This window comes from Salmo salar, chromosome ssa10, assembly GCF_905237065.1.
Source record: "Salmo salar chromosome ssa10, Ssal_v3.1, whole genome shotgun sequence".
NCBI classification, from domain to species: Eukaryota; Metazoa; Chordata; class Actinopteri; order Salmoniformes; family Salmonidae; genus Salmo; species Salmo salar.
Window position 1 is genome coordinate 112,649,725 of NC_059451.1, and position 72,089 is coordinate 112,721,813.

Genomic DNA, 72,089 nt, shown 5'->3' on the forward strand with positions numbered 1-72,089 from the left:
CGTTCCACATTTTATTTACACAAACCGTGACGCAGAGGTGAAACATACACTACTCAAAAAACAATCTCCCACAAACCCAGGTAGAAAAAAAACCTACTTAAGTATGATCTCCAATTAGAGACAACGAGGACCAGCTGCCTCTAATTGGAGATCATCCCAAACAAAACCAACATAGAAATACAAAACTAGAACATGACAACATAGAAAAACTAAACTAGAAAAAAAACTGTCACGCCCTGACCTACTCTACCATAGAAAATAACAGCTTTCTATGGTCAGGACGTGACACATACAGACACATTACAGAGATATAGACACATTACATAGGTACAGACACATTACATAGATACAGACACATTACATAGATACAGACACATTAAATAGGTACAGACACATTACAGAGATAGATTTACAATTACATAGATACAGACACGTTACAGCGATATAGACACATTACATAGATATAGACACATTACATAGATATAGACACATTACATAGATACAGACACATTACATAGATAGACAAAACAATTCTCAACCTCCAGACGAGTATGAGGGGGAAGACGAAGTTCAATTCTTACAAGCTTGTTTGGCTGGAAGCTTATTCTTTAGATGTTTCGGGCTGCTGGTGATCCATGATGTGCATAATCAAAGTGACACTGGACTAGCGCACTTGCCAGAGAATTTATGGTGTCTATAGCTAGTTTTCCATCCAATTGACGTCAGATTTTCATTTGAATATTCTAAAGTCTTCATAAAACAACATACAATTTCAGAGTTTGCTTTACGAAAATGTGTCGACGGACAACATGACCGGGAACATTTTAATATACCGGATTTGAGACATTTTATGCACATCTGTATGCATTCAGATCCAACCTGGCGCAGCCAGCGCAATCAAGAAACGAGGGATGTTGGCCAAATTAGCCACATTTACGTGTCATTAAAAACAGGGTTAGGCTACTTTCCTAAAACAATAACTGTCCACCTCACGGTTCAGCTGTAAGAGATTTGAGCACTAAATATTTCAGGGCATTGACCAATGGGCTTAGGTGTTGACTGTATCTTACATTTAACATTCTGTAAAAGCTTTCCCTTGAACTACAAAAACACTTTTTTCAGTTAGTGCAAACAGGTTGATATGGGGGTGTCACGACTTCTACCGAAGTTGATGCCCCTCCCTGTTCGGGTGGTGCTCGATGATCGACGTCAACAGTGATCAGTTTTTCATTTTCCATTGGTTTTGTCTGGTCTCCTTACACACCTGTTTCTTATCCCAGTAATTACATGTTGTGTATTTAATCCTCTGTTTCCCCTCATATCCTTGTCGGTGATTGTTTGTTATGTTATGTACGTGTTGTTGATGTATCGGTGTGCGACGGGTTATTGTTTACCCGGATTATTTTCTACGTTGGTTTTGGAGTTAGTTTTGTTAATAAATACTCCATTTTTTAACCACTTTGGTTTCTCCTGCGCCTGACTTCCCTGCCACCTACATACACGGATTATGACAGGGGGACAGATTACATTTAGTTGTCAACTCTGCATTATATACTGTACCAGTCTAAAGTTTGGACACACCTACTCATTGAAGGGTTTTTCTTTATTTTACTATTTTCTACATTGTAGAATAATAGTGAAGACATTAAAACTATTAAATAACACATATAGAATCATGTAGCAACCAAATATTTTATATTTGAGATTCTTCAAAGTAGCCACCCTTTGCCTTGATGACAGCTTTGCACACTCTTGGCTTTCTCTCAACCAGCTTCATGAGGAATGCTTTTCCAACAGTCTTGAAGGGGTTCCCACATTTGCTGAGCACTTGTTGGTTGCTTTTCCTTCACTCTGAGGTCCAACTCATCCCAAACCATCTCAATTGGATTGAGATTGGGTGATTGTGGAGGCCAGGTCATCTGATGGAGCACTCCAACACTCTCCTTCTTGATCAAATAGCCCGTACACAGCCTGGAGATGTGTTGGGTCATTGTCCTGTTGAAAAACAAATGCTAGTCCCACTAAGCGCAAATCAGATGTGATGGAGTATCGCTGCAGAATGCTGTGGTAGCCATGCTGGATAAGTGTGCCTTGAATTCTAAACAAATCACTAACAGTGTCACCAGCAAAGCACCCCCACACCATCACACCTCCTCCTCCATGCTTTACAGTGGGAACCACACATACAGAGATCATCTGCACTTACTCTGCATCCCACAAAGACACGGCGGTTGGAACCAAAAATCTCAAATTTGGACTCATTAGAGTGTCTGGTTTGAGAAACAGAGGCCTCACATGGCCTCAACTGGCAGCTTCATTAAATAGTACCCGCAATACACCAGTCTCAATGTCAACAGTGAAGATGCTGGCCTTCTAGGCAGAGTTGCAAAGAAAAAGCCATATCTCAGACTGGCCAATAAAAATAAAAGATTAAGATGGCCAAAAGAACACAGACACTGGACAGAGGAACTCTGCCTAGAAGGCCAGCATTCCTGAGTCGCCTCTTCACTGTTGACATTGAGACTGGTGTTTTGCGGGAACTTTTGAGCCTGTAATCAAACCCACGAATGCTGATACTCCAGATACTCAACTAGTCTAAAGAAGGCCAGTTTTATTGCATCTTTAATCAGGACAAACGTTTTCAGCTGTGCTAACACAATTGCAAAATGGTTTTCTAATGATCAATTTGCCTTTTAAAATGATGAACTTGGATTAGCTAATACAATGTGCCATTGGAACACAGGAGTGATGGTTGCTGATAATGGGCCTCTGTACACCTATGTAGATATTCCATTAAAAATCATCAGTTTCCAGCTACAATAGTCATTTATAACATTAACAATGTCTACACTGTATTTCTGATCAATTTGATGTTATTTTAATCAACAAAAAATGTGCTTTTCTTTCAAAAGCAGGGACATTTCTAAGTGACCCCAAACTTTTGAACGGTAGTGTAGCTCCATTCTACCGAACTGCTAAGCTGCTTGTCTTATTCCCATTGTCACGACTTCCACCGAAGTTGGTCCCTCTCCTTGTTCGGGCGGCGTTCGGCGGTCGAAGTCACCGACCTTCTAGCCATTGCTGATCCTCTTTTCATTTTCCATTGGTTTTGTCTTGTCTTCCATCACACCTGGTTCCAATCCCATCAATTACATGTTGTGTATTTAACCCTCTGTTTCCCCTCATGTCCTTGTCGGTGATTGTTTATTGTAAGTGCTTGTGCACGTCTGTCCTGGTGTGCGTCGGGTTATGTACCCATTATTGTGATTGTTCTGTTTTCCGGTGAGTTTTTTGTTATTAAACTGCGCCGTTTGGAAACACAGTTTTTCTCTCCTGCGTCTGACTTGTCTGCCCCCAGTACGCACCCCTTACACTCATTGTAGATTTTGACAACAAACGGCTCCATTCACTCTCACTCTACTTATTCAAGTCTTTTCACGTTGATCTGGATCACTTGTTACTAATAATAGGTGCAAATCCACCACCCAGTTTGCCAAAGTTGATTGAAAGGAGCCTCAGAGAGAGAGCAAGTCAGGTTTCCATTTCAGTCCAGGGCTTTGATTAACCTACTTATGAGTAAATCTGTTGTGCCAATTATTGGCTGCAGTCGGTCTGCTAGCAAGGCTAATACTTACTGGAAATGGTGAGGTTGACGCTGCTTAATGCTATTGTTATATTAAAATCGACCCAAATTCAAGGCAGTGAGTTCGGTGTATGTCTAATCCCCTGGGTCTCCTCTGTTAAGCTGCCTGCAACAAGATGAGATTGCTTCCTGTTGGCACCAACTAAGGGTTAGAATCTAAACAGTTTTGAAGAATTGTCCTGTGGTAACACCTTTGGTTATATAATGTTATGTAATGGGGATTATAGACCCTGACATTTGTTTTCTCAAACAACAGCTGGGTCTACTGAAGCCAACATACGATGTCTTAGCCACCCCCTAAAAAACAGACCAGACTGCTACAGGTTATCCTCTTAGGTTATCCTCAAAGAGTCGGTTGTCTTAAGTCTGCCCGTGCAGAGTTGTATAACTATGTTTATCTTGTTTTGACTGTTTGTGATTGTGAGAGAGTTCACAAGACTCTGACTATGGCTGCATTCACACTGGTTTGGCATGGTTTCATTTTGTTTCAACAGGTATAATGCATAATGATGTTGTTATAATGTGGAAGACATCATGAGCATGTGCCATTTTTCTAATGCCCTACTAGTATCAATACCCTCATCATAATACATTATAAGCACATGTATAATGCCTTGAGCTATACATAATGCATTATAAATTATTATAACTCATTTAATAAGGAACAAAAATTGGTAGGCATGTTATGTAATCCGTAAACAATTGATCAATCAATCAATCAATCAATCAATCAATCAAATGTATTCATAAAGGCCCTTTAACATCAGCAGATGTCACAAAGTGCTATACAGAAACCCTGCCTAAAACCCCAATCAGCAAGCAATGCTGATGTAGAAGCACGGTGGCTAGGAAAAACTCCCTAGAAAAGCAGGAACCTAGGAAGAAACATAGAGAGGAACCAGGCTCTGAACCAGGCTATGAACCAGGCTCTGAGAGGTGGCCAGTCCCTTCTGGCTGTACATGGCCATTAAGGCCAGATTGTTCTTCAAGATGTTCAAATGTTCATAGTTGACCAGCAGGGTCAAATAATAATCACAATGGTTTTTGAGTGGGCCACAGGTCAGTACCTTAGGAGTAAATGTCAGTTGGCTTTTCATAGCCAACCATTCAGAGGTCGAGACAGCAGGTGTGGTAGAGAGAGAGAGAAAGAGTCGAAACAGCAGGTCCGGGACAAGTAAGCACGTCTGGGTTTACAGGTCAGGGTTCCATAGCTGCAGGCAGAACAGTTGCAACTGGAGCAGCAGCATGACCTGGTGGACTGGGGACAGCCAGGAGTCATCAGGCCAGGTAGTCCTGAGTCATGGTCCGATAGCCCCAGACAGGGCCAACCAGGCAGGACCAGGCAGTATAAAATCCCACCCACTTTGCCAAAGCAAAGGGATATCAACAGACCACCAACTTACTACCCTGAGACAAGGCTGAGTATAGCCCACAAAGATCTCCTCCACCGCACAAGCCTGAGGGGATGCAAAACCGGACAGGAAGACCATGTCAGTGACTCATACCACTCAAGTGACGCACCCCTCCTAGGGACGTTATGGAAGAGCACTAGTAAGCCAGTGACTCAGCCCCCGTAATAGGGTCAGAGGCAGAGAATCCCAGTAGAGAGAGGGGAGCCGGCCAGGCAGAGACAGTAGCCTATGTACTTTATTACTGAATGTTAGCAAAGTACTACTATAGTTTACATATTAATACACAGAGTAAAATTGTGTATTATCTAGTGTCAAATGTTTTAATTCCCCCAGTTGGCTTTGAGCGTGAGAAATCCTTTCTAATGTCTTTGATGTGTTTCAAACCTCCATGAAACTATTATGTTAGAGTGATTTCCCAACCATAATTATTGCATAATCAAAACAAGCTTCAACCCTGATTACGGGTAGAGCAAGTATGTGTTTCTGTCTATTAAAATGCCAAGGAGAGGGATTCATGCATTGCAGACCGTTTTTATTTAAAAACTTCAGACGGAAAAGTCTTGTGCTGAAACCACTGTGGTTTGTAATAAGCTTTGTAGCCTACTTTCACTTCATGACCAGCAACAGTTGTTCTCTATGCAATCAGGTTTCTTAGAGCCCCTTACAAACACAGGCTACACAGCAATGTCAACACTGGCACCACACCGGTGCAACGTCAAACACTTGGCATCAACTTTTACTAATAAAATCAAATCAATATGCTGTGCGGTAACACATTGTGCAATACACAAGGCCAACAAGCATGTCACATGAATACCATGGATGTCTTAACCTGGGGTTTTAGTGATAAAATTGACAAAGACATCTTACTATAGTAGTGACTCATTTACTTTTGCCATAAGCATCAGAAGTTGAGGCGTGACACTCTCTTCCTTATAAACAATATATTAATTACTGTAAATCCAAAGTTAAAAACATTGTGTGACGTTAAGCAGACAACAACAATTATACTTTATTCGATGATAAATGTTGTACTAAATGTATTTTTAATACTCTCCATCAATCAATGCGATATATAAAGTTACATGTCCCTCAGTGCCCAAGGCTCACTACTTTGCCATTATGGAGAATGACAATCTATCAACGATAATGTCAAATGGGTGGTTTGGTGAATCACGCTTGTGTGATGACTAATAGTGCCTAAGACCTGAAGACTTGCGGTAGTTCTCAGAGCTAATGCCAAGGCTAATGCCTTAGTGCCTCAGCTGCAAGACTGCAACGTAATGTTTTCCATAACCTGCAACATAATGTTTTCCAGAAACTGCAACATAATGTTTTCCAGAATCTGCAACACAATGTTTTCAAGAGCTGTCCCTCTATGAGGAAGGGAGTCTATACAGCCCTCAGATGTATCAATGTATTTTCTGTCTCCTATATAACTGAGTCGTACACTCTGCAATACTCAATCTCCTCCACTTGATGGGGTGGATTTCATTAGAAAAGAGGCAATATGCAGTTGCTACAATCATTGTTTTACTTATAAATGAATGATATATACTAATTGATTCTTGAAGAATATAACTTAGAAATGTCTCATGAGCTTAGTTCAACTGTCAAACCCCATCAAAACCCAAAACATTTGCTTGTTTTACTCCAGTGTTTGTAAATATTGTAAATATAAACAAACATTGTAGAGCCTCAAAATATGCTTAAAATTACAATTGTTATATATTGGATGGTCAGTCCTTGCATCTATAGCTGTCTATGAATTTGAGAGTGGTTACATTTCTCCAGGCCCATCCCTCAGTTTTTTACCAAAACATTTACATGTTAGTCATTTAGTAGACACTTCTATCCAGAGTGACTTACAGTTATGTCTTAAGATAGCTAGGTGGGACAGTCACATATCTCAGTCATTGTAAGTATATTTTTCCTCAGTAAAGTAGCTATCAGCCAAGTCAGTGCCAGTAGTGGGGGGAAAGTCAAGTGCGAGTTTATTTGGATAGTCCATCTGTAGATGCTCTACAGACTATGGGATTGTTTAAGATACTCTTTGAAGAGGTAGGGTTTCAGATGTTTTCGGGAGATTACATTACATTTTAGTCATTTAGCAGACGCTCTTATCCAGAGCGCCTTACAGTAGTGAATGCATACATTTCATACATTTTTTTTCTGTGCTGGCCCCCCGTGGGAATCGAACCCACAACCCTGGCGTTGCAAACACCATGCTCTACCAACTGAGCTACAGGGAGATGGTAAAGGAATTTGCTGTCCTAGCTTCAGGGGGAAGCTGGTTCCACTATTGGGGTGCCAGGACAGAGAAGAGCTTTGACTTGGCTGACCAGGAGCTGCCGTAGGCCAAGATACCAGAGGTGTGCCGAACGGAGTACTCTGGTTTGGTTGTAGAGTTTGAGCGTAGCCTGAAGGTAGGGAGGGGCAGTTCCTATATCTGCTCCGTAGGCAAGTACCATGGTCTTGTAGTGGATGCGAGCTTTGACTGGAAACCAGTGGAGTGTGCAGAGGAGTGGGGTGACATAGCTGAACTTGGAAAGATTGAACACCAGGCGAGCTGCGGGGGTTTGATGGCACAAGCAGGGAGCCCAGCCAACAGCGAGTTGCAGTAGTCCAGACGGGCAATGACAAGTGCCTGGATTAGGAGCTGTGCAACTTGCTGTGTGAGGTAGGGTTGTACTTTGTGGATGTTGTAGAGCATAAACCTGCAGGGACAAGTCAGTGCTTTGATGTTTGCAGAGAATGACAGGGTGTTGTCCAGGGTCACGCCAAGGATCTTTGCACTCTGGGAGTTATCAATCTAGATGGAAAGGTCTTGGAGCAGGCAGGACGTCCCCGGTAGGAAGAGCAGCTCTGTCTTGTCGAGGTTGAACGTGTTGTGGTGGCCGACATCCAAGCTGAGATATCTGCCAGGCATGCAGATATGCGTGTCGCCCCCTGGGTGTCAGAAGAGGGGAAGGATAAAAGTAGTTGAGTGTCATCCGCATAGCAATGATAGGAGAGACCATGTGAGGATATGACGGAGCCGAGTGACTTGGTGTATAGAGAGAAGCGGAGAGAGCCTAGAACCGAGCCCTGGGGGACAGTGAGAGTATGTGGTGCAGACACAGATCCTCTCCACGTCACCTGGTAGGAGTGGCCTGCCAGATAGGATGCAATCCAAGAGTGTGCAGAGCCTGAGACGCCCAGCCCTGAGAGTGTGGAGAGGAGGATTTGATGGTTCAAGGTGTTCGAAGGCAGCGGATAGATCTAGGAGGATGAGAACAGAGGAGAGAGAGTCAGCTTTGGCAGTGCAAAGCGCCTCCATGACACAGAGAAGAGCAGTCTCGGTTGAGTGACCCATCTTGAAGCCTGACTGGTTATGGACAAGAAGATAGTTCTGAGAGAGATAGCGAGAGAGTTGGTCAGAGAAAGCACGCTCAATTGTTTTGGAAAGAGAAGAAAAAGGGATACCGGACTGTAGTTTTTGACATCAGAGGGGTCAGGTGTTAGTTTCTTGAGGAGGGGAGTGACTCTGGCCATTTGGAAGTAAGAGATAACACTGCCAGTGGTCAGGGATGAGTTGATGAGGGAAGTGAGGAATGGGAGGAGGTCTCTAGAGACGGTCTGGAGAAGGGAGGAGGAGATAGGGTCAAGTGGGCAGGTTGTCGAGCGGCTGGACATCCCTAGTGGCAAGATTTAATCTGGAGAGATAAGCGAGAAAGAGGTCAAGACGTAGGGCATGTCTGTGGGAGTGGGACCATTGTACTCAATAGGCTGAGTGAATGAGAAGAGGATGAAGTCAACCTTATTTTCAAAGTGGTTGACAAAGTCATCCACAGAGAGGGAGGAGGGAGGGGGTGGAAGATTAAGGAGGCAGGAGAAGGTGACAGAAGGGTGATAGAAAGTGGCTTTAGCAGTGCGTACAGAGGCAGAAAAAAGGTAGAGATGAGGGAGTAAAAGGATGATAGGTCCTCCTGAAGTTTTCCTCCAGAAAAGGAAACAAAGTAGTGATCAGAGACCTGAAGGAAGGTTGCAGTGAGATTAGTAGGTGAACAGTCTCTAGTAAAGATGAGGTCAAGCGTATTGCCTGCCTTGTAAGTAGGAGGTGACTGGGAAAGGGTGAGGTCAAAAGAGGAAAGGAGTGGAAAGAAAGAAAGAGGTGGAAGACAACAATGTTAAGCTTGAGTGGACAAGTGACAGTAACAGTATGGAATTCAAATGAAGAGGTGGACAAGTGATTGAGGGAGAAAAGAGAAAATCTCCAGTTAGGAGAAATTAGTATCCCTGTGCCACCAATGCGACGACCAGATTCTCCCGGACTATGAGAAAACACATAGTCAGATGAAGAGAGAGCAGCTGGAGTATCAGTGTTCTTTGGGATTATCCATGTCTCGGTCAGCACCAGAACAAAGGCACGGTGCCGTTTTGTTGTGGTTTCAACTAAGGATTACCACTTTAACTCATCATTAAATTTGATGTGAATCAGGTGTGTAGCGCTTAGGCGAAAACAAAAATGTGCACCCCTTTGTTTCTTAATTGCAATTCAGGATTAACAAACACTGCTCCATGCAATTACCTTACATTCTGCAGTTCTTTGGCACCTCTATAAACTGGTGTTCTATGCATCTGGTCTACATTCTCATCCAATGAAAGACCCCTAGCAACAATTAACATCAGTTGGGAGTATTTAAATTGGCAGCTAAATTGCAGACATTTGGTTGTATGGAACTAGTCGGAGCGAACGCTAAGCGCTGCTTAGTGGAAACCAGTCATCTGTTCTATATCTATGGCGGCAATCCCATTTCTGACACTAGTGCAGAAAATTTGGGTGGTATAGCCCGACCAGGACTCAGACTTGGGTTGCTGTGACTACCAGTCCAACAGCTTAGCCATTGCTCCAAGTGATCTGAACCTCTCAGAGGTCACAAGGTGTAGTAAAGTCGCTACAATATTGACAAAGCTTTCAAAGGATATTGTTGCAATAAAACAGTTATGATTAAATGAATCTTATGGTGGCAATAAGTGAAGTGTGCTAGGAGTCACATATAACCTACTGAAGTTTTGTAAGAAATGTGCATTGTTTTTCAAATTAACATTTTCTAAACTGAATGATTTTTCAAATGAGGCTCATGTGAGCCATAATATTTTCCAAATGAGGCTCATGTGAGCCATAAGATTACTTTGCCAAGGTGGGTAATATGAGAAAAAAATATATATATTATATAACTCTTGATATGGTCATACCTATAAATTGTGATGGGTCAGAACCCCCTTCTCACCGGCTATATGACCATAACTTGCTCAATCACTGCATTTCCTATTGACTTTTATTATACATTTGGACTTTGACTTTACGACTTTAACTCCTCTACAATAAATCGATATGCTTCCATGCCTGACATTCAAAGTGAAAACCCTTATGTGCCAGCATCTCGAATGTCGGTCTGTCAAGTTCTAACGATAAATTACATAGCGATGTGCCAACGGGCAGTCTAACATGAGGCGTGGACAGGTATTTTCAGACAAATGGAAGTTATCATAATAAGGCTACTGTAGGCATATATGTATATGTTACATATAGTAATATTGGTTTCATTCACAACGTAAAGCGAAGTTTATCTCAATATTTTCATCGGGGCCGTCGAGGAGGACTGTATGATGGACGTTGGAGCTCAGCAGACTGACCGGAACGGTTCTTGTGGGCGGTACTTGAAGCAACTATAAAAATGGGTTTCCCTGTAAAAAAAAGCCACCAACTCACTATGATCTCGCAGGACCCATTAATGCGCTCCCTGTGATGTGTATATTTGGATACCATATCTATCCTCAACAGAGCTCATTGTAGAAGTTTTATAAGGTTTAAGATTATTTTCCCTGCTTGGATACTAGGCTACTGACTAGGGCATTGGATATGTGCACACGGGATGATGAAAACCCCTTTCCTCCCCGCAGAAGTAAGATAAAATAGGGTTTCGCTTACATTGGATTTACTCCTCTCATTCCATATGAAGAAGCCAAAAGTAAGTTATCATCGGAATTGCATATTTTCTTACTCACTTTCTTGTTATAGGCTGTCTTTTATTTGCATGTCTTTCTTGGATAAACGCCTATTACGCCTGGCGTGGTGTGCGTATTCCAGTGGCAAGTCAGAAGAAAACGAATGGTGTGAATCTGCTTATTTCTGTCCGCAGATTTTTTGAAAAGTATGCATACATTAGGAAAGTCATTCACTACTTACATTCCCCCTCTTTTAATGCCAAACACCATGATGGATGTCCGACCGTAGGGTACATTACATTCAATATCATTCACATGATGCCGAAGCAATATCCTTTACCGCTCAGCTTCTTTAGAAACGCTTGTCAAGTTACGCACCTTCCTCACCATTTTCCAATACGGCCAAACAGAATATGCCAACCAACGGGAATTGTGTGTGGGTGTCATCCTGTGTTTTCTGACATACTGTATCAGAATTATTAAGACACGATGGACATTTTGTGGCTGTTGTATTTGCCCGTGTTGACTTTAATGACAGTACGTCCCAATTATGTCCAATAATACAAAATCTTCTCGCGCCTAATCGTTTTCTTTTCGTCATGAAAAGTGCTTTGACATGGTTAATTAAATCATAAACAGTGATAAACATAGGATGATGTTAGTACATGCATTTTGATGTGTATGCCTATTGGTATACGGGGTATTGGATACTGAAAAATGAAAGGGGAAATAGGTTTTGGAAGCAAATTATGGGGAAAATCTTAAAGCTTCAGTAGTACACAGCCTCTTAAGATGTCATTTTGAATAGCATGTTCAGTTCGTTTATTTGTGTAGGCTAGGCCTATGTATAACGTGTAATGTGCAAGTTATGTATTATACTGAGTGTGCAATGTACATGTGTACATTTTGTATATAGCAGTACTGTGTGTCTAAGACACTTTTCCCCTTGGGGACATTAAAGTTGATCCTATCCCATCATATCTTATCCCATCCTATCTTATCCCATCTTATATTATCCCATCTTATATTATCTTATCCCATCCTATCTTATCCTGTCTTATATTATCCCATCTTATATTATCTTATCCTATCCTATCTTATCTTATCCTATCCTATTTTCTTTTTATTCAGACTTCAGAAATAAGCCTAACTGAAATCAGGTGTTTCTCACTTTTTTTTATTATTATTATTTTTATTTAACCTTTATTTAACTCGGCAAGTCAGTTATGAACAAATTCGGTCTATGGGACTCCCAATCACGGCCGGATGTGATACAACCATGGATTTGAACCAGGGACTGTAGTGGCACCTATTGTGCCGTAAACCACTGCGCAACTCGGGAGCCCCATAGCCTACACCAGTGGAGGCTCCTCAGAAAAGGAAGGGGAGGACCATCCTCCTCAGTTAATTTCCTTTCTTTTTTTATTGTGAAACATTAAAAAAGTTATAATATTTAGATAAAACAATACTAAATATATTCAAGTCACCAGATAATTGATTAAAGACACTGTTTTGCAATGAAGATCTACAGTAGCCTCAACAGCACTCTGTAAGGTAGCACCATGGTGTAGCCGGAGGACAGCTAGTTTCTGTCCTCCTCTGAGTACATTGACTTCAAAACCTAGGAGGCTCATGGTTCTTACCCCCTTCAATAGACGTACACCGTTATTATGACAACTTCCAGAGGTCGTCCTCCTACCTTTAGAGCTCTTGCAGCATGAACTGACATGTTGTCCACCCAATCAAAGGATCAGAGAATTAATCATGTACTGAAAGCATAAACTACAGCTAGCTAGCACTGCAGTGCATACAATGTGGTGGGTAGTTGACTCAAAGAGAGAGAAAGACAATAGTTGAACAGTTTCGCACAAATTAATTTCTAAGAAAATGAAGGAGAACCAAGAGAGAGATAGAGTGCTGGCTATATTTTGTTGTGTTTTTTTCACTTTCACTTACTTAGCTAGTGAAGGCAGCTAGCTAGTTTAGCCTACTCAAACACCCGGCTCAAACAGAAAGGGATGCTATGTTAGCTAGCTGGCTATGGCTATCCAACACTGGAACTCTTCCATGTCAAGGTAAGCTTTTGGTTTTATTAATTTATTGCCACCAGGGCCCACCGGTGTAACTGCTAAACTACTTGCTCTAACTGTACACTGTACTGGATGATTGTAGTTGGTTTACTAACCCGTTAGTTCTAGTAGCTATGTTGACTATGACGTTATTATGGTGACAACGATGTAGGCTGTGTGAAGCGGTTAACGGTTATGATATGAAGGTTTGGCTTGGAACCTTTTTTTTTCCTGGTCACAGACAGCTGATGTGTTGTGTACTGAAGTCCACAAGCACAGGGAAAAGATGAGAGGAGGAGAGTGCTTAGATGCGAGAAGGAATTATACAATGATCAAAGGGATCATGCTGTTTGTACATGGCTGCTATGAAAGTGAAGTGTGTTTGTGAGGGGTGTATTCATTCCTCCAATTCTGTTGAACAACGTTTCTTAAACGGATGCAAACGGAACGAAATGGGGATAAGCATACCTGAATTTGTCCAATAGAAACTCTTGTTTGGAACTGTTGAACTAATGATTACACCCTAGGTTAGCTAGATGCAGGCAAGAGTCTGCAAGGCGAAATTGAATGTGTCAATATCTGTCACCTGGAAGGCCAGGACTAAAAACAAACAAAATAGAACTATTGTAAAATAGATTGTGTCCGTAAAATGTAAATAGTATGTATAAGCTGGAAGTAGAAGCCCAAGAGTTGTTGTCCATTAGTTTACTCCAATTAGGGGAAGGGTGGTAGGGTTTGCGAGAAATAATAAAGGAAAATATATTTTTAAAAGATATGTATGTATGTATGAATATATATATATATATATATATATATATATATATCTTTTTTTCGTAATTACCTCGCCACTATGGACTATTTTATTGCCTTACCTCCCTTATCTTACCTCATTTGCACACACTGTATATAGTCTTTTTCTACTGTATTATTGACTGTATGTTTGTTTTACTCCATGTGTAACTCTGTGTTGTCGTATGTGTCGAACTGCTTTGCTTTATCTTGGCCAGGTCGCAGTTGTAAATGAGAACTTGTTCTCAACTGGCCTACCTGGTTAAATAAAGGTGAAATAAAATAAAAATAAATATATGTACAGACGCCTCACAAGTCCTCAACTGGCAGCTTCATTAAATAGTTCCTGCAAAACACCAGTCTCAACGTCAACAGTGAAGAGGCGACTCCGAGATGCTGGCCTTCTAAGCAGAGTTGCAAAGAAAAAGCCATATCTCAGACTGGCCAATAGAAAGAAAAGATCAAGATGGGAAAAAGAACACAGACACTGGACAGAGGAACTCTGCCTAGAAGGCCAGCATCCCGGAGTCGCCTCTTCACTGTTGACGTTGAGACTGATGTTTTGCGGGTAATATTTAATGAAGCTGCCAGTTGAGGACTGTGAGGAATCTGTTTCTCAAACTAGACACTCGAATGTACTTGTCCTCTTGCTCAGTTATGCACCTGGGGCCTCCCACTCCTCTTTCTATTCTGGTTAGATCCAGTTTGCGCTGTTCTGTGAAGGGAGTAGAACACAGCATTGTATGAGATCTTCAGTTTCTGGGCAATTTCTCACTTGGAATAGCCTTCATTTCTCAGAACAAGAATAGACTGATGAGTTTCAGGAGAAAGTTCTTTGTTTTGAGCCTGTAATCAAACCCACAAATACTGATGCTCCAGATACTCAACTAGTCTAAAGAAGACCAGTTTTATTGCTTCTTTAATCAGGACAACAGTCTTCAGCTGTGCTAACATAATTGCATAAGGGTTTTCTAATGATCAACTAGCCTATTAAAATGATAAACTTGGATTAGCTAACGCAACGTGCCATTGGAACACAAGAGTGATGGTTGCTGATAATGGGCCTCTGTACGCCTATGTAGATATTCCATAAATAATCGGCAGTTTCTAGCTACAATAGTCATTTACAACATTAACAATGTTTACACTGTATTTCTGATCAATTTGATGTTATTTTAATGGACAAAAACATGTGCTTTTCTTTCAAAAACAAGGCCATTTCTAAGTGACCCCAAACTTTTGAACATTAGCTTATGTGTATATGTATGCATGTTTATATGTATATGTGTATGTATGTATATATATATATATATATATATATTTATATATATTTATATATATTTATCCCAAAAATATATGGGTGATTGGAAATGACGCAGATAATTACATTGATGGAAACTACGATCTGTCTGCAATATTAAAGCTGATCTACCCCCTGTCACCTTGATTACTCAAATTTCTCTCGACTTGTGCACGTTGTAAACTTTCATTCATAGAAAGCAACCTCATGATTGGTATAGGAAAATTTGAGTATCATGTAGTGGCCTAAACCTATTGATGTTACATTGAACTGGGTGAATGGAATATGAATGACTGTCACCCAATATGATTTAAAAGAAATAAGGCCATGCTCATAAAATAAATAATTGTCCTCCCTCATCTTAAACGGCACCAATCACCACTGGCCTACAATGTGGACTTAGTGTGGACTTAACTATAGCCTAATCTTTCTTTGAGCCAGTACAACTTTTCCCTAACCCAGTTAGTATAATTGAACTTCTTACATCTAGACTGGCCTACCTGTTTCTGCACACAGAAACTTCTGCTCAGCAACTGACAAATACATTGTGCATACTATCTGTGAAAATGTGCACCCTTTGGTATGCCTGTGATATACAGCCTACAGTATCCAGTGTTTCTCAATAACTTGCATGGTTAAATTAAATAATTAAACAAATCCTGGTAATATATTGTAACAAAGCTTTATTGACTCCAATCAGTCACTCATAGTTTTGGCAGATGTATGGTACCTGACAGAAAACAGGAACCATTCCACTCTTTCATTTCCTTCTTCCTTGTTTTTTATCACGTCAACTAATAATCACTTGTTTAAAAAAAATCATATTGCGCAATAGTCTGCAGCTGCTGCAATAGAAACATTAAACATAGCTATAAAAGGATAATAAGATGCAGGATCTGTGCAATGTGCATATTATTCTGTTTGGCTGTCAAGAAAAGAATGTGGTGTGAGGTAAGGTGCGTAATTTTGAGCGTTTCCCAAGATAAAAAGCACCATTGACATTCGACAGATACTGTATAGGCTACACATACATCCTAGGTTGTTTTTACGTGTGCTATGAAACCTCTTCAAAGGTCCCCAATGCCTCAGCAGTCATGGTTTCCCAGACCACAAAAAGGCTGGGTATATCAGTTTACTTTCTTTCGTGCTCCTAACCCCCAGATCCATACCCATTCTCCCAGCTTACACGCTTCCTTAGAAGTTGTTGCCCTGGGGGCCTGTGGAGACACTGGGGCTGCATAGAGAGGTCACATGCTGACAGTCCGTTCACATCTCTGCTTTACGATGCGCCCCCTGAAGGGAGCCGGGTGGGCACATTCAGGAAGAGTTAGTAGTCCAGCGAGAGAGTTAACGAGGATGAATTGAGTGAGATATGTCAAAAGTAGTGCACTATTAAAGGGAGCAGGGTGCCATTTCGGACGCAATCAACGTCTCCTGAGCTCTAGACTCCACATGCCTGAGAATGCTAGTCAAATAGGTTAGATTGGATGATCTGTAAGCAGCTCAGGTATGCTAATTCAACCTGTGGCCCTGCTGAGACTAATAGCATTATTGTCATGACTTTTGACCATACTTTAAACCTATATAGACTGGTGTTAGAGAGGCTTATTGTGCTAAAGTAACTCTTGGACCAGACTTGAAGTACGTATGAAGCACTGGCACTAAGTTAAATATTAGTTGTTTCTTAAGGCAAAACAAAAACTTGACTGACCAAGCAGCACGTTTGTAGGAGCCTGTAGTGCTCTGCCAAAACCAGGGGGATAGCCTCTAAGAATCTCCTATTGTGTTAGTGCTACATCAGAGGAGGCTGGTGGGAGGAGCTATAGAAGGACAGGCTCATTGTAAATACTGGAATGGAATTAATGGAACGGTATGGAACAGATGAAACATATGGAAACCACGTTTGACTCACATGTTCCATTTATTATATTCCAGCCATTACAATGAGCCCGTCCGCCTATAGCTACTCTCACCACCCCCCTCAGTGCTATACATAGGTCCTACCTGTGTAGAATACAGTAGGTTTGCTTGGTTTAGTTATTTCCTACATCCTCTCACCAGTAGCGCTCTGATCACCGTGAACTTATTTTGGCGTTGTTTATAGCACTAAGTCCATACTCAGACAACCTCGTTGGCTGTTGGCAGTAAATGCAGTAGCTCAGACTAAAGGCTAAAGCGCTTATCAGAGTCCAAAATTGGTACGCGTCCACACAGCAGTGTTCTAGAATATTGGACCATTGGCTTTCATACTTTAAGAATTTGCAGCACAACTCAAGCAATTTCTCCAACTGTCACCACATTCAAATGAATGGAGCGGCGTTGGGGTGTACGGTGGTCTCAGAGCTGTGTATCGCGGCTCCGCGGCTTTGGACTCTGAATTATGCGTAATATTGTACCATGAGAGGACTAGACCCTATGGTTATCAAAGTTTTTATAAGCTTCTTGATAGTAGTTTGTTTATTGCTGCAGCTACAGATATCTTACGCAAGGGTTACTTAAGAGCAATAGAGTAGTGCTCTGCCTCATTGAGTTTTGAGTTTGTCCAATATATTTCAGATCCATATCTCTTACAATGTCTTAGCTCTGGGTTGGGCTGTCTCTGTTTTCTGGAAGGGAAAACAACATTGTCAGTCACAGCGAAAGTCTCGTTATGAGGAACGCAACAGGGGAAGACGATTACCGTCACACCATTTTAGAACCAGACTGATAGTTCAAACAACACAAATTTAACACCATAGTCCCCTTCAAACTCGTCATAAAGCTCGAGACCCTGGGCCTCGACCCCGCCCTGTGTAACTGGGGTCCTGGACTTTCTGACGTGACGCCCCCAGGTGGTGAGGGTAGGAAACAACATCTCCACCCCGCTGATCCTCAACACTGGGGACCCACAAGGGTGCGTTCTCAGCCCTCTCCTGTACTCCCTGTTCACCCATGACTGTTTGGCCATGCACGCCTCCAACTCAATCATCAAGTTTGCAGACGACACTACAGTGGTAAGCTTGATTACCAACAACGACGAGACGGCCTACAGGGAGGAGGTGAGGGCCCTCGGAGTGTGGTGTCAGGAAAATAACCTCACACTCAACGTCAACAAAACAAAGGAGCTGATCGTGGACTTCAGGAAACAGCAGAGTGAGCACCCCCCTATCCACATCGACGGGACAGTAGTGGAGAAGGTGGACAGTTTTAAGTTCCTCGGCATACACATCACGGACAAGCTGAAATGGTCCACCCACACAGACAGCGTGGTGAAGAAGGTGCAACAGCGCCTCTTCAACCTCAGGAGGCTGAAGAAATTTGGCTTGTCGCCAAAAACACTCACAAAATTTTACAGATGCACAATCGAGAGCATCCTATCGGGCTGTATCACCACCTAGTACGACAACTGCTCCGTCCTCAACCGCAAGGCTCTCCAGAGGGTAGTGAGTTCTGCACAACGCATCACCGGGAGCAAACTACCTGCCCTCCAGGACACCTACACCACCCGATGTCACAGAGAGGCCAAAAAGATCATCAAGGACAACATCCACCCGAGCCACTACCTGTTCACCCCACTATCATCCAGAAGGCGAGGTCAGTACAGGTGCATCAAAGCTGGGACCGAGAGACTGAAAAACAGCTTCTATCTCAAGACCATCAGACTGTTAAACAGCCATCACTAACATTGAGTGGCTGCTGCCAACATACAGACTCAATCTCTAGCCACTTTAATAATTAAAAATTGGATGTAATAAATGTATCACAAGTCACTTTAAACAATGCCACTTTATATAATGTTTACATACCCTACATTACTCATCTCATATGTCTATACTGTACTCTATACCATCTACTGCATCTTGCCTATGCCGTTTGGCCATCGCTCATCCATATATTTATATGTACATATTCTTATTCATTCCTTTACATTTGTGTGTATAAGGTAGTTGTTGTGAAATTGTTAGATTACTTGTTAGATATTATTGCATGGTCGGAACTAGAAGCACAAGCATTTTGCTACACACGGCCTAAGTATGGGTAACTGCAGCCCAATATGGCGACAGGAGTATGTCTGAGTGGGTGTGTCGAAAGTTGTGGGTGTATGGAAACTAATCAGCTAATTGGGCAAAACTGTTTTGGCTGATTGGGCTGCAGGACAAGTCAATAAGCTGGCGACTATTATTTTATTTCAAGCATGATAGCAGCCTAAACAAGAAATAACCAATATTGGTAACCATCTAGATGTCACCTTGATGCATACAATACAATACATACAGTCTACTACTCAATGAGGAGGGCATGAAAGGCAACAACACTGGGACACAGTACACTTTGCTCTAGCTTGCCAAGCACCCCACTGGGCACAGACATCAATTCCACATTGGTTCAATGTAATTTCATTGAAATTACGTGGAAACAACATTGATACAATCAGTGTGTGCCCAGTGGGACTACTGTCCGGCAACGGCATGGGAAGTATCAGGGTGACAGTCACAGTAAGCACTCGTATATAACGCAAGAAGCAAGAGTACACCCATCATCAGTACTTTTAAATAAAAATAAACAATAGTTTTATAACTGAAAATATACAATTATTTGGGTAAAACTAACAGTAAAATACGACTGACTTCTCCTCTGGCTTAAAAACAGAAGTAGTTCCGTGGTAAGAAATGGAAGAAAAAAACCACAGCTCAATCCAAAATGTCTAACCTATAGCAGAGCACTTGACACACCCACTTCTTTCCACATGCCCACTACTTTCCTTTCCACACACCCACTTCTTTCCACATGCCCACTACTTTCCTTTCGACACACCCACTCCTTTCCACACGCCCACTACTTTCCTTTCCACATGCCCACTACTTTCCTTTCCACATGCCCACTACTTTCCTTTCGACACCCACTCCTTTCCACATGCCCACTACTTTCCTTTCCACATGCCCACTACTTTCCTTTCGACACACCCACTCCTTTCCACACGCCCACTACTTTCCTTTCCACATGCCCACTACTTTCCTTTCCACATGCCCACTACTTTCCTTTCGACACCCACTCCTTTCCACATGCCCACTACTTTCCTTTCCACATGCCCACTACTTTCCTTTCCACACACCCACTTCTTTCCACATGCCCACTACTTTCCTTTCGACACACCCACTCCTTTCCACATGCCCACTATTTTCCTTTCGACACACCCACTCCTTTCCATATACCCACTACTTTCCTTTCGACATGCCCACTACTTTCCTTTCGACATGCCCATTACTTTCCTTTCCACATGCCCACTACTTTCCTTTCGACACACCCACTCCTTTCCACATGCCCACTACTTTCCTTTCCACATGCCCACTACTTTCCTTTCCACATGCCCACTACTTTCCTTTCCACACACCCACTTCTTTCCACATGCCCACTACTTTCCTTTCCACACACCCACTCCTTTCCACATGCCCACTACTTTCCTTTCGACACACCCACTTCTTTCCACATGCCCACTACTTTCCTTTCGACACACCCACTCCTTTCCACACGCCCACTACTTTCCTTTCGACATGCCCACTATTTTCCTTTCGACACACCCACTTCTTTCCATATACCCACTACTTTCCTTTCGACATGCCCACTACTTTTCTTTCCACATGCCCACTACTTTCCTTTCCACATGCCCACTACTTTCCTTTACACAATGTTAGCACTTATTATTTTAATTGTAATTTTATTTTACCTTTATTTAACTAGGCAAGTCAGTTAAGAAAAAGGCCTCCTGCGGGGATGGGGGCTGGGATTAGAAATGTACAAAATACACATCACGACAAGAGAGCCACCACAACACTACATAAAGTTAGAGCTACCTTCTAATCTGCTGTTGTGAAGTGACAACTGCGAAAGGTATCTGTCCTGACTCAATGACTGGTTTATAAAGGCTAAAATGAACTGCTTTCACCTGGAAGTGGAATTTAGAAGGCAGTGCCCAGAGACATATAGTTACAGTATACTGCATTTACAGGGTTATTAAGTAGAGCAGTAAATTAAGTGTTTAACCAATGGGATTCAGCTCCTACTGTGGATGGACAGACATGTCAGTGAGTCTGCCGAGTGTAAGCTATCTAAATAAGTGAAGGCTGGTAGGCATGTTGAGAGGTACTTACAGTAGCACAGATACGAAGTTTGCATACCCAAACAAAACTATAGCTTCAATGCATGAGTGGTGCTTAAACATATATTTACTCGTCATGTATAGTTGGCCTACTGTATTTAATTTACATTTTGTTATCTGCATTAAAGATACACTATGCAAAAATCGCTCTGCCATTTCCTGGTCGCTAACATTCTAATAGTTCGCCTAATTACCGTTTATGTGACAAAACAAGCAAGTATAGTGTAGCGAATCATTGTACCATTTAAACCACTGTGAAATACCTTTTCCATAACAAACAAATATTGTCTTTTCAGCTGTTTGAAGCAGTGGTGGAAAGTACCCAATTCTCATACTTGAGTAAAAGTGAAGATACCTTAATAGAAAATGACTCAAGTTAAAGTGAAAGTCACCCAGTAAAATACTACTTGAGTAAAAGTCTAAAAGTATTTGGTTTTAAATATACTTAAGTACCAAAAGTATAAATAATTTAAATCCCTTATATTAAGCAATCCAGATGGCACCATTTTCTTGTTATTTTAATGTACGGATAGCCAGTGGCACACTCCAACACTCAGACATAATTTACAAACGAAGCATGTGTGTTTAGTGAGTCTGCCAGATCAGAGGCAGTAGGATGACCAGGGATGTTTACTTGATAAGTGCGTAAAAATGACAATTTTCCTGTCCTGCTAAGCATTCAAAATGTAACAAGTACTTTTGGGTGTCAGGGAAAATGTATTGAGTAAAAAGTACATTATTTTCTTCAGGAATGTAGTGAAGTAAAAGTAAAAGTTGTCAAAAATATAAATAATAAAGTTCAGATACCCAAAAAACTAAGTAGCACTTTCAATTATTTTTACTTAACTTAACACCACTGGTTTGAAGCTGATGTACAAAACCAAAAGTAAAAGACGCAAAAAATAAACGTAAAGATGCAATACGCTGAAATTGCTCCGCCATTTTCTGGTTGGTAAAATTCTAATAGTTCTCCTCATTTCAGTTTGAGACAAAACAGTCAGTCATTTTGTAGAAAATCATTGTACCATCTAAAACGCTGTGAAATATATTTTCCATAACCAAAAATATTGTATTTTCATCTGTTTCAAGCTGGTGTACAAAACCGAAAGCAAAGGACGCAAAAACGAAGTCCACCACTGTCCACCACACAGCTAATTCGTGAATTTAGATTTTCAAGGAAATGTGTTGGATTTCATATGTTGGATTTTCTGAGGATGAGTCAGAACTGAAGACACCAAGGGGCATAAAACAGTTAGATGGGAACACAAATGGTGCAAATAAACAGTTGACAGACTTCAAGTCTATAGAGTAAAGGTGAAACCTGGCCAATGTGATAATAAGCCACAACACAGCAATAGGCTTTTTTATCTTTAGCTATAAGCAGTTTCACAACTAATTTGTATTACTCAGAGGTACCCTCTTAGTACATAGATGCTTTTGGGAATTTATATTCCGATTAACTGAAAATACTGCATTTCTTTGCCATTCATAATAATGTGTTGCAGAAGTTCTTACAACGATACACATTTTTTAGTACATTTTGGTCACTGTTTTGGGTACAACTGATGTTGTGAATGGAGCCTTGTGATATTTATAGTTAGTTAGTATTATTAAGACTTTGGAGAAGACTGGGCCTCACAAGCAATTTTTGTTAGGGAGAGAGAGCCAGAACCCCCCCAAAAAAGATTCCTCCAGAACCATGTCCAACGTATCTGTCCTTGGCAGTGTTCAACACGGATACAGCTGAATTGGCTTAGTGATCAGATTTGTGCAAAACCATATTTTAACTGTTCACTTGTCCAAAATTACAGCTCATTTTTGAACAACTCACAACATGTGCTATCATATCATAACATTGAGACTGTTGAGAAGATATGAGTGCAATGATCAGACTACCCCTGTCCCCCACACACAAACAGACCTGTTTTAACCCCTCACACACTTAGTCACAGACATGTGTATGGTTTGTCATCGAACGCAAGTGAGATACTGATATTTTTACATGTTAAATGAAGCGTTTTTAGTATGCTCCCTTGTTTCTTTAACACCATTTGCAACACTGACATGCACATTTCTCTCACAAGCTTCAAAAGACTTTGCAACCCTGATATGTTATTCAATCTTTCACCATCTCAATGCTTTCTATTATCTTTAACTGAACTGGTTGATCTCTAGAGTGAATGTGATGCAGAGGGAAAACACATGTTTTTATTGGCCAGTAGCATGTTGGGTCAATCGTGGATGTACATGACCTCATACTGTTAATATCACAAGTCTCTTCCATGTTCACCCAATTTGGATTCCTTAAAGATTGGTGCACTTCCAGTTATTTTTTTATTTTATGTCTTGAAGGGATGATATGGGAATAATTAAGGAATGTTCTTCTCCAAGTAAAACAAATGTCTGCTGATACATTTTCAACCAGTTTCGAAAAATCTGCTAATCTGCCAAGGCTGACCTCGTTACTCTCGAGTAACTTCTGGTATTACCTGGCCCTCAAATTTGCTCCAAAACATTACAACAAACTTTACAATAGCTTTTCAAGTTTTGTGTTACACTCATGCTAACATCAAACCATAGGGCAAAGCTAACAACGTTCATTATCCTGTCTAAGTGATATAGAACTATAAAGATAACATGAATCACCATGCACCCTCATCAGGACAGATCGATGGAGTCTTGAGGTCATCAATGATTGACTGATTTGAAGTAGTCTCTCCATGTCAACACCGTAGTAGTAATTGTAGTAGTAATAGAATAAGTACTTTATTGATCCCAAGATGTACTACTCAATGTAGTTATCAAGCAATATTTTTTCCGGCACTCAATCTATGTGCTCTTCTGTTGACCACATGATATTGAATGAGCCTCTATATCTTTATAATCCCCATGGTATTTGTTTCGGTGTTTACTTGGTTAACATGGGCCTCTGTAAGTGCACTTGAGTGGACAGAGGAAGGCAGAATGTAATTTGTAGATGCAAATTAAATTCATACATGTTTTGAGTGGTCGCTGGTGCGTTTTCTGAATCACTCCGGGAATAGATCAATCGCATTTCCTGTTTTTCCTTTTCCTGATGCTTTCACGTTTACCCACTCTCAGGTGTAGGCCTGTGTTCTATTTTGGGTTATCGTCAGATATGATGAAACTATTATTTTAAACAAATGTTCTAAATTCTATGTTTACACTGCCATTCTTGGATCAAAAGTGTTTTGGATTTCCATTACATATGATTTCAGCAATACCTGGGAAAACTGCCCAGAATGTTTTTGTTTGTTTATCAGACAGGTTACTATACCCAGTAGAAGCCAGAAGCCTACAAAGATCAAGTCATTGTTGTTCCTTTCCAGCCAGTAAACAATGCACTAGTCTCTACAGCCTTGGTCATAGACCTTAAGTCCACTGGAAAACAATAGTAATTTCTTCCATCTAATATGAGACAGCAATTAGGCTTTGAAAACAGATTTGATCTGCAATCCAGTCTATTTTTTATTCCTTCATAATGGAACCGTGTTTATTAAAACAGAAAGCGCACTGGCAGAGATGATGCATTGTCATTAGACCAAAATCATTTTGATGAGATTAGGAACAGGGTCTTGCCTGTGCAAAACTGATGGCCTAAAAGATGCCATGTGGCACTAATGTTATGCATGGCGCTGTGTTTTTGTACAATGAGATTACTGTATGTGCTGAAGGCGGCTAGAGAGGAGGGCACTGGTCTGGTTTTCTAGAGGGCCTGTTGGGTCTGATTGGTTAATGATACGTCAGGATCAAAGAAGCTGTAGAGGATGAGGACATGGGTAATCATCATTTTCAGGCAGTGCAGTGTGACCAACACAACATACCTCAAGAGCAGTAATGCATCCAACAAAGAGGGAACACAGGCCTAGTAAGTTATTTGTTCTTTTTCCATGAAAATGTGCTATGATTTACTGAGAGAAACCAGGAAGCACTGCCTTGAGTTCTTTATGAAAATTGGTGTTTGATTAGATTTTAATGTAATACAAATTAAAATGTAATTGAATCTCTAATTACTATTACTTCCCTCTTTTCCTTGCTTTACTTTTGATCAAAGGAAAGGCCTGTTAAAAGTGGCATTGAACTGATCAAAATGTACAATACTATATAAATGTCTTTACTTTTAGCAATGTCTATAGTGACTGCTTGCCAATGTTCTGTCCTAAAATTATTATAGCTTTTATGTTACTAAGTGGGGGGAGACAGAACCTTGAGACCAGATTCAGTGGCAGAGCTCAACCAGCTGGGGCAATAATATTACTTACTTCCTGGCACAATTTTGGTTTCTTGCTGTATAATTATTGTAAATTTATTTATGCAACGAATAGGCCTACTTTAGTATTGTTCTTGGATGCCAGCTAGGTCATAATATACAGGAGTGCTGAGAGATTTGCAACCAAAACTGGTTAATGCCATCACTCAAAACAACCTTGCTTAGCTATGGCAGATGTATTGGCTGGTTGACAAGCTGGCATTGGTCATAAACTTGATGTGTTATACATAATATGCAAATGTACTCAGGAAAAACAAATTGTCCAATTATTTTGCATAAATGATTTTCATTTTAACAGCTCGCTGTCTCATTGATTTAATATCCTAAACAGGATATACTGTACCTCTATTACCTAAATATACCTGTTATATCTCTCCAACTGTTTCTGCATTTTACAAGAGTTTGATTTTATTTTTATTTGTTCTAGTATGAAAAATGCATGGATATCGTGGACTTTTAAGGTCAGCTTGATGTTTCAAACATGTGGGTAATCTCTTGTGGACAGACTACGAGCAAATTACGTGAGATTTTAGTATTGGGTTAACCGAGACTAACATGTGGGTAATAATGAACAAAAACCTTGACATTATCCGTGAAAAGATCTATGGATATCCATCCATGTTAGAGCACATTGTATCTTATTTTCATAATGGAACCGCACTCTTTCCAGTTCAAATACATAGATAGGTCAGGAAAATGCCTCTGGTACTGCTGTGTTTTGTCTCCTTTACTGTGGACAGAGCTACACTGCTATTTTCCAGACTCCCATGGCAATTGGTAACTATCCCAGCCGTGACATCACCAGGGGAACAGTCTCAGTGAACTGATCTGGCTTTAGTCTGCTACTGTACTGTCGGTCTGACAGCATGATAACATCCACTTCTAACCATAGTTGTTAATAACAAGTTATTTCTAAGTTGTTATAGATTGGACATACAGTACCATATACAGGTATTTTTTATAACTAATGTTCTCTGAGTGCATATTGATGAACAAACACAGTAAACATAGCCAACATATGGCACGCACTGTAACATTTCTAAATGTATGTCATAGGTGGTAGCGCACTGCAATAATTTATATTATTATCAGATAGAATTTGATCATAACATGAATAACCGATATGTTAGATACAACTGGAGCATATTCATGTATTGTTTTCCCTTTTTCTCGTATTTATTGAAGAAGATATGACCTGAGTTTGACTGGCATTTGGCCAGACATACTGTAGCCGCTCTCCAACCGCCTCTTTGATTTCAGGGGTCATGATTCTGTCTCATAAAGAGCTAGGAAGCACAGCTTCTTTCCATGGTTGCACATTAGTGTCTCCTCACCTGCCGTGCTTATTACTTTGCCAGTTTGACCATGTTAAATTTCAAGGCAGTGCTTTGTTTATGTGTGTGTGTGTGTGTGTGTGTGTGTGTGTGTGTGTGTGTGTGTGTGTGTGTGTGTGTGTGTGTGTGTGTGTGTGTGTGTGTGTGTGTGTGTGTGTGTGTGTGTGAAATGCACACTTCATGTAAATTGAGCTCCTTTATCTTTGATACATTTTATAATGTAACGTTAATGTTTTATAGATACATTACATAGGAAGAATCATATCAAATCAGAATTGAATTTAGACAGTATTTATGTGGACTTGATGCTCACTCTAAGTTGAGGGAATAAGAATAGTTCTAAAAGTGATTAAACAAGAATGTAAGTTAAAAAGGAAATTCAAAAGGAGTTTAATTGAATCTGAAATTAGTAAATTATTTAAAATAATCGGATCCCATTTTATGTAGGGAGTGAGGTGAAGTATGTTTTACCATATTTTTGCAGTACTTTCCATTGCACACAAATTAGTCAAAAATGTCATAGAGGTGTTTGCAGAATTGAATGTGAGGTGTCATTACAAACTCATTAAAGAAATGGTAAATGTAGTCAAATGTGGTACTCCTACACTGTAATTATACTACACCTGTCTATGTTGCTAAGTGCATAGTTTGAAGCTTTCATTTTGGACCCAACCCTGGGGGGAGTGTGTGTGTGTGTTTGTGCTCCCATTGTGGCTAGTCAGATGCACAGTCATACAGACACTTTAATGTCTGTAAACTACTGATATATCTTGTCTAAGAATGTCATCCAGAAAATGCTAATTTGGGCTCCGATCACCTAAGGCCACTTCAACCCAACAGTTACCGGAAACAAATTAAGATCATAAATCTGTAGCCCTCATAACATTCCTTGCAAGACCCTGACATAATTATGTTCTCGGTTTAACCAAAGACAGATTCCAAAGACAGATGTCAAAGCCATGAACCCGTTTCCAAATGTTTAAATTGTTTACCAGTGACGGTTTACCACTGTCCAAACGTACCGCTGTGAGTAGTCCCCAGGGATGGCTGGTCCACCAGGACCTGGCATTTATATCTGCCTCACACTGCATGTTTTAAAACCAAGTAGGACACCAACGTGACCCATTTGAACTTTTGCTGAATTGTGATCTAGCTAGTAATTTTCTTAATTTATTTAAAGCATAGCAGTGCAGCCCAGTCAAAGTGTACTATTTTGTCATTGGCTGAATTGACTTTCATATGTCAAATTTTGACAATTGGAGGTCTTATGGTGGCTCAAGCCCCTGCCAGACAAACCTTTTGAGTGTATCCGACAAAAACGGTAAAATGGTTTTTCGACTGTGTCACAATCGTTGTAATAATTGGACCAAGGCGCAGCGTGATGAGTAGCGTTCCACATCTTTATTATAATGTGAAACTCAGCAAAATACAAAAACAATAAATGAACAAACGAAACGTGAAGACAGTGAAGTGCAAATAGGCACCTACACAAAAACAAGATCCCACAAACACAGGTGGGGAAAATAACTACTTAAATATGATCGCCAATTAGAGACAACGAGTACCAGCTGCCTCTAATTGGGAATCATACAAATCACCAACATAGAAATAATAGCCTAGAACCCCACATAGAAATAATAAACTAGAATACCCCCCAGTCACACCCTGACCTACTCCACCATAGAGAAACAATGGCTCTCTATGGTCAGGGCGTGACAGACTGAGCGTAATTTGTTAGGTACATGCATCAATAGTTGAAATAAGTTAAATGTTTGACAGTTACACAGATGTGTAATGCATTCTTCATGCATTTTATCTGTCTCTGTATGGCCGGGGCAACCTGATTTGCCACTGTTCATATCATGCCATTTTAGCCACACCGTGACCGTATCAGACAATTACCTGCATGGCCATTTTGGACTCTGATGACCTCCAAGGGAGGAAACTTGACATTCTAAATTCAATACCATCTTCCATGGACCTATTATCTATCACCTCCTTCCATCCCTCCCTATCTCCCTCCTCACTCCCTCCCCTGTAACCTCCATCTGACTTCAGTCTTGTGTCCGTCACGGACATCTCCCCTCATATAAAGATGATTTTGTTTAGATTAATTAAACAGAGTTATGTGGAATTGAATTAGGCTCCGTCCGCTCTTTAATATAGGTTATCTTCATTTTCCCCCTTGTCTCATTGGTTGTTCTTTGTATTCTGTACCTCTTCCAGCTGTCGTAGAGGATATTATCTATGGCTGAGTCCAGAATGGCACCCTCTTACATAGTGCATTTCTTTTGACCAGAGCCCTATGTGTCCAGGTCAAAGGTATAGTGCACTATATAGACAATAGGGTGAATTTGGGATGCAGCCAATGTGTTGTTGAGCTCCTTTACACAGCACTCATGGTTAACAGAGTGTCTGAATTGCCCCCAGCTCTCAGTGGCTGCCAGTCAGTAAGCTCTTCTCTAATATTTTTTTTTTTCATCTTCCTAGCTTCATTTCAATCTTTGACATAAACCTCCTTGCAAACTTTTGTGTGGAATCCACTTTTGTTCCTGTTCCTAATCTGGGCTAAGAGGGAGGGAAGTTTGGGGGAAGGTGTGGGTCGGGTCGGACTGTTGCATAACATGCTCAGACTGGCATGGGGATGGGGGTGGAGGGGGTGACAGGGGCGAGGGAATGGCTGCAGAGGGGCAGGCAGACATTAGTCCCACAGGCCTCCCTGAAACACTACAGGCATTAGTCATTAGACCATGAAAGGCCTGGTCTTGATACCAAGGCTGCAATTCAGCTGATTGAAGTAGCCAATTAAATGATAACAAAAGAGAAGCTACCCAGTTGATTGATGACCACCACGTCCTCCCAGACTGTGTCTAGAAAGGACTGGAGCACTAAGGGTCTATTTTACGGACCCTAGTGTTTGAAGACATACTTTTTCTAAGGGAACAGTGTCATCACCATGGTGAAAATAAAGTTGTCTGGATATGTGCTCTAGGATGCTATTCAAGTGTCAGGTTGCTACCTTTGATCAACCAAGATAGGCCTAAGGGGTCAACTTTAAGGGATTATGTATAATTGTAGGCTACAGATAGTTACTCTAATGGAATATTAATCTATAGAAATTTCTCATCGTTTTGTGTGTTTGTCTTTCTTGGTTTTCAGATTTGGATACGCGTCTGTGTCCATTTATTGCTGTGCATCACACTTGGAGTCCAGTCAAGTGAATTTGGAAATACTGTAACAGATGACATCACAAGCATTTCACTATTGGTAAAGTCCTTGGAAGTACTTATTTCTTCAAGCCACCAAAACTGCAAATCAAAGCTCTTTGGCAAATGCTCTTACTGTATTTAACTGTCTCAATCCAGTTACTACCAGCATGGTGTTTCATTCTTATCCAGTTCTTAGAAAGGTGGATTGCACAATCCAATCCAATTCATTGTAATCCTCTCATAATCAACCATTATGCTTATGCGGAACATTGTTGCAATGCCAGTTGCAAACAATTACATTTGTAGACTTAAAAGTATACTTTGATACATTGATCCATCTAGAATCAGTCATTGTTTTCTAATACCATTGACGGGGATTGTCATGAGAGTCTCACACAGTAGGACATCCTGCATTACCATTAGTGTAAACCAGTAGCTTAATCTCTGAGATTTGTTCTGGTAACAAACTCAAATGTTCCCAAAACATTTCTGCTAACATGTAATGATATTGTCTGTTTTTTAACAGAAACAAAATATACCTAAAGATTACAAGATTCCTGTGACATACGTTCCAAAAGAAGTGGTGAGAAGATGTTTTCCTCTTCTCATAATTACACTATTATTATAACTTAATATGTTTGTGTTCCTTACAAAATATTATTGAATGTCTGTGTGACCTGACTTTTTTAGAGGGTGGAATATAATTTTTCTGTTGTGGTAAATTTCAAAACGGTATACACTACGATTCTAAAGTTTGGGGTCACTTAGAAATGTCCTTGTTTTAGAACGAAAAGCACATTTTTTGTCCATTAAAATAACATCAAATTGATCAGAAATACAGTGTAGACATTGTTAATATTGAAAATGACTATTGTAACGTGAAACAACAGATTTTTTTATGGAACATTTACATTGGCGTACAGAGGCCCATTATCAGCAACCATCACTCCTGTGTTCCAATTGCACGTTGTGTTAGCTAATCCAAGTTTATCATTTTAAAAGGCTAATTGATCATTAGAAAACCCTCTTGCAATTATGTTAGCACAGCTGAAAACTGTTGTTCTGATTAAGGAAGCAATACAACAGGGCCTTTTTTAGACTAGTTGGGTGTCTGGAGCATCAGCATTTGTGGTTTTGATTACAGGCTCAAAATGACCAGAAACAAAGATCTCTCTTCTGAAACTCGTCAGTCTATTCTTGTTACAAGAAATGAAGGCTATTCAAGCAAGAAATTGCAAAGAAACTAAAGATCTCGTACAACGCTGTGTACTACTCCCTTCACAGAACAGCTCAAACTGGCTCTAACCAGAATAAAAAGAGCAGTGGGAGTCCTCGGTGCACAACTTATCAAGAGGACAAGTACGTTAGAGTGTCTAGTTTGAGAAACAGACACCTCACAAGTCCTCAAGGCATCTGTTTCACAAACTAGACACTCTAATGTACTTGTCCTCTTGCTCAGTTGTGTGCCGGGGCCTCCCACTCCTCTTTCTATTTTGGTTAGAGCCAGTTTGCGCTGTTCTGTGAAGGAGTAGTACACAGCGTTGTACGAGATCTTCAGTTTCTTAGCAATTTCTCACATGGAATAGCCTTCATTTCTCAGAACAAGAATAGACTGACGAGTTTCACAAGAAAGTTCTTTGTTTCTGGCCATTAGTTCCAGATACTCAACTAGTCTAAAGAAGGCCAGTTTTATTGCTTTTAATCAGAACAACAGTTTTCAGCTGTGCTAACATAATTGCTTTTGGCTTTTCTAATGATCAATTTGCCTTTGAAAATGATAAACTTGGATTAGCTAACACAACGTGCCATTGGAACACAGGAGTGATGGTTTTTGATAATGGTCCTCTGTATGCCTACGTACATATTCCATTGAAAATCATCCGTTTCCAGCTACATAAGTCATTTTCAACATTAACAGTGTCTACACTGTAATTCTGATCAATTTGATGTTATTTTAATGGACAAAAAAATTTGCTTTTCTTTCCAAGCAAGAAATTGCAAAGAAACTAAAGATCTCGTACAACGCTGTGTACTACTCCCTTCACAGAACAGCTCAAACTGGCTCTAACCAAAATAGAAAGAGGAGTGGGAGGCCCCGGCACACAACTGAGCAAGAGGACAAGTACATTAGAGTGTCTAGTTTGTGAAACAGATGCCTTGAGGACTTGTGAGGTGTCTGTTTCTCAAACTAGACACTCTAACGTACTTGTCCTCTTGATAAGTTGTGCACCGAGGACTCCCACTGCTCTTTTTATTCTGGTTAGAGCCAGTTTGAGCTGTTCTGTGAAGGGAGTAGTACACAGCGTTGTACGAGATCTTTAGTTTCTTTGCAATTTCTTGCTTGGAATAGCCTTCATTTCTTGTAACAAGAATAGACTGACGAGTTTCAGAAGAGAGATCTTTGTTTCTGGTCATTTTGAGCCTGTAATCAAAACCACAAATGCTGATGCTCCAGACACCCAACTAGTCTAAAAAAGGCCCTGTTGTATTGCTTCCTTAATCAGAACAACAGTTTTCAGCTGTGCTAACATAATTGCAAGAGGGTTTTCTAATGATCAATTAGCCTTTTAAAATGATAAACTTGGATTAGCTAACACAGGAGTGATGGTTGCTGATAATGGGCCTCTGTACGCCAATGTAAATGTTCCATAAAAAAATCTGTTGTTTCACGTTACAATAGTCATTTTCAATATTAACAATGTCTACACTGTATTTCTGATCAATTTGATGTTATTTTAATGGACAAAAAATGTGCTTTTCGTTCTAAAACAAGAACATTTCTAAGTGACCCCAAACTTTAGAACCGTAGTGTATATCATAACTGTCCAGTACCCATGATTGTTATTTCCTGATTTATTTTCTTTTTCAGGGTGGAATGTGTTGGGTAGCGCTAAACGTTTTCCACTTGGAACTCAGTTTACGAGGATTAGCAGACAAGTTTGGAAGCATTTCGTCCAACAAATATAATATCAGCATATTGATCGAAATGCTGAAAGAGACAAGATATCACATGAAGAACTTGGTACGTTTGCACCTTTGGTTCTAATACTAATATTGTAACTGTGATAGCTCTTATGACAGGTTTCTTTTGATGAGGACACATGTTAAAAAATAAATAAAATGCTCCTTTGAAATGCATTACTGTTCATAGAATATTTATCATATGGGGCCTCCCGAGTGGCGCAGTGGTCTAAGGCACTGCATCGCAGGGCTAGAGGCGTCACAACAGACCCGGGTTCGATCTCGGGTTGTATCACAACCGGCTGTGACCGGGAGTCCAATAGGGCGGCGCACAATTGGCCCAGCGTCGTCCTGGTAAGGGGAGGGTTTAGCTGGGGTGGCTTGACTTGGCTCATTGTGCTCTAGTGACTCCTTATGGCGGGACGGGTGCCTGCAGGCTGATCTCGGTCGGCAGTTGGACGGTATTTCCTACAACACATTGGTGCAGCTGGCTTCCGGGTTAAGAGGGCGTGTGTTAAAAAGCGCAGTTTGACGGGTCATGTTTCAGAGGATGCATGACTCAACCTTCGCCTCCAGAGCCCGTTGGGGAGTTGCAGTGATGAGACAAGATCGAAAAAGGGGGTGAAATACAAAAACAAACAAAAATATTATCATACCAATATGTCATTACAAATTACAATTATGACAATAAGAATACCACCCACAGTGCAACATGGCAGCTAAAGGCCTCAACTGCTTCAAAACATTGAAGGCTGAATTGGCAAAAGTCTTGTTGGATAGAGTCTTTGATTGGGAGTACTACCTAGCTGCCTCTGGTGGAGGTGGTCAATAACACATCCATTCGTGCAATCCTTTCTGGCCCAATCACATGAAATAGAATAAAACAAGATACTATAATAAAATAATAAACATGGTACACAAGTCCTGAGCACAAATAGACCAGTGACCGCATCATTTCACATCTGAGTTGTCTGCAATGATGTCTTGTGATGACTGGATCATCTATCAGGTAGATCAGGTATTCACAAAGTGACCTCTCGTAGTCTCATGAGAGTGAAAAAGTACAGTGCCTTGCAAAAGTATCCATCCCCCTTGGCGTTTTTCCTATTTTGTTGCATTACAGCCTGTAATTTAATTTATCTTTATTTGGATGTCATGTAATGGACATACACAAAATAGTCCAAATTGGTGAAGTGAAATGAAAATACATTAAAAAAATTCAACAACAAAAAAAACAGAAAAGTGGTGCATGCATATGAGGTCCCCCTTTTATTCTATTTCATGTGATTGGGCCAGAAAGGATTGCACGAATGCATGTGTTATTGACCACCTCCACCAGAGGCAGCTAGGTAGTACTCCCAATCAAAGACTCTATCCAACAAGACCTTTTCCAATTCAGCCTTCAATGTTTTGAAGCAGTTGAGGCCTTTAACTGCCATGTTGCACTGTGGGTGGTATTCTTATTGTCATAATTGTAATTTGTAATGACATATTGGTATGATAATATTATTATAATTTTTTGTATTTTACCCCCTTTTTCAATCTTGGCCTTCCCTGTGGCTCAGTTGGTAGAGCATGGTGTTTGCAATGCCAGCATGGTGTGTGCAACGCCAGGGTTGTGGGTTCGATTCCCACGGGGGCCAGTACAAAAAATGCATGAAATGAAATGTATGCATTCACTACTGTAAGTCGCTCTGGATAAGAGCGTCTGCTAAATGACTAAAATGTAAATGTAATGCATATGTATTCACCCCCTTTGCTATGAAGCCCCTAAATAAGATCTGGTGCAACCAATTACCTTCAGAAGTCACATAATAAGTTAAATAAAGCCCACCTGTGTGCAATCTAAGTGTCACATGATCTGTCACATGATCTCAGTATATATACACATGTTCTGAAAGGCCCCAGAGTCTGCAACACCACGAAGCAAGGGGCACCACCAAGCAAGCGGCACCATGAAGACCAAAGAGCTCTCCAAACAGGTCAGGGACAAAGTTGTGGAGAAGTACAGATCAGGGTTGGGTTATAAAAAAATATTCGAAACTTTGAACATCCCACGGAGCACCATTAAATCTATTATTAAGAATATGGCACCACAATAAACCTGCCAAGAGAGTGCCACCCACCAAAACTCACGGACCAGGCAAGGAGGGCATTAATCAGAGCGGCAACAAAGAGACCAAAGATAACCCTGAAAGAGCTGCAAAGCTCCACAGCGGAGATTGGAGTATCTGTCCATAGGACCACTAAGCTGTACACTCCACAGAGCTGGGCTTTACAGAAGAGTGGCCAGAAAAAAGCCATTGCTTAAAGAAAAAAATAAGCAAACACGTTTGGTGTTCGCCAAAAGGCATGTGGGAGATTCCCCAAACATATGGAAGAAGGTACTCTGGTCAGATGAGACTAAAATTGAGCTTTTTGGCCGTCAAGGAAAACTCTATGTCTGGCGCAAACCCAACACCTCTTATCACCCCAAGAACCCCATCCCCACAGTGAAGCGTGATGGTGGAAGAATTGAACGAATGATGGATGACGCTAAACACAGGGAAATTCTTGAGGGAAACCTGTTTCAGTCTTCCAAAGATTTGAGACTGGGACGGAGGTTCACCTTCCAGCAGGACAGCAAACTGTTAAAGCAACCCTCAAGTGGTTTAAGGGGAAACATTTAAATGTCTTGGAATGGCTTAGTCAAAGCCCAGACCTCAATCCAATAGAGAATCTGTGGTATGACTTAAATATTGCTGTACACCAGCGGAATCATCCAACTTGAAGGAGCTGGAGCAGTTTTGCCTTAAAGAATGGGCAAAAATCCCAGTGGCTAGATGTGCCAAGCTTATAGAGACATACCACAATAGACTTGCAGTGTTAATTGCTGCAAAAGGTGGCTCTACAAAGTATTGACTTTGTGGGGGTGAATAGTTATGCCCGCTCAAGTTTTCTGTTTTATTTCTTGTTTGTTTCACAATAAAAAAGATTTTGCATCTTCAAAGTGGTAGGCATGTTGTGTAAATCAAATGATACAAACCCCCCAAAAAATTAATTTTAATTCCAGGTTGTAAGGCAACAAAATAGAAAAAACGCCAAAGGGGGTGAATACTTTCGCAACCCACTGTACATTCATAACTTCTTAAAGCATATTACTTGTATTATTCTGGCTAACTTTTCTGAATCCACCCGGGTTAATGAGGTCCCCCTTGTCCTGAATAAAGAGACAAGACTGAAGTTACTACATATAATGTCTTAAATCTGGGCTCAAACATATCTGTCCAGCTGTGTTCTTTGAACTATTTGCTGCATGGCTAAAGCATGGGGGTATAAAAGCTAAAGCTAACGTTAAATGGTCTATCAACAGCTATAAACCATTATCATTTATGTTTTGAATTTCACATCATTGAGATAATTATTCCCCTTTTGTCTCCGCAGGAGGCGATTACGTATGATTTTGAGTGCCACTACAGAAATGAGCAATGGCAGACAGGACACTATTTTCATTTTGTCGAAGATTTTTTAAAAACGGCCCGTTTGAATAGAGATTTTCCAGAAGAATGTGATCCACCTCCCTGTCCCACAGCAACAATGGCTACAACAATAACAACACAATACCCCACATCAGGTAAATGTTGAGGTGTTTTTTTAAAAGTGTAAATGTTATATATTTGTATTTATTTTTTATTTAACCTTTATTTAACTAGGCAAGTCAGTTAAGAACAAATTCTTATTTACAATGACCGCCTACCCCTGCCAAACCCAGACGACGCTGGATGTGATATAGCCTATCTAACGTCATTGTTGCATTCGCTCATATTCAAATGCAAGATGGCGCCAACAGAGATGGTCGCCTCGCTTCGAGTCCTTAGGAAACTATGCAGTATTTCGTTTTTAATGTATTATTTCTTACATTGTTAGCCCAGAAAATCTTAAGTGTTATTACATACAGCCAGGAAGAACTATTGGATATAAGAGTGATGTCAACTTGCCAACATTACGACCAGAATACGACTTTCCAGAAGCGGATCCTTTGTTCGGACCACCACCCAGAACAGTGGATCTAATCCCAAAAGCTGACCCAAAACAATGTTGCCCCATAAGAGGCAGATGGAGCGGCCTCCTGGTCAGGATCCGTAGGCATGCACACAGCCCACCGCTTCTGAGTATATTACTCGCCAATGTCCAGTCTCTTGACAACAAGGTAGACGAAATTAGAGCAAGGGTTGCCTTCCAGAGAGACATCAGAGATTGTAACATTCTCTGTTTCACAGAAACATGGCTCTCTCAGGATACGTTGTCGGAGTTGGTTCAGCCACCGGGCTTCTTCATGCGTCGCACTGACAGAGATAAACACCTCTCTGGGAAGAAGGAGGGCGGGGGTGTATGCTTCATGATTAACGACTCATGGTGTAATCATAACAACATACAGGAACTCAAGTCCTTCTGCTCACCCGACCTAGAATTCCTTACAATCAAATGACGGCCATATTATCTCCCAAGAGTATTCTCGTCAGTTATCGTCACAGATGTGTATATACCCCTTCAAGCAGACACCCCGATGGCCCTCAAGGAACTTCACTGGACTTTGTAAACTGGAAACCATATATCCTGAGGCTGCATTTATTGTAGCTGGGGATTTTAACACAACAAATTTGAGAACAAGGCTACCCAAATGCTATCAGCATATTGATTGCAGTACTCGCATGTGCAATACACTCGATCATTGCTACTCTAACTTCCGCGATGCAAACAAGGCCTTCCCTAGCCCTCCCTCCGGCAAATCCGACCACGACTCCATCTTGCGCCTACCGTTTTATAGGCAGAAACTCAAACAGGATGTACCCGTGACTAGAACCATTCAACACTGGTCTAACCAATCGGAATCCATGCATCAAGATTGTTTTGATCATGCGGACTGCGAAATGTCCTGGGCAGCCTCAGAGAATAACATCGAGCTATATGCTGACTCGGTGAATGAGTTTATAAGGAAGTGCATTGGAGATGTTGTACCCACTGTGACTATTAAAACCTACCCTAACCAGAAACCATGACTAAAACGCAAAACTAAAAGCGCGAACGACCGCATTTGACCTTTGAAAGAGGACTGAGAATATGGCCGAATATAAACAGTGTAGTTATTCCCTCTGCAAGGCAATAAAACAAGCGAAATGTCGTTATAGGGACACAGTAGAGTCGCAATTCAACGGCTTAGACACGAGACGCATGTGGCAGGGTCTACAGGAAATCACGGACTACAAAAAGAAAACCAGCCACGTCACGCTTCCAGACAAACTAAACACCTTCTTTGCCCTCTTTGAGGACAGTACAGTGCCACCGTCGTGGCACACTAACAAGGACTGCTCCTCCCCTCTCATTCTCCGTGGCTGACGTGAGTAAGACATTTAAACGTGTTAACCCTCGCAAGGCTGCTTGCCCAGATGGCATTACTAGCCGCGTCCTCAGAGCATACGCAGACCAGCTGGCTGGTGTGTTTATGAACATATTCAATCGCTCCCTATCCCAGTCTGCTATCACCACATGCTTCAAGATGGCCACCATTGTTCCTGTACCCAAGAAGGAAAAGATAACGGAACTAAATGACTACCGCCCCGTTGCACTCACTTCTGTTATCATGAAGTGCTTTGAGAGACTAGTCAAGGATCATATCACCTCCACCTTACCTGCCACCCTAGACCCACTTCAGTTTGCTTACCGCCCCAACTGGTCCACAGACGATGCAATCTCCATCACACTGCACACTGCCCTATACCATATGGACAAGAGGAATACCTATGTAAGAATGCTGTTTATTGACTACAGCTCAGCATTCAACACCATAGTACCCTCCAAGCTCATCATTAAGCTGGAGGCCTTGGGTCTCGACCCCGCCCTTTGCAACTGGGTCCTGGACTTTCTGACGGGCCGCCCCCAAGTGGTGAAGGTAGGAAACAACATCTCCACTTCGCTGACCCTCAACATTGGGGCCCCACAAGGGTGCGTGCTCAGCCCCCTCCTGTACTCCCTGTTCACCCATGACTATGTGGCCATGCACGCCTCTAACTCAATCATCAAGTTTGCAAACGACACAACAGTAGTGGGCTTGATTACCAACAACGACGAGACAGCCTACAGGGAGGAAGTGAGGGCCCTAGGAGTGTGGTGTCAGGAAAATAACCTCTCACTCAACCTCAAGCTGAAAAACAGCTTCTATCTCAATGCCGTCAGACTGCTAAACAGCAATCACTAACTCAGAGAGGCTGCTGCCAACATTGAGACTCAAATGACTGGCCACTTTAATAAATGGATCACTAGTCACTTTAAACAATGCCACTTTAATAATGTTAACATATCTTACATTACTCTTCTCATATGTATATACTGTACCTTATACCATCTATTGCACCTTGCCTACGCCGCTCGGCCATCGCTTATCCATATATTTATATGTACATATTCTTATTCCATCCCTTTAGATCTGTGTGTATTAGGTAGCTGTTGGGGAATTGTTGGATGACTTGTTAGATATTACTGCACTGTCCGAACTAGAAGCACAAGCATTTCGCTACACTTGCATTAACATAAGCTAACCAATAACATTTAGATTTAATTTGATAGTGGTCAATTCTGATGCACCATAGGAGTCGTCGCTCAGTTTAAACCTTGTTAGCTACTGTGGAATATCCTGTGGTGCTCATATGCTACGCCCAGTATAAAACTATTATCTGTCTCGTTTGGTGTATGGGTACCGGTACCTCTCCATTAAACTATTCCTCTTGTGAACAGTCTTTTTTTTTATAGATCAGATCTTGTGTCGGTTTCGGTTGCGTGTCTTTTTATCTCTGTCCTACACAGAATCTTCTATAAATTTCTTTGTTCAAAGAACTTCACATGACAAAACATGGAATGTACCAGGTGTTTGGAAGGTCCATTGTGACATTAGTGATGCAGCTGAGTCACAGAACCAAAGAAAGATGTCCCCTGATGGACCCCATGAAAGGAAGAAAAGGACTGAAACCCCAATTGTGGAAGTGTTGATTACAGAGCAATCTTCAGATCTTCCCAAGCGCTTGGCCATTCTTTCCTGATGCAGACAGATCTGATCTTTTGTCCGAAGGAAAGAAAAGGTTGCTGTGATGTGACTTTATAGGCGTCAACAATGAACTGTTTTCATCATTGGGCATTAACTCTCTCTCTCTATCTCTATCCAGTCAACTATCCTGCCATAGGAACAGAATTCAACATGTCAGCACCAGACTCCGAAACCTGTAAGTAAAAAAAAAGAAACTGTGGCACAGATTTAGTTGCTGAAAGTGTCCAAATAGTAGCAATGTAATGCAACCAGTCAAAATGGTGTAGGCCTACTAGCTGCATGGCTACTATTCTTGACTGTTGCTCAACTGCAGAATAGCCTGGAGAGAGAGCATTCCCTTAAGGCCACCACAGGCTGAAATTACATTTGGTCCATTCATTTTAGTATTTTCAAAAAGGAAACAAAAATCTCAATGACATTTTTTGTTTTTTTGTTTATCATACTACCGTCATCAACATTTCATGAATGATTTAAAAGCCCCTTGGACTATATGTAGTAACATACTTTGAAGAGATGGTGATTGGGTGTAAATAGATGTTTGGTAGTCTAAATTCAGTGTACTTGTCTTAACTGCCAATTCTGGAAAGTCAGACTCTTCCCACAAGCCAACTAATTTTCCTCAGCTTCAGAATCATCAAAATTCACCAAATGTTGTGTGGTTATCCTTAGATATATTATTGAGACTTGCCATGAGGGAATTGTTGATATGTTGTACATTTTATATTCTATATAACATTTTCTTTAGAAAAATGGTCCAAAGTATTTTTTGTATTTTACAGATAGAAAGGTGAAAAATAATATTTATCCACAATCTGCTCTGAGCAAGTCCGGTCCTGGAGTGTCTTAACTAAATGAAACCAAAATATTTAGGATGACTTAATTAAGTGTCCCGAAAAATGTATTTGTGGGATATGCAAATATGCACATATTTAATGAGTTATCACCTCATTTGCATATTTTTATACAATATTTCCACCTTATGTTATTTTTTGTTATATTGATTACTGCATTGTTGGGTTTGGAGCTTGCAAGAAAGGTATTTGACTATACTTGTGCACGTGACATTACATTTAAGAAAATGTGTAATGCAAAAAAGTATTATATTTGTATCTACTTTTAACAGGCAAAAGTTGATTGTGAAATTATTAAGAGAAAAACAATATCTATACGGGTGTGGTGCCTGGCCTTAATTTGCTAATTAGTTAAAAGCCTTTGTCACTTGATTTATGAAGAGGCTGCAGGGCAAATTGCATTCCTCCACATGACAGTTTGGGTTTAAACTCATGTCTTGTTGTTCTACCAGAGCTGTTATGTGTCTCCCTAATCACTGACCAATACGATCTACTGTATCCAATCATTTTCCATGCATCAATCATAGCTACAGTATGAGACATGCGATGGATAGGAGACATGTTTTGATATTGAGATAAGAACGTCTACATTGAATCAATGCAGCCGTTTTTATCTCAATATCAAATCATTTCTGGGTAACAATGAAGTACCTTGCTGTGATTGTGTTAAATTAAAATGGTAAAAAAAGAAACAAAAATAGCTTCTAAGCGAAGAGCAATTTCTCAAACAAGAATTTTGCTAAGACTGTCTGGAAGTGGTCTGAGTGAGGAGGGGAAAACTTAAACCTAGCTGTTATTGGCAGGGATGTTTGGAACCCTCTTTCTTATTGGTCTATTAACTAATTTACCGCCTGGTGTTGTCACCAGCCAGGCCAAAACTCCATCTCACTAAAACAGGCTGATATTTCAGGCAGTATTTTCAAGCAGCTCTTACACTAACAGGGCATTATCATCATTTGCATGGTTTCATTCCATATAAAACACAAGAAAATCATGTTTATATTTTCCTTTAACATGTGGGAAAAAAACATCCCAGTCAGGCAAATATCTATGACATAAATGTTTAGTTCAGGGCAAAGTCCCAGACTGAGTCAGTAAAAAGTAGAGAGGGTTATATTATAATTATTAGCCAGCGTTGAAATACAACAACAAAAAAGTTGTTATACAAACCATTTGAATTATCTGATTACATATGATTTCTTTGTATGCACCATTTCAATATTGGGTGCGTTTGCAAATTCGCTCCGGGTATCTACTCCAATTTCAGAGCACTCTCGTCTGAGTGTGCCAGAGCAAAATAAGTGATGAATTTACGAACCCTCAACAACCGTTGAATATGGCCAGTGTCAGTTAACGTCACCAACATTCGGAAAGAAATTGTTGCCAGCAGCACAGTTACAGTCATCAACGCACTGGATAACATGAAAACAGCCTAACCAGCTCTGCTAGGGCGAGTAAAATGGTCAGATTGAGGTGTTCTCTGATTTGTGTCTGAAAGTAGCTAGCCAACGTTAACCAATTGGCTTGGGTGCTTGACTGCCGTTGAGGCCAGAACGCTCGGATCAACCCTACTCCTCGGCCAGAGCGTCCAGGGTGCGCTCTGAACGCTCTGAGAGCAAAACGCTCTGAATTTACGAACTGACAATCTGACAACGCTCTGAATTTACAAACGCCCAGAGGGCACTCTGAGTGCACTCTGGCACTTCAGATTGAATTTACGAACACACCCATTATTCTTACTGACTAGAAACTTGTCTGTCCACACAGGGAATGAGCCTCTGAGATTCCTGCCAGAAGTAGTGGAGAGAAGCCTCCTGTCACTACTTGTCATTCCTATTGCAGCCGTTGTGTTTCTGTTTGCGTGGAAGGTGAGCTGTCCTTTGACCCAATCTACAACCTAAAAGGGTTCTTCGGCTGTCCCCATAGGAGAATCCTTTGAAGAACCCTTTTTGGTTCCAAGTAGAACCCTTTTGGAACCCATTTTTCGAAGAGTGTAAGGATCTGCATCTTAAAACGTGAATGGTGCCACTCTGTCTATAGATTGTTGTTTTGTCTGTGGACATTGTACTGTCTATGTTCATTGTTAATCTCTTTGATTGTAAGTCATTGTATATTTTTTTTTTTGTCTTTGATGGTTGTTTTGTCTTTGACCGTCTGGGTGTTTCTTTACCAGTATCTTCTACTTTGTTGTTTTGTATTTTTGTTAGAGAATTTTACTTTGTTTGTACTTGTGGGTTGACATGGGTTCCCTTGGTGTTTAACAGTGTTACTCTCGGATCTTCCAGGTGAAATCAAGGAGGAACCAACATCAGTCAGATGAACGGAACTCAGTGGAAGGAGGCCTTTTCACAGGACCAGAAGGGACTTTGGCACCTCCACTAGAGGAACCATCTGAAAAGTAAAGACATTCACTCATATTTCATTTAATTGAATCTATCAATTCCTCCATATGAATATTATAAAATCATTCATCTTAATATCAGACACAAAAATGTATCAAAGGTTTGTGTGTCTGAAAATAATCAACTAGTTTTAAGGTGAGGTGAATTTGTATACATTTTTTTAATAGGTTTTTAATTATAATGGTTTTGTACATTACAGGAACAGATTGAACATCATAGAGACAGTGTAATTCTTCAAATCCTTGGAAATTGGTGAGATTTATGTTTTTCTTCATATAATTTGTGACCTCGGACAGAGACAGAGGACCATCTTAGCCAACTCCTAATATTTATGGTTTGACAATGAAGAGTATGGAACTAGGACACATTGTTTTAGCTACCTGTATGTAAAGCATAACAAAAATGTACTTCTTCTTTCTTTGTCTCTTTTAGGTGTACAGAGGAATCGTCTGAGAAAGAGAAAGGAAACAAGCAAACATAAAACTGCATTTCTTATGGATTTTTGAGGTGAAAGACTCGCTTCTTTCCTGTCTAGAAACTGCCAGTCCTCACATACTGGAACCAGAGAATGACATTGCATAGAAAAGCTTTGTTTTTCTTATAAGAATATTAACCCGTCGTCTACTATCAAATTTTGTCAGAAGAAGCTGAAAAGGAGACCGGATTGTCATGGAAACATCTAGAGGCGCCAATAACAGTCAAAATATGACTCAAATCACCCATAACTGCTGAAAACACTAAACTTTACGGGACAAAGTTGTTTTTACAAGCACTCCCATTTGCACTTTGTGTGGGTTTGGCTGGAGTGTAGATACCAGATCTACTCAAGAATGGGCCAGAAAACAAACCCCTACAAATGGCTTTCTTTTTTTCGAAGAACCCTTTTTGATTCCAGGTAGAACTCTTTTGGGTTCCATGTAGAACCCTTTCCACATAGGACTGAAAAAGAAATGACTACCTCTAGTCGCCCTCACTTTCCTCATCTTCTTCTCAGCAGCATTCTACTCCATTTCCATCTTCATCTGGGTCTCCATTGGACATTCCCTGAGAACAAATGTTGAAATGAGTTAGCTAGAAATATTCTCAGATCTAAGCATCTGTTTTGTTTCATGTTTTTGGCCGTGTATGTACCGAATGGATGAGGTTGCGTGATATATTTATTTATTTACTCAGAATGCTGACAGCACCGTGTTGCTTTGGTTGAAAAAAAAAAACAGACAATGATTCAGCTTATCTATAAAAATAGTAAATGAGCAGGAAAAGGTCTACAAGGGCGCATTATAACCCATTCTTCTGCCATGCATTAAGCCCTCATAAGCAGCACATAAGCATGTATGAACACGTGCATTATCTATATTATTAAGACAGCCATAGAGGGATGTACATATGTATGTATGATGGTGTTGTTAATTGCTTATGAATGGGTTGTACAAAAGGCTTTGGTTGGAGGTGTAAATGTACAAAACATTGCTGCTTTGACTAACTTACATTTTACCCATTATATACATTAAGAATTCTCCCTATAGCAATCAATGGTCAAGCAAGGGTAGATACTACATATCCATATTGATTTAGATAAAAAAGTTTAAGGGGTCTGATAACTCTAGGTGTTTCTATGCTCTCAATGCACAAGAAAGAGGTGGACTAGCATTAAGTAAACCAGCACGGTATCAGATTCTGGAGACTGAGATTAACCACATGTATCATCAATTACAGTATAACTCGGCTCTGGTATATTGCAGCTTAACTACCCATAAGGTATATTCTGTATGTTGCATGTAAACAACTGTATTACAGTTCAACAACACGTTAAGGTGGCTCAAAGCTATGAATTCAAGGTGAGTTAAAACATTTTCTTTTTACTTTTCACTCCAAATCAAATCTTATTTTATTCGTCACATGCTTCGTAAACAACAGGTGTAGACAATCAGTGAAATGCTTACCGCTCGGCTTACAGCTACAAAAATATAGAGCACCCTATTGAATTGTGTTTCAAATAGCTGTCAGTAGCCTATACAGCAAGTGAACTAAGAGATTCATTTCTCAAACACGTCTGAATACAAATCCCCTTAATATAACAACGTTTTTAGAGAGGACCAGCATCTAAAATGTACCATGATTTAGAAAAGTGATATGATCTGTGAGGAGAGTGTCTAGCAATTAATCCAGAGAGGCTGCATTCGATGATTCAGAGATGTATCACTGTAACTATTATATAAATTAGAAGAGTACGTAGGAAAATATTGACATTTTTGCACAATTCAGTTGCCATCTTAGGCATGATGAAAATTGCCCAATCCATGACATTATGCAATTGCATAAATGCAAGCTCTCAAATAAGCATGGACTGCTATTGTTGACATACGTTGGCAAAGAGAGAGAACTTAAACCTTATGTATTAAGTTAGCCAATGCAAGCTTAACCGTACTTGTACCAATACATGCATTCCCTCACTTTCGCCATTTGGCGTTCTTACCCCTTGTACCTTGTACAATCCTGGTTTTGTGCCTTGTTTGGATTTATGTTGTTGACTCCATCATGAATACAGGTGATACATTAAAGTATATCATTATGCTGTTTGATCCAAGAGCAGTTGGATCATTGTTTTATGCACAGTATTTGTGTATGACATTTCACAAACTCACCAGGAGACAACAAAGTAATGGCGACAAACCACTGACTAAAAAACCAACATGGAGGACAAGAGACCATGTCATCAATAGGTGTTGGTTGTCTCTCAGTGACCATGAACCAATGGGATAGATAGACCAGTCTGCTAAAAAGTGTTGTAGACAAAACCTAGAGAAGAGTGTTGCATCATTGCCCAACTGGTTATAATGATCTCCCACCAATGGAAATGACCTGGCACTCATATTGTCTTTGTGGCACCTCTATGTTAACCCATTACCCTTATTCCAATACATAATTATCACTCTAATTCAAACAAATGGACCCTAAGCCTAAGTGAAAGCCATTTTAAATATCAGGACACACATTAGTTAGAGCAATAACCCTTTTCATTTGAACACTAATACTCCACAACACTAAACTCTTATAAATCAATTATACACTAAGTAACATGTGACAGAAGAATACATTCAAACTCCAAATTGCAATCCTGTCTGCATGTAATGTTTTAGGAGTTGTACTTTGTATAGAAAACGGTTCCACTGGTAAAACCTGTTTATTTCATCAAGTGTATTTGGGGAATTTGCCTATTGGACTTTTCTCTTAGAAGAGTATTTATAGTGCGAAATGGAGTGAATGTAAAAAACAATACCACATTGGTGTTCATATAGTTTTGAGCAAAAGTGTCAATTTCAGCATGAGTAGCTGAAAACACTTGGTGTGATTAACTGTTGTTTTGTTGTATTAAAGCTTTAAGATAATTATTTTATCCCCAAAATAAATGACTTTGTATTAGGGCTGTCAGAGTTAATCACTTGACTTGAGTAAAAAAATAAAAATGCACAATTTGTTTTTAAATCATGATTAATCGCATTGTCAGTAATTATTCAGAATACAATGAAAACGTCCAAAATACATAATATATACAGCCAAAAGTGAGACAATGCAATGTCAAAACAAGTTGACCATGAGGTTAAAGAAATTGTGCTTTATCAAGTTATTTGATTTTGCTAACCGTTATTTTGGACAAAATCAAGACGACAATGCTTTTTGTATAACAATTGAGCAAATTATGAATTTATGATTTATCACAGCAAATCCAGCGATTAACTTGATTTTTTATTTTTATCGTTTGACAGCCCTACTTTGTAATAAGCATTGTGATACATTGAAAAATGAAACATTTTTTATTGCCACAACAAAAACAGTATGTAAGCTTCTAAAGAGTCAACTTTAGAAGTTTTGCGGGTGTTTTACATATTGTATGAATGTTGTGATGAGTTGAAACATGGTTTAAGCTGTGAACAGAAATGTGGTGGCATCCCCCATTTTCCTGTCTGTCTTAGAGCCTATGAACACAAAGAGATAGTCATTGTCCCAAATGGCACCCCATTACCCTATATAATTCACTACTTTTGACCAGGGCCCATAGGGCTCTGGCCCAGAGTAGTGAACTATATATGGAATAATAGGGTGCTACCATGTTGAAAAGAGCAAGAGCCCTGAAGCACTGTTCTGGTATCAGTTATATGTTGTTTTACTTATTTTGGTTGAAATTAGTTGATCCCTGAACAGTGGTTTTGGTCTCTAGCTTAGTGTCCCACTATAAAAATAGAATTCCATATTTCTAATTATAGAATTGGAATTCTGTGTTCCACTCTTATAGGGGAAACAAACAGGCGTGTAGGCAGGAAGTTAATCTGGGTGCCAAAAGAAAACATCATTCCGACCCAGGCAAAAGCTGGGCAACACTACTGTATTTTTGTATAAATGTAAACAAATGTATATGATGAGATATGAATAAAGTACACATATCCAAATATGCAGCGTGCCAGAGCTGTGTTTTGTGATAATTATACAAAAGTTGATGGAAACAAATACATCACACCAACGACACAGAAAATTATTCAAAAAAGGATCTGACTTCCCTTCCTCTAAAAAGGTATTTGATTTAAACAACTGTTCATTTGAGGGGTGATGCCATCATCTAAATTAAAGCATCTAATCTCATACCATTGTTTTCATCATGAGTAAATAGAGCCAACAAACATGTCAGTATGAATACACTATTGTGCTGCTGTGAACAGCAATATAGAACTGTACCTTTTCTGACAAAGACTATCGAAGAAAGGATTGACCTAAGTGACCTCAGCTAAGGTCAACACTCTTAGAAAAAAATGTTATTTGGCTGTCCCCATAGGAGAACCCTTTTTTGGTTCTAAATAGAATGCTCTGTGGTAAGGGTTATACATGGAACTCAAAATAGTTATACCTGGAACCAAAAAGGGATCTCCTATCAGGACAACGGAAGACATTTTAGATACACTCTTAGAAAAAACAGTTCTATGGTCAGGTGGCTGACTGACTAAATTTCTCCCTCCACCAAGACCAGAGGTTGGGGTGTAGGGTTTGGGCATAGCCTGAAGGTTGGGAGGGGCAGTTCCTCTTGCTGCTCTGTAGGCAAGCACTATGGTCTTGCAGTGGATGCGAGTTTCAAGTGGAAGCCAGTGGAGTGTGCAGAGGAGCAGTGTGACATGAGAGAACTTGGGAAGGTTGAAAACCTGGCATGCTGCAGTGTTCTGGATAAGTTACAGGGGTTTGAAGGCACAAGCGGGAAGCCCAGCCAACAGCGAGTTGTAGTAGTCCAGACCGGAGATGACAAGTGCCTGGATTAGGACCTGCGGCGCTTCGTGTGTGAGGAAGGGTCGTACTCTAGGGATGTTGTAAAGCATGAACCTGCAGGAACTGTAAGGGGTGTGTACTGGCGGCAAAGAAGTCAGACGCAGGAGAGCAAAAACTGTGTTTCCAACGGCGCAGTTTAATAATAAAACCCACCGGAAAACAGAACAATTAATAAATGGGTACATAACCCGACGCACACCAGACATAACGTGCACAAGCACTTACAATAAACAATACCGGACAAGGGCATGGGTTAAACAGAGGGTTAAATACACAACATGTAATTGATGGAATTGAAACCAGGTGTGTGGGAAGACAAGACAAAACAAATGGAAAATGAAAGGTGGATCGGCGATGGCTAGAAGACCGGTGACGTTGACCGCCGAACGTTGCCCAAACAAGGAGAAGGACCGACTTCGGAGGAAGTCGTGACAGGAACCAGTCATAGATTTGATGTCTGCAGAGAATGACAGTGTGTTGTCCAGGGTCACGCCAAGGTACTTTGCACTCCGGGAGGGCAACACTGGAGTTGTCAACCGTGATGGAGAGCTGAGCGGGCAGGCCTTCCCTGGGAGGAAGAGCAGCTTCGTCTTGTTTGCCAAGTGACTTGGTGTATGGAGAAAAGAGGGCCTAGAATCGAGCCCTGGGGGACACCAGAAGTGTCCCCCAGGGCTCGCCGTGGTGCAGACACTCCACGGCGCCTGGTAGGAGCGACCTGTCAGGTAGAATACAATCCAAGAGTGTGCAGAGCCTGAGGCGCCCAGCCCTGAGAGGGTGGACAGGAGGATCTGAGGGTTCACAGTGTCAAAGGCAGCAGATAGATCTAGGAGGATGAGAACAGAGGAGTGTCAGCTTTGATAGTGCAGAGAGCCTCCATGCACAGAAGAGCAGTCTCGGTTGAGTGACAGTCTTGAAGCCTGACTGGTTAGGGTTAAGATAGTTCTGAGAGAAATAAGAGAGTTGAGAGACGGCACGCTCAAGTGTTTTGGAAAGAAGAGAGGGGGATACAGGTCCATAGTTTGACGTTAGAATAGTCTAATGTTTGTTAATTGAGGAGTGAAGCAACTTGGGACATTTTTAAGTCTGAGGGGATGCAGCCAGGGGTCAGGGATGAGTTGATGAGGGAAGTGAGAAGTTCTCCAGAGATGGTCTGGAGAAGGGAGGAGGGTCTGGGGTCAAGCGGGCAGGTTGTCGGGCGGAAATACCTCAATAGTCGCAGGATTTCATCTGGAGAGAGAGGGAAGAGAGAGGTCAAGGCATATGGTAGTTCTGTGTGTTGAATTGAGTTTATTTTGGGTAACAGACATATACAACAAAATGTACAATGTGGACCCAGAGGATATCACTTGAAAGTATTAATTAAAATGCTTGTTTCCAAAGTGGTCCTCAAGGGTAAAAATAATAACACATAATGATTAAAAACAAGACAAAATTACAAACAACCATAAATTTATATTGACATCCTAAAAAGTGGCACTATTCACTGCACTTTTCCCTAACCTTAAATCAACCATTGATTTGTGAGTGGGACCAGTGGGCTCAATACGCTGAGTGAATGAGGAGCAGATGCCGTAAACCTTTTAAAAGTGGTTGACAAAGTCATCTGTAGAGAGGGAGAAGGGGGGGGCGGCATTAAGGAGGGAGGAAAAGGTGGGAAAGAGTTTAGGTTTAGGGTGATAGAAAGTGGCTTTAACAGCAGATACAGAGGAAGCCCTGTTCTGTAAGCTTGTAATGAGTCACTCAGCCACGGAGCAGGAGGGGAGGGCAGAGCCGGCTGGGAGAAAAGGGGACAGTGCGAGTCATAGGATGCAGAAAGGGAGGGGAGTAGGGTCGAAGAGGTAGAATCAGGAGACAGGAGGAAGAAGGATTTAGCAGAAGGGAGAGATAGGATTTAAGAGGAAAGAGAAGTGGAAGAAAGCGATAAATTGTGACGGCGCATGACCATCTGGGTAGGGGCTGAGTGGCTAGGGTTGGAGGAGAGGGAGACAGAAAAGGAAACAAAGTGATCAGAAACCTGGAGGGGGTTGCAGTGAGATGAGTAGGTGAACAGCCTCTGCCTTGTGAGTTGGAAGAGATTGGGAAAGGGTGCGGTCGAAAGATGCAAGGAGGGGAAGAGAGTTGAAAATATATGATTGAAGGCAGACATAGGGAGGTTGAAGTTGCCAAGTACGAAGAGCGGTGAGCCATCATCAGGAAATTAGCTTATCAAGGTGTCAAGCACATTGAGGAACTCTCCAAGGGCACCTGGTGGGTGATAGATGACTGCAATGTTAAGCTTTAATGGACAAGTGACAGCATGGAATTCAAATGAAATGGACAGGTGTTGAGTGAGAAATTAGAAAATCTCCAGTTAGGAAAAATGTGTAGCCCTGTACCACCACCGCGACAACCAAATGCTCTCGGACTATGAGAGAAAACATAGTCAGATGACGAGAGAGCAGCTGGAGTAGCAGTGGTTTCTGGGGTGATTCATGTCTCCATCAGGGCCAAAAAGTCAAGGGACTGAAGGGCAGTATAGGCTGAGATGAATGCTGCGTTCTTGACTGCAGATCGGCAGATACAAACACTGCCAGAGACCCAGAATTCCATATATACCATATATACACTAAATTAGAAAGGTTGCAGCCAAGGGGTGGGGAGCATTTGTAAAGCCTAAAGGGAGAGGTGCAAACAGGTATAGAAAACACACAGTTACCAAAGCTACAAAAGAGCAAAATGAGATCATCAGAAAATAACTATATAAGAAACTCAAGTGAGAGAGTGGTGTGAAGCCTACCTCTCTTTCCTCCCTCCAACAACTCGGCAGAACCATCTTTGTTTTGGAGACGGTTTTGGTTTTGCAGACACGACCGGCGCGGACACAGCCACTGCTGAGAAACCAGGGGAGACTGAAGAACTAACACTAATTGCTAACTGCCTAGCAAAGGTGAAGATGACACTATTCTGTACAAATTGCCGATCGCCTAGGAGAGGAGAAACCACTCCTCCTCCAATACAGCCACTGATTACCAAAACAAGTCACAAATTGCACTGTCCCTAAATCATAGTTGATGTGTCAACAATCATCTGCATGTTATGAGCAGTCAGCAGTTCACATACCAAGTAGGCTACTGGGAAGACAGGCAGCACTTAAAGTAGATGGCCCTAGCTAGCAAAAAGACAGTACTAGACCACAACAGATTAGGACCAAAAAATATATACTTATCACTCCTGGAGATATCAGGAGTCCTCTAGCTATAGAATATGACAAGGACTGAAAAGGATTTGCCAGTAGATTGTCGACGTGAGTCATGATGACTGCTTATTTAGCTTGCTAGCTAAGATTTAGAAAATATGACGCTGACATGATCAGTCCAATCAAAGTTATGGGGGATATAACGTGACTTAACATCATTTTATCTGTGGCCAATGACCTTGAGCCTTCTTGGATGGGCACTTCTACTGTAAATCTATGGTAGCACCTCAGGGGGGCTTGAACTTCTATACAGAAATGGAATGTGAGTAGACTGCTACAGTAGACTAGCTTGTGTCTGGGATCTTCAATAGGATCTGACCGTAGCCCAGTCACCCTGGTGAATGCGAGGGCCAGGTCAGTTCTGTACAGGATATGAGTTGACCCAGCAGAAGCTCCCAGACAGGGGATCATACCTCCATAAATACCCTGGGAGGAAGTAGACTCCCCCTGGGTTCAGTAAACATGACTGGAGGATCCTATTCGACCTATAGGGCTCTGTGCAGTATTACACTACACAGTCAGGGTTGGAGCTGCTGCTTTCCCACCCTCTATGCACACGGACATACATGGACGCGCACGGACGCACAAGCACGCACAAACACACAGATGGAACAAACACACACACAGACAGACAGACACCAGCTGCACAAATCGCCGCAGGAAGGAACCATGTATTTTCTACTGTTTTTATTAAGGCTGGTTAGGAGAACGTAGGGATGGATGGTTCACTCTTTATGGAGTAACATGTAGTGTACTGTATGAACCTGATTGCAGATGAAGAAATCAATACAAAATGCACAATAATACGAGCTCAAAACTTACTAAATTCTAGCGTATAGTCTGTAGGGGCTGAAACACAGCAGTAATCTGTTAACAACCTCTCCCTCAACTTCAGTAAGACCAACAAGCTGATCGTGGACTACAGGAAACAGGAAACAGGATTGGGGGGGCTGCAGTGGAGCGGGTCGAGAGCTTCAAGTTCCTCCATGTGCAAATCACTATAAATGGTCCACAAACATGCGCAGTCGTGAAGAAGGCGCTACAGTGCCACATCCCCCTCAGGATGTTGAAAAGGTTTGGTATGGGACCTCAAATCCTGAAAATGTTCTACAGCTGCACCATTGAGAGCATCTTGACTGGCTGCATCGCTGCTTGGTATAGAAACAGCACCGCCCTTGATCACATGGCGCTACAGAGGGTGGTGCGGACAGCCTAGTAAATCACTGGAGCGAACTCCCTGCCATCCAGGACCTCTATATCAGGCGGTGTAAAAGGAAGACCAGGAAAACCGTTAAAGACTCCAGTCAACCAAGCCATAGACTGTTCTCTCTGCTTCCGCACATCAAGCGGTACAGGTGCATCAAATCTAACACCAATAGGCTCCTGACCAGCTTCTATCCCCAAGCCATAAGACTGCTAAATAGCTTACATTTGTTTCATGGACTATCTGAGTTGGCCCGTTGTATTTTATTTTTGCACTGCCTCTACGCACGCTCACAGGACTCTACACACTCATGCAGACTGACACTCCAACACACACTTAACATGCACTATCCACCTATCCCTCCAGTATTCCTGCACATTGTAAATATGGTATTGGAACTGACCCTGTATATAGCTTACTTACTTCTCGTGTTCTTATTTCTTATTTCTTGCATGTTTTTACATTTACATACATTTAAGTCATTTAGCAGACGCTCTTATCCAGAGCGACTTACAAATTGGTGGATTCACCTTATGATATCCAGTGGAACAACCACTTTACAATAGTGCATCTAAATCTTTTAAGGGGGGGGGGGTTAGAAGGATTACTTTATCCTATCCCAGGTATTCCTTAAAGAGGTGGGGTTTCAGGTGTCTCCGGAAGGTGGTTATTGACTCCGCTGTCCTGGCGTCGTGAGGGAGCTTGTTCCACCATTGGGGTGCCAGAGCAGCGAACAGTTTTGACTGGGCTGAGCGGGAACTGTGCTTCCTCAGAGGTAGGGGGGCCAGCAGGCCAGAGGTGGATGAACGCAGTGCCCTTCTTTGGGTGTTCTACCTTATGTTATTTTACTATATTGATATTGATTACTGCATTGTTGGGTTTAGAGCTTGCAAGAAAGGCCTTTCACTGTACTTGAGAAAATGACATTAAAACATATGGAGACAGGCAGCACGCGCAAATGAAGTATAACTTTCATTTATTCTTCAATTCTTAATGTCCATTGTAACTGCTGAGAATTGATGGATAATTCACTTGAGGGACTCGTCTCAAACTGCTCCAATAATGGCTGAAAATTGTAAAGTCATTCCCTAAATGATGTCTGCTCTAATGGCTAATTCGAATATAGTGTGAACTCCAGCTGACAAGTTCAACCTTTTCAAAATGCTTACAGACTTGCTTAAGATTGTTATGCTGCCAGCTTTTCATGTCTCAGAGAAAGACTGTTGGATGTGAGCCAGATTTGATGCCGCAAAAATCAAACATTAGATAAGGTCACAAATAAAAGTTCAACCACAGGAGGCTGAAGAAATTTGGCTTGTCATCTAAAACACACAAACTTTTACAGATGCACAATCGAGAGCATCCTGTCGGGGTGTATCACCGCCTGGTACGGCAATTGCACCGCCCACAACCGCAAGGCTCTCCAGAGGGTAGTGAGGTCTGCACAACGCATCACCGGGAGCAAACTACCTGCCCTCCAGGACACCTACTGCACCCGATGTCACAGGAAAGCCAAAAAGATCATCAAGGACAACAACCACCCGAGCCACTGCCTGTTCACCTCGCTATCATCCAGAAGGTGAGGTCAGTACAGGTGCATCAAACCTGGGACCGAGAGACTGAAAAACAGCTTCTATCTCAAGGCCTCAGACTGTTAAACAGCCATCACTAACATAGAGAGGCTGCTGCCAACATACAGACTCAAATCTCTGGCCACTTAAATAAATGGACTTAATAAAGGTATCACTAGTCACTTTAAATAACACCACTTTAATAATGTGTACATATCCTACATTACTCATCTCATATGTATATACTGTTTTCTATACAATCTACTGCATCTTGCCTATGCCGCACGGCCATCGCTCATCAATATATTTGTATGTACATATTCTATTCATCCCTTTACATTTGTGTGTATAAGGTAGTTGTTATGAATTTCTTCAATTACTTGTTAGATATTACTGCATAGTCTGATCTAGATGCACAAGCATTTCACTACACTCACATTAACATCTGCTAACCATGTGTATGTGACTGTCATGGTTGTCGAAAGGAGTAGAGGACCAAAGTGCAGCGTGTGTGTAGTTCCACATTTTTATTTAATCTGTGAAACTTTGCAATACATAAATAAACTGAATTGACAAAACAACAAACCGTGACACAGAGGAGAAACAAACACTACTCAAAATTAATCACACACAACACCAAGGAAGAAAAACCCCTACTTAAATATGATCTCCAATTAGAGACAACGAGGACCAGCTGCCTCCAATTGGAGATCATCCCAAACAAGCCAACATAGAAATACAAAAACTAGAACCTAAGAACATAGAAATAGAAAACATAGAAAAACACAAAACACCCCCTGTCACGCCCTGACTTACTCTACCATAGAAAATAACATCTTACTATGGTCAGGACGTGACAGTGACCAAGAAAATTTGACTTGGATTTGATTTGATTTTACTTTAACCCACATAAAACATGTAAGTGAGTGTATTCATGCCCTAGTCCAGCTTTTTATATGGACCCCCAGGAACATAAACGACTCGACTATGTCCACCTTAACACCCTGGGTGTACATGGTGTTGGAGGTAGAAGCCGTAGAGATACACACAACTAGAACAACACGCACACAAAGGGTGTGGCATAACCTGCATAGTGTGATGGTGCCATATCATGGAGAAGAAGGCCCTTTGGCAGGTTGGGTGAGACATTTTCATAAGAGAAGACAGGTCACATGTTCCACTGAATCAATAGTGGGATAAAACAGAGGAGAAAGAAGAGAGTTAGTGAAAGAACAACTATAACAACACACACATCTCAAAGTCAAAGCAGTGCGATTGGGCCCATGTTCAACACTATGGCATGTTCATGAGACAATTTCTTTTGATATTTCTAATTTATTGACTATTAATTACACTTTTCGGATTGCACAAGCCCTGGGCATAAGCGACATAAGCTGTCGTTTAGGGCCCCCAGCCTTTAGGGGGCCCCCAACCCAAAAATGATCATGTATTTTTAGGAAGTCATGTATTGTTTAAAACTGTCTAAAATGTCTAAAAATGAACCAAATCTAAAAGGGCATGTTTTGAGATATTTACATTTATATTTGTTATTATCCATAAATGAATGTACGGAAATTTTATCTTCATTCTAAGCACTATTCATATTTCAGAGCACACGGTAAGGTTTCAAATGAGAAGACTGACTTTATAGCGTCTACATTGTTGTATTGTCTTAAAGAAATCCTGCGTAAGGCCAGAATGTCACAAAATTCCAAACTTGAATTACAGTAGGTATTTCTCAATAATAATTTTGAATACAGATTTCAAAGGTATGCCAAACATCCTTCCCCCAAAGGATCATTCTATAGATTCCATTTCAGGAAGATCCAAAACATTCATGTCTTTAGGCCAATCTCATATGGAATTGCCCAGGGGAGAAATCAATCTTACCACTGATTGGTGATGATAGGAAGTACTTATGTGAGAGCAGTCAGAGTGGAAGAGGCAAAGCGAGAGGGGTTACTCCACCCAAAATCTGACCATGAACATTTTGTATGAAGGTCAGTGAGAGTGTTGAATTTGGTCAACAAAAAATGCAATTGTTAATTTGCTAAGTGAGGCTTATTTGATCTAATATAAGTTTCGTAATGTTTAGGTTGTTACGAATGCACTGATATAATTAGACGCATGTGGCATTTCGGCAACTTTGAAAAAAATGTTATAATGGACTTGTGCCTGTTTTTCACACGTGTATCTGCCCTCTCATTGGCTAGAATGGTCCTGCCTGATCTCGACTCCTCCCGCCTGGCTTCCATCTTAGAGGACATGTATTTTGTTTGTTAGAGCGGTCACTCGACTGTCTTGTCAATATAATATATCATAATAACAGATCCATTAATTCCCCCACCAAAGCCATTTTGCTCTCCACATACTTAAAGTGACAGGTATGATTTGGACCAATCACTAGAATTTCAAACAAGTGGCATCACAATAGGTTGGTGGCACCTTAATTGGGGAGGACGGGCTCATGGTAATAGCTGGAGTGGAAAAGCTGGAATGGTATCAAATACATCAAACACGGGGTTTCCGTGTGTTTGATGCCATTCCATTTACTCCGTTCCAGCCATTATTATGAGCCGTCCTCACCTCAGCAACCTCCACAGAGTGGCATATAAATATTTTATATTTTTTCCCTAGGAAGACATGCTTTAACCTTCATTGTTTCATTTCATTTCCCATTTAATGTGGAGACGTTACAACGTTATATTCATTCCAATTCAAAACTAGTATTATAGTAGTAAGGCTGTTCATTTCGGAGAGTAGATCATTTACTCTCACAGCCTGGAATGTACTGTATGGAGATGGTTCTTGCACAAGCGTGTGAAACTCTCACTCTTACAAGTCCTTGTACCCACTCAACTGATTCATTGAGCCAGTTATGTGGCCGTGTGTTTGGCGGGGGTGTGGAGTTGTGTGTGGGTGTGTCGGCAGCCGAGGAGTCAGTGGAGGCAGCAAGAGGGAGTAAAAGAGAGTCCTGAAAGCCAGGTTTTGAATACTCCGCTCCCTCGCTCCAATGACAGCACATACATTAACAAAACAGGCATTATCCGCTCTCTGAATGTGTGACAAAGGTCTTTATAAATGTAAACTGTTTTTATCCCTCCGCCCCCTCTCTCCTCTGTTTGTGTGGGAATCAGTACAGGTCCTTAGTCACAGGTCAGCTGGTTTAAGGTTACTAATAGCCTGCACCAATAGACTTGTGTTCCACATCTTGCCCTTTATGGAGCCCTTCCCCGCGGCCAGGAGAGAATGCGTTGGCCCCCAGGTGGGGAGCGGGGTCCTGGCCAGCCCCGTCCCGAGAGGTTGTAACCAGAGGCTTATCAGAGCGCCAGGCTGTGCTGTAATACTCCTGTGAAAGACCTTTCAGACCGCCTCCCAATATTTATTTTTGTGGGCAGGAGGCTGAAATGGAGACTACGGCGGCCCCCCTCGGAAGTGCTGGGAAGGGAGGAGACAGGTAGAGGGTGGGGGAGGGATGGAAGGGAGGGAGGGTAACGGTAGAGTCTGGGGAGTGGAAAACTGACCCATTGTGAAAAGGATGAGAAGAAGTGAAAGAAGAAGGGATAGACTACAGAGAAAGTGTGTGTGTGACTGAGATGGATTGCTCTAGAAAGAGAAGACCTTGTGTGGAGAGGAGAGGCATGGATGGCCCTGGCTGCGTTGGCGTGATGAGAACAGAGAGGGGAAGGGAAGGGAGGGGAGGTGGGATGACATGACAAGCAAGCCGTCAGTACTCTGGCCCAGAGTTAAGCATCATGTCGCTAAGCTGTAAGTCTGAGGGGAACATGGCGATCTCTCTCGCCCCAGTCATCTGATCCCTCCACGGTCAGCCCTATTGTCTCTGACAGCCTGGCTTTCGTGTGACTAAACGCCATCTGAATACATGACTCAATACAGTTCAGTCTCATTCCAACATGAATCATTGAACTTTCACCTCCTATTATTGCTGATGTGGGTTACATACTCCCAGTGGCCTCGTTCCTGTACTGAGAAACAGTGGTCCACACACCACACCTTGTCTTGACCCGTCTTCAGCAGCGTGATTGTAATGTAGTGATACGTTTTACTAGACTTCAGCACCTTAACAATCAGGTGCTTTGATCTCACCATCAATTGGAGCACTGAAATAAGGTGGAACTGGCTAAACGTACTAACATGAATTTGCTTAGTGACGATTGCTAGATCTCTCTAGAGGTACTTAATTCAAAAAAAGTATAAACAAAAGTAACTTGATGGGTGTTGTCATATTGTCTAGCCTCGTAGAAAACACTTATTCTCTAGGTAAGCTACCTTTTGAGTGTTTTCACAGGGATAACTTGTGACTGAATGCCAGCTGATGATAAAAATAGAGGAAACAAAAGGTGCCTTCGTCTTTAGTACTAGCAGCTGAGATGACATGAAAGACATCCGATCATCTGCAGATATGATTTAACATGAGTATCGTACAATGATAAAGCAATCTGGTGGCAAAATATTTACTACAACTAGATAACACCTTATCAAACACTAGAGTAGCATGTAATGCAAATGTGTCATTGTTGTGTGAGGTCTTACATGTTGTTACTCACGTTTGTTACTCATGTTTGCTAGGCTACGTTAGTAGACCTATCTGGAGAGTTAACAATATAATCTTCTAATTTTTCAACCTTGTACAGATGTGCAGCGCTTTTTTGATTGAGCACACCGACAGAAATGACCACTAGAAATTAAGAAAATTTGGTTTCACAACCGGATGTTGGGCATTGAGCAGTATTATGAGTCATGAGGTTGGTAACTATTGATATCTTTTTTTATCCATAGACGTGTGTAATGTCCAGAGTAGGTAGCCTCATTTGCTCTTAAAATGATGATTGGAACCAAAATTATGATTGGAACCATAATCTTACCCAAAACTCACTTGAGATTTCTACATTCCAAATTCATCATTCACTGTTCAAAATGTCAGATGTTCCTTATAATTTCTGTCTAACTAGGCTAACTAAAAACATAGATAGATAGATAGATAGATAGATAGATAGATAGATAGATAGATAGATAGATAGATAGATAGATAGATAGATAGATAGATAGATAGATAGATAGATAGATAGATAGATAGATAGATAGATAGATAGATAGATAGATAGATAGATAGATAGATAGATAGATAGATAGATAGATAGATAGATAGATAGATAGATAGATAGATAGATAGATGATAGATATAGAAAAAAGAAGATAAAAAAAGAAAAAAGAAGAAGAGAAGGAGAGAGGAAGAAGAGAGAAGATAGATAGATAGATAGATAGATAGATAGATAGATAGATAGATAGATAGATAGATAGATAGATAGATAGATAGATAGATAGATAGATAGATAGATAGATAGATAGATAGATAGAATATTGATGACTTAATTTTGTCCAAAATAACAGTTAGCAAAATCAGGTTTATTGATAAAGCACACTTTCTTTAACCTCAATGAAAATATGTTTTAGCATCACATTGTTGTTTTTAGCTGTAAAGTTTGTGTAAAAGTATCTGTTTATATTCTTCCCAATAGCAAACACATTCACACATTTTCAAATACACAAAATCGCTTTTAGGCCTGTGTATTAAATATAACAAAAGCCAATTGACAGCTATAATTACAGAAGCCAAAAAATAGGTAGCAAGGACGAAATGGAAGGCAAGCTATCACCTATCACTAAGCTAGCTAGCGGTTAGCAATTAGCATTTCTAATTAGGATTGTCTTTAGGGAACATAACAGCGTGGTTCATATGTATGTACATCATCTGTGGATCTATTGGGGTGGTATGCAAATCGAAGTGGGTCAAGGGTATCAGGTAAGGTGGAGGTGATATGATTCTTAATAACTAGCCTCTCAAAGCACTTCATGATGACAGAAGTGAGTGCTACGGGGCAATATTCATTTAGCTCAGTTACCTTTGCTTTCTTGGGTACAGGAAACAATGGTGGACATCTTGAAGCAAACTGAGCTAGGGAGAGATGTAATATGTCCATTAACACTCCAGCCGGCTGGTCTGCGCATGCTGGTCTGCGCATTGCTCTGAGGACGCGCTTAAATGTCTTACTCAAGTCGGCCATGGAGAACGAGAGCCCAAAGTCCTCGGGAGCAGGCCACGTTGGTGGCACTTTGTTATCCTCAAAGCGGGCGAAGAAGGTGTTTAGGGCCTTGTAGCCATCCCGGAAGGGAGAGTAACAATGGTTGAGAGTTTTTGAAGAGCGAGTACTACAGGCAATGTGTTGATAGAACTTCCATAGCATTTTCCTCAAATTTGCTTTGTTAACTTGTTGGGGCTAGGGGGCAGTATTTTCACGGCTGGATAAAAAAACGTACCCGATTTAATCTGGTTACTAATCCTACCCAGTAACTAGAATATGCATATACTTATTATATATGGATAGAAAACACCCTAAAGTTTCTAGAACTGTTTGAATGGTGTCTGTGAGTATAACAGAACTCATTTGGCAGGCAAAACCCTGAGACAGATTTTGACAGGAAGTGGATACCTGATGTGTTGAATTACCTTTAAGCCTATGCCATTGAAACACACAGGATCTTATTAATGTTTTGGCACTTCCTATTGCTTCCACTAGATGTCACCAGCCTTTACAAAGTGTTTTGAGTCTTCTACTGTGAGATCTGACCGAACAAGAGCCTTGGAACGGTGATGGCCGATTAGACTCTGGCGCGAGTTCATGTTGGGTACCCTCGTTCCAATACGTTTTAAAAGAGAATGCATTCGTCCACCTTGAATATTATTCATGTTCTGGTTAAAAAAGGCACTAATGATTTATGCTATACAACGTTTGACATGTTTGAACGAACGTAAATATATTTTTTTCCCCTCGTTCATGACGAGAAGTCCGGCTGGCTTAGATCATGTGCTAACAACACGGAGCTTTTTGGACATAAATTATGAGCTTTTTTGAACAAAACTACATTCGTTATGGACCTGGGATTCCTGGAAGTGACATCTGATGAAGAGAATCAAAGGTAATGGATTATTTACATAGTATTTTCGATTTTAGATCTCTCCAACATGGCCGTTTGTCTGTATAGCAAAGCGTATTTTTCTGGGCGCAGTGCTCAGATTATTGCAAAGTGTGATTTCCCAGTAAGGTTATTTTTAAATCTGGCAAGTTGATTGTGTTCAAGAGATGTAAATCTATAATTCTTTAAATGACAATATAATATTTTACCAATGTTTTCTAATTTTAATTATTTAATTTGTGGTGCTGACTTGACTGCCGGTTATTGGAGGGAAACGATTTCCTGAACATCAACGCCATAGTAAACTGCTGTTTTTGGATATAAATATGAACTTGATAGAACTAAAAATGCATGTATTGTCTAACATAATGTCCTAGGAGTGTCATCTGATGGAGATTGTTAAAGGTTAGTGCATAATTTTAGCTGGTTTTATGGTTTTGGTGACGCCTGTCTTTGAATTGACAAAACATTACACACAGCTATTGTCAATGTACTCTCCTAACATAATCTAACTTTATGCTTTCGCCGTAAAACCTTTTTGAAATCGGACAACGTGGTTAGATTAAGGAGATGTTTATCTTTCAAAGGGTGTAAGATAGTTGTATGTTTGAAAAATTTGAATTTTGACATTTATTTGGTTTCAAATTTGCCGCTCTTGAAATGCACCTGCTGTTGATAGGGTGCACCACGGGTGGCACGCTAGCGTCCCACATAGCCCCAAGAGGTTAAAGTCCTCAGCTACAATAAATGCAGCCTCAGGATATGTGGTTTCAAGTTTGCACAAAGTTCATTGAGGGCCGTCGTGGTATTGGCTTGAGGGGGAATATACAAGGCTGTGACTATAACCGAAGATAATTATCTTGGGAGGTAATACGGTCGGCATTTGATTGTGAGGTATTCTAGATCAGGTGAACAAATGGACTTCCTGTACATTATCACAATCACAATCAGTTAATCATGAAACATACACCTCCACCTTTCTTCTTCCCAGAGAGTTCTTTATTCCTGTCTGTGCGATACACTGATAACCCAGCTGGCTGTATGGATGGGGACAGTATATCTATTCATCTTTTTATTTTTATTTTATCCCCCTTTTTTCTCACTAATTTCCAATCTTCTCTCATCGCTACAACTCCCCAACGGGCTCGGGAGAGGCGAAGGTGGAGTCATGCATCCTCCGAAACATGACCCGCCTAACAGCGCTCCTTAACATACGCCAGCTGCACCAACGTGTCGGAGGAAACACCGTTCAACTGGCGACTGGGGTCAGCCAGCAGGCTCGGGAGGTGCCACTTGAGAGAGTCATGGTTCCGTGAAACAGAGTATGTTGCCGTCCCTGCTGTCTTTCTGGAAGGAGATCCTCGCCTTGAGCTTGTCTACTTTATTGTCCAGAGACTGAACATTAGAAAGTATTTTTTATTTAATTTTTTATTTTACCTTTATTTAACCAGGTAGGCTAGTTGAGAACAAGTTCTCATTTGCAACTGCGACCTGGCCAAGATAAAGCATAGCAATTCGACACATACAACAACACAGAGTTACACATGGAATAAACAAAACATTAAGTCAATAATAGAGTAGAACAAAAGAAAACAAAAAGTCTATATACAGTGAGTGCAAATGAGGTAAGTTAAGGCAATAAATAGGCCATGGTGGCGAAGTAATTACAATATAGCAATTAAACACTGGGATGGTAGATGTGCAGAAGATAAATGTGCAAGTAGAGATACTAGGGTGCAAAGGAGCAAGATAAATAAATAAATAAATACAGTATGGGGATAAGGTAGGTAGATAGATGGGCTGTTTACAGATGGGCTATGTACAGGTGCAGTGATCTGTGAGCTGCTCTGACAGCTGGTGCTTAAAGCTAGTGGATAGATGGGCTGTTTACAGATGGGCTATGTACAGGTGCAGTGATCTGTGAGCTGCTCTGACAGCTGGTGCTCAAAACTATAGTTTTGGCAATTTGGTTAGGACACCTACTTTGTGCATGACACAAGTAATTTTTCCAACAATTGTTGACTGTGCCTTTAAACAGCTTGGAAAATTCCAGAAAATGATGTCATGGCTTTAGAAGCTTCTGATATGCTAATTGACATCATATGAGTCAATTGGAGGTGTACCTGTGGATGTATTTCAAGGCCTACCTTCCAACTAAGTGCCTCTTTGCTTGACATCATGGAAAAATCAAAAGAAATCAGCCAAGACCTCAGAAAAATAATTGTAGACCTCCACGAGTATGGTTCATCCTTGGGAGCAATTTCCAAATGCCTGAAGGTATCCCGTTCATCTGTACAAACAATAGTATGCAAGTATAAACACCATGGGACCACGCAGCCGTCATATCGCTCAGGAAGGAGACGCGTTCTGTCTCCTAGAGATGACTGTACTTTTGTGTGAAAAGTGCAAATCAATCCCAGAACAACAGCAAAGGACCTTGTGAAGATGCCAGAGAAAACAGGTACGAAAGTATCTATATCCACAGTAAAATGAGTCATATATCGACATAACCTGAAAGGCCACTCAGCAAGGAAGAAGCCACTGCTCCAAAACCGCCATAGAAAAGCCAGACTACGGTTTGCAATTGCACATGGGGACAAAGATTGTACTTTTTGGAGAAATTTCCTCTGGTCTCATGAAACAAAAATATAACTTTTTAGCCATAATGAACATTGTTATGTTTGGAGAAAAAAGGGGGAGGCTTGCAAGCCGAAGAACACCATCCCAACCGTGAAGAACGGAGGTGGCAGCATCATGTTGTGGGGGTGCTTTTCTGCAGGGGGGACAAAATAGATGGCATCATGGGATGGAAAATGATGTGGATATATTGAAGCAACATCTCAAGACATCAGTCAGGAAGTTAAAGCTTGGTCGCAAATGGGACTTCCAATTGGACAATGACCAAAAGCATACTTCCAAAGTTGTGGAAAAATGGCTTAAGGACAACAAAGTCAAGGTATTGGAGTGGTCATCACAAAGCCCTGACCTCAAACCCATAGAATATTTGTGGGCAGAAGTGAAAAAGCGTATGCGAGCAAGGAGGCCTACAAACCTGACTCAGTTACACCAGCTCTGTCAGGAGGAATGGGCCAAATTCACCCAACTTATTGTGGGAAGCTTGTGGAAGGCTACCCGAAACGTTTGACCCAAGTTAAACAATTTAAAGGCAATGCTACCAAATACTAATTGAGTGTATGTAAACTTCTGACCCATTGGAAATGTGATGAAAGAAATAAAAGCTGAAATAAATCATTCTCTCTACTATTATTCTGACATTTCACATTCTTAAAATAAAGTGGTGATCCTAACTGACCTAAAACAGGGAATTTTTATTAGGATTAAATGTCAGGAATTGTGAAAAACTGAGTTTAAATGTATTTGGCTAAGGTGTATGTAAACTTCCGACTTCGACTGTAGGGTACATACCATTTTGCGATTATAATTAGAATAAATCAATACAATAGAATGGCGAGAAGGAGAAGGAGGGGCAATGGGGGGTGACTATTAAAGAAATGACACGCCCTCCTAAAACTGGTTGTAACTCAAGTTCTGTTTGTGATATTAAGATTCTAACAACGACAGTGCATTATATAGACTTATTTAGGAAAAGTCAAGGATGGAAGGGGACATGACTTTAAAAGAGCAGAGTAATAAAACAATTAAACTCATGAGCAGTCCAAATGACTGCTTTAGTGGTTCTAGTGTTAACTGTGTTAGAGCACTTTTCATACAACGTAGCTATTACTCTTTACAAAGTCAAGACAGAACTCAATTTATTTTGTATTTATTTTTATTTAACCTTTATTTACTAGGCAAGTCGGTTAGGAATAAATTATTATTTTACAATGACGGCCTACCCCGGACAAACTCTCCCCTAACCCGGATGATACTGGGCCAATTGTGCGCCGCCCTATTGATAAGACAGAGAGCAGAATTTGCCATCCATTGAGTACGACTCAACCATTACTTCCATGGTAGTCGTCCCAGTTGTTTACTGGTCGACATGCTACGCGGTAATGATCAATTGGCTGATATAGCAACTATTGAATCTGAAACAAGGGAATTACTATCAGAACCCAATTAATCAATCCAATATTATCCCGCTTCTAGAAAAAACTGTACACCTCTGATTGTAAATCCACACCAAGCCATACTAAGTCCATTCTAAAAACAGAGGAAGCCACCTCACTGGGAGCCCAAATCTCTCTCAATTATCTAAAAAGGGCATTGGATAGCATGAATAAAGATAAATCACCTGGATGGGACGGTATTCCTTCTGAGGTTAGTAAACATTTTGGAATCAATTAGGTCCACTATCGCTCCAAATTATTAATACAGACGTTCAAAAAGGTTCATTTGGGAGAGATGTGAATACAGGACAAATTTTCGCTTTTATAAAATAAAAGGAGAGGACGTCACCCAGTGTTGTCACTGTTGTCCCATCTCGAGACTTACCTAAATTTGTCCACACGGACCAAAGAGGGTTTGTTAAAAAGCATATTTCCTCGGATAACCTCCGACAACTATTACATATGAGAAACAACAGCTCCTTGGGCTGTATTATCTCTCAACGCAGAAAACTTTTTGATATACTAGAATGTTCATATCTCAGGTCTGACTTGGAAGATATGGGAATTGGCTCCAATTTCATTAATATGATTCAAATACTATGTGCCAATCCCTCAGCCATAGTTATAACAGGCAATATCTGCTCCGTTCACAATCACTAGAAGCAGCATACAAGGCAATCCAATGTCACCTTTGCTATTCTTATTATCCATGGAAACCCTGGCCCAGACAATTTTGTCAACTGAAGGAAATAACACCAATTTTCCTCAAATCTATTGATCACATCATTTCATTATATGAAGACGATATTCTAGTACATCTAGACAATGTATCTCAATCACTCCCAAACGCATTGAAGATCATAGAGACATTCAGCTCAAGCTATAAAATGTATCTAACCAAATCAGCCCTACTGCCTCTCAAGACCTCGATGGAGGACTCGATCTCTACTTATGGAAAACAAATAATTTCCCATTTTAAAGATTTGGGAGTAGATATATTTTCTTCCTTAGATAAAACCATTGCCAGAAACATTAACAGAATGCTCAAATCAATTCAAGCCGACCTCAATAGATGGAATAATATCCCAGTTGCTTTAACTGGCAGAATATATATCTATTGTCAAAATGAATATATTGCCATGGCTGAATTTCTGTAGTTCAACGCTCCCCATGGCTCCCCCTTCTAGCTATTGGGATAAAATTCCTAGAGCAGTTTCGAAATGTATATGGCAAGGTTAACGATCCCAGATAAAATTAACACATTTACAAAGAGGGAAACAACTAGGAGGACTATCCCTACCAAACTTTAAATTGTATTTCCAGGGACTAGCATTTTGGACCATCCTATTTTGGTTTAGACCTGATTCTTCTGCCCCCTAGCTGAGTATAGAGAGAAAAATGGTGACTCCTATTGCTCTGGAAAGAGTTGGTGTTCACTGATATATCCTTTAAACAATGTCAACTACGCTTTGGTCCTATAATTCCTCACACAATTTCTATTTGGCACAAAATTGAAAAACAATGTAACTGGGAATCAAAATGGCATGACCATGCTACAATATTTCCCAATAATGCCTTGCGATCTGGAGGGCGGACTTTTGCATCTCCCCAGTGGTCGAAATGTGGAATCTTTACCCTTACAAATATCATGGACAGTAATGGTTTGAGATTCTTCCAAGATTTTAAAGATACAAACACATTACCAGGTAACTCCTTTTTTCTATATTCACAATTTAGGTCAGCTATGCTGGCTATGGAGTCCCTTGAGAAACGCAACTACCGAAACATCCAATAATGGGATTTATAAATTATCTGGGCTCCCCAAAGGACTGATCTCTATAATATATAAACAACTTTTGGAAAACTCATATTCTGAGCTAGCCATTAAAAAAGTATGGTCCACAGATCTAATTTAATATGAACCATGCCTTAACTAGAACATAATATGGGAAAATCTGACCTTGGTATCCAGTAATCCAAACCATCAATTTATACATTTTAAATTTGTTCACAGACTGTATTTAACACCAACTAAACATTTTACAATGAAATTGGCCCCAACTCCCAACTCTTCACTGTGTCCCCTAAATCAGGTAGGCACATTCCTTCATATGACATCGGAGTGCCCTGCAGTTAAATGCTTCTGGGGAAAGTTACAAAAGGAATGTCAACGTGGGTTAGGGTTATCTTTGTATGCCTTTCTTTGATTGTTTTATTTGTACCTGTAATCCCCCCTAAAAAAAAGACAAAACTAAATAGAAAGTTGGACACCAAAAAACTAAAAGTTGATTAAGTTATGTCTTTAGTTTTCAATAAACCGATAAAAACTATTGTAATAAAATATGACTTCATCCAATCTGTTTTACTAACTAATTCATGGCAGTTTGTGTGTGAGACTGGTACTTTCAAGTCAGTCTCTGCATTTCTTTATTGTGAGATATTTAAGAGCTGTTCATGCCAATTGTAAAGCCATTGTGAAGCTCTTACTGTTCTCTCTCTCCTGCTGCATTCATGGTTTGTGGTGGGGATTTGTTTCTCAGGTCATTGGGGAAATGTTCTCCTTTTTTGAATCTGGGGCTCTGTGTGCGAGAACATGTCTCCACACGCTTACCATTTCTGTACTCCTACTGCCTAGTAAGATGATTTGGTGTCACTAGTGTAGTACAGGTCTCAATACTACATTTTGAGTGTCTCAGAACACATGTTTATTTCTTTAATTTAGTCTATTTTCTATTTTCTTTGTTTGTTCTTGTAATTGCTGCAAACAAATTATTTGTTAAAGGAAAATACAAATGTATTGAACTAATCTTAACATTCTTGCATCCTCCACAGGGCCAAGGTGTCATAAAGTTAGCAATGGTGTTGCAGCTCTACAGCCCTTGTCTCAGTACATCAAAGTGGTCATAAAGTTCATTCAGGTGGCTAACTGAAGTTGGCTCAGTCTTTACTCTTTACTCAGCCCATATCATTGTCATATCATAATCATATTATACTGCTGTGCTTTAATCATTTGGGTTTATGAGCATGTCTAGACAAATGTGACCTCAGCTCCCAGAGTGTTCTCCTGGAAGTATGGTATTTTAATATCTTAGTCCTTGACTGTATCATGCACTTCCTTAGATGGGGGTTCACATTTGGTTTGATTGTTTTGGTTTGATTTTAGTTAATGAAAAGTTAAATACAAGAACATTTGAATATCTTTAGAGGTCCTGAATGCTAGTCTGTGGTTGGGGTGAATGGTGACGTACAGTGGAGTGTAGTTTTCTTTCATAACTCAAAAGTTATCCATGGTTAAATAAGTGTACAACTTATTTAAATAAAACGATTTATAGCTATATTGAAAATGATCAAATCCAATAAGTGAATAAGTTTAAAACATATTTGTTGATCCATGGTGGCATTTATTTGATTTATTATTGAGAAACCTACAGTAACAGCCAATTAAATAGTATATAGGCCTATGGAAAACAAATCATTTCCATTATCCCCATTGCATTATCCAAATTAACAAAAGTTTTCTCCCATTACAGGCACAAACCTTCTGTCAGCTATAAAATTGTCACAGATGTCGTAGGGATTTGACCAAAATGCAGCGGGAACGTGTATACTCATCTTCTTTATTATAAAAGAAAGAAAAACAAACAAATCACGTATACAAAAACAAAGAACGACACTAACAGTCCTGTCAGGTGCACAGACACTAAACACAGAAGCAACTACCCACAAACCCCCATTACAAAACACCCCTATACATAGGACCTTCAATCAGAGGCAACGAGGAACAGCTGCCTCCAATTGAAGGCCAATCAACAACCCTAAACACAGAAATAGAAAGACTAGACTAGACCATAGAAATATACTAACAGAACATAAACCAAAAACCCCGGAACACTCTAAACAAACACCCCCCTGCCACGTCCTGACCAAACTACAATAACAAATAACCCCTTACTGGTCAGGACGTGACAAAAATACATACCAGCGCAACTTTTACAACATACTGTAGTTATTCTGTGTCACACCTCCTATGAGGAAATGTATTATATGACGCATGAAAATGGTCCTCATAAAAACATTAATTGAGATCCGAACTGAACAATAAACAGAGAACAAGACCAGATTTTACTGTAGATAGTGGTTTCTTCTTTGCTTAATTATTTCTGTCAGAATTTCTGAAAATGGCAAACCAATGTATTTCTTAGAAAGGGGCAGTTTCTGCAAATTTGTAGTGACACAACAGTAGATTTATTTTAGAACTGAACAGTCCATCATTAAGGGAGTTTACAAAAGTGGATACAAAACACTGCCTATACATTATCCTTGCATCCTGTTTGGAAATGAGCTAATTCACAGATTCTTATATTAGTTCAGTTAACAACAAGATAGAAGTTTAATTTGAAATCTCTTGAAAACTCCCACTCTTCCTTTATTGTATAGGGTGTCTGAAGTGGTGTCCCTTTGCCAAGAATGTGTTTCCCAGCTTCTAAGGAAAACAGGTGGAATAAGTGCATTTTAACCTCAATTGTTGCTCTGCTCAGCAGTACTGTTCCCTTGTGATTAATGTTTTCTAACAGAACGCAAATCGACTGTATCCTAAGATAACGTTATCTGTCACTGTAGTCAACATCTGCTGGGACGGAACTGTAAATGCAAGGAAGTTGCTGATAACATATTGGCTTTAAAATTATGATTATGTGCCTTAGGCCTCTCTAAGGCTATTTACACTTGCAGCCCAATTCAGTTTTGTTTTTTTCTCACTCATTGGTCTTTTGACCAATCAGATAAGCTATTTTGTGCATAATTGGGCAAACGATCAGAATTGGGCTGCCTGTGTAAACGCAACCTATGGCTCCTACTATGCCTTTCAGCTGGACTTCTGGGGCAAACAGCTTGTGTTTCTTGCGCCTCGGGCACAAGTTTTAATCAAAAAGTTCTGTGAGCTCCATTCAGTCCTAGTGAAGGAGGAGGGCTGAAGGACAACAGCCATGTACCAAATACTATAGATGAAGCAAACAGTCAGTCTAGTTCTTAAAATGTTTTGGGAACTGACGATGGATTGCAAATCATCCCTGTGTTTACTGACGACCAAATGTTATTTTCATTGTCGTCAGATCTGTATTCACAAAGAGCTCTAATTTTGTTTAATTGGTACACAGAACATTTTCCCCGGGATTTAGGCTTGTTTAGGTGGGATTCTGAAAACGTTTATCAGGCTTTCTTCTGTCTGCTTCAGCAGTGGCGTCTTCCTATGTTTACCAATGACCAAATTAAGAATTCAATGAAAAAAACAGCCTCTCTAAAGTCAAAGATGGGGGGTTGCTTTGCTGCCTCTGGTAGTGGGGGCCTTTAACGTGTGCATAGCATCATGAAATCAACAGATTATCGAGTGTTTTTGGAGTCCAATGTTCAACCCAGTGTTCAAAACTTGGGTCTCCATTATAGGTTGTGGGTCTTCCAGCAGGACAACAACCCCAAACACACATCAAAAACACCAAGGAATGATTCAAGAAGAGACTGTTCTGGAGTGGCCAGCAAAGAGTCCAGGTCTGAATCCCATCCCAAACCTATGGTGAGAGCTGAAAACAGTAGTTTGTGGAGGGCACCCCTCAAACATTGAATAATTAGAGCAGTGCAGCAAACTTTTAGTAGAAAGGTGCTGCAAACTCATTGATGGCTACAATAAGCATTTGTCTGCAGTTATCCTGGCCAGTACTAGCTCCAAAGTGCTAATAATTCTGTCCATGCCATCTGTCTTTACCAAACGTGTATTTTTTTCATAGATTTTTATTTTATTTTAGAGGAAATAGGAAATTATTTAAGAGAAGTGCAAGGGTGCCAATATATTTGGACGTAACTGAATGTGTCATTTTCTCATGTCACTCAAACATGTCCAAAGCGTCAAGTGCTAATGACTCAGTAGGTTAAATGCGTTGCTACGATAGTATAGGACACATCTGTTTCCCTGATCATCCTTATTGCATGACAGTTCTCCTCGCATGTTTTGCTATGATCATTTAGATTGGTGCTGCCAGCTGTCCAGTGTTGGTGAGCTAGTGAGCATGATTGAAATTCAAACCAAACCCTCAAATATCCAAGGACATCAGAGACATCATGGATTCCTTAAATCTCACAAATCTCAGTTTTGGAAAATGCTGACCTTATGACCAAATGTATTCTACTTAAAATTTGTTGTCAATTTTTGGACTAGAATTTATGTTTATGACTACTACCGATACC

The 72,089-nt window shown here is 40.6% G+C and overlaps 1 protein-coding gene across 1 annotated transcript; it reads left to right on the forward strand.

Annotated features, from left to right (window-relative positions):
* The first annotated feature begins 10,590 nt into the window (after positions 1-10,590).
* Positions 10,591-47,916, forward strand: kitlga (kit ligand a). The gene is made up of 10 exons (XM_014125663.2): positions 10,591-11,069; positions 30,125-30,232; positions 30,701-30,757; positions 33,044-33,196; positions 36,559-36,748; positions 40,332-40,388; positions 42,832-42,932; positions 43,350-43,462; positions 43,666-43,718; positions 43,899-47,916. The coding sequence occupies exons 1-9, from the start codon at positions 11,055-11,057 to the stop codon at positions 43,694-43,696; spliced, it is 825 nt and encodes a 274-aa protein (XP_013981138.1). The 5' UTR covers positions 10,591-11,054; the 3' UTR covers positions 43,697-43,718; positions 43,899-47,916.
* The last annotated feature ends 24,173 nt before the right edge of the window (positions 47,917-72,089 follow it).

What these genes read in the sequence shown, in the direction of transcription:
- kitlga (XM_014125663.2), top strand. An exon ending in TCACAAGCATTTCACTATTG is followed by an intron (nt 30,233 to 30,700) that starts GTAAAGTCCTTG and finishes GTTTTTTAACAG; the next exon opens with AAACAAAATATACCTAAAGA. An exon ending in AACACAATACCCCACATCAG is followed by an intron (nt 36,749 to 40,331) that starts GTAAATGTTGAG and finishes ATCTCTATCCAG; the next exon opens with TCAACTATCCTGCCATAGGA.